We start from the raw sequence: 72,089 nt of genomic DNA on the forward strand, positions 1-72,089 counted from the left end.
GTTTTTAAAAATATGAGAAATGCGTGTTGTGATATTAAAAACACCAGGATGACCAAAAACACTTCGAATGTATGGAAATTGATAATCTAAACCATAAAATCTAAGTAAAGTATGATTTCATTTATCAAAAACGGCTCTAATAGTCAAAAATATGCCTTAGTGTTTAAAAACTAGGGTATGTCCCTTTAACACTACAATAAAGATGTACGTAACGGCATAATACTAATCACAAGCTGCTATCAAATACACCAAACTTGACTAAAACTGGTTACCATAAAATATGCAACACTTTGTCGATGGACGCAGATTGAAGCAGATCAAAGAAAACGTTTATCAGAACACAGTCAAATATCACGACGACTGGTTTATCAAAGGCCGTGGTATGTGCTATCCTGTCTGTGGGATGGTGCATATAAAAGATCCCTTGCTACTGATAGAAAAATGTAGCGGGTTTCCTTTCTAGGACTATATGTCAAAATTACCAAATATTTCACATCCAACTGTCGATGATTAATAAATCAATATGCTCTAGTGGTGTTGCCGCCACTTCATGGGCTACTCTTTTTAATTAGCAGCAAGGGATCTTTTATATGCACCATTCCACACAGACAGCGTAGTACATACCACGGCCTTTGATATACCAGTCGTGGTGCACTGGCAGGAACGAAAAATAGTCTAATAGGCCCACCGACGGGGATCGATCCCAGACCGGATATACAATAGCCGATGATTAATAAATCAATGTGCTCTAATGGTGTCGTTAAACAAAACATTTTTTTACTGAAGACTTCGTATCACAACGACCAAATGTTTGATATACAATAGCTGATGATTAATAAATCAATGTGCTCTAGTGGTGTCGTTACACAAAAACAAACTTTAACTCTTTTTTTCTACAGATTTTATGTAAACCAATTTTAAAATATACTCAAAACTGTAGACTATACACAGAGCTAATGCACTACTGACACTTTGTAAGACAATTGTCCATTGGTTGCATGATCACTCCTACTGGTTTCGATTGGACGGATACTACTTCCTGAGTCCACGACGATTGATGGCGCCAAGAAGCTCTTTCATCAGTTCTCGAGTTTGCATATTGAAACCTAACGAGAAAAAAAGAGAAAAACCCGTAAGTATATACATGCAGTTTTAAAATCGCAAACCCCAATTTGAACCCAGGGGCGGGACTACTCAGTGGTAAAGTGTTCGCTTGGTGCGCGGTCGGTCAAGGATCGATCCCCGTCGGTGGACCTATTAGGCTATTTCTCGTTCCAGCCAGTGCTCCACAACTGGTTTAAAAAAAGCCGTGGTATGTGCTATCCTGTCTGTGGGACGGTACATATAAAGGATCCCTTGCTGCTAATTGAAAAGAGTAGACCTTGAAGTGGTAACAGCGGGTTTCCTCTTTCAATATCTGTGTGGTCTCTAACCATATGTCTGACGCCATATAACCGTAAATAAAATATGTTGAGTGCGTCGTTAAATAAAATATTTCCGTCCTTCCTAATTTGAACCCGTGGAAATAAAAGTAAAGTTTGTTTTATTTAACGACGCCACTAGAGCACATTGATTTTTAATCTTATCATCGGCTATTGGACGTCAAACATATGGTCATTCTGACACTGTTTTTAGAGGAAACCCGCTGTCGCCACATAGGCTACTCTTCTTTACGACAGGCAGCAAGGGATCTTTTATTTGCGCTTCCCACAGGCAGGATAGCACAAACCATGGCCTTTGTTGAACCAGTTATGGATCACTGGTCGGTGCAAGTGGTTTTACACCTACCCATTGAGCCTTGCGGAGCACTCACTCAGGGTTTGGAGTCGGGTTTCTGGATTAAAAATCCCATGCCTCGACTGGGATCCGAACCCAGTACCTACCAGCCTGTAGACCGATGGCCTGCCACGACGCCACCGAGGCCGGTCCGTGGAAATAAAGACATTAACCACGCGGTACATAGCCAGTGAAATAGGGCCAAGCATCTTGCAAGAAAGAATACTGGGGTCGGGTTTTTTTTCTTTCTTTTAATTGTCTTGTTTAATGACACCACTAGAGCACACTGATTTAATCACCAGCTATTGGATGTCAAACATTTAGTAATTTTGACATAGCCTTAAAGAGCAAACCCGCTACATTTTTCCATTAGTAGCAAGGGATTTCCATAGATAGGATAGCACATATCACGGTATTTGATATACCAGTCGTGATGCGCTGACTGGAACGAGAAATAGCCCAATGGGCCCACCGACAGGGATTGATCCTAAACCGACCGTGATCAAGCGAATGCTTTACCACTGGGCTACGTCCCGTACCTCAGGGATCGGTTGTTCAAACGTTAGTTAGCTTAAGGTTGCACATCACCATTATGTCCTTCATGCATTTCAATGAAAATACTGTCACAGAGAATAAATAGTGTCAAAAATAGCATAATATCACAACGAATAAGTGACTATCACCTTTTCAAGCCGTAGTTACTTGTCTAGTGGCATGAACAAAATCGAAGCAGGTTGACCACAAATTTTGCACTGGCTGGAACGAGAAATAACTCAATGGGCCCAAACGATTAGAGGCAGGCGAGTGGTGACACACTTGCCGTACGGCCGGTAATTCGGGATATTATGCTGAAAATCGCTGCCTCTTATCGCCTAGTGTGAAGTGGCCATAAGACTGTGGTACTTAGTCTGTATCACCGGCCTCGGTGGCGTCGTGGCAGGCCATCGGTCTACAGGCTGGTAGGTACTGGGTTCGGATCCCAGTCGAGGCATGGGATTTTTAATCCAGATACCGACTCCAAACCCTGAGTGAGTGCTCCGCAAGGCTCAATGGGTAGGTGTAAACCACTTGCACCGACCAGTGATCCATAACTGGTTCAACAAAGGCCATGGTTTGTGCTATCCTGCCTGTGGGAAGCGCAAATAAAAGATCCCTTGCTGCCTGTCGTAAAAAGAGTAGCCTATGTGGAGACAGCGGGTTTCCTCTAAAAAAATCTGTGTGGTCCTTAACCATATGTCTGACGCCATATAACCGTAATTAAAATGTGTTGAGTGCGTCGTTAAATAAAACACTTAGTCTGTGTCAGTGCATGACATGGGGCCTACTTCACAAATGTCTCTTAGGCTCTGCTAGACACCAAAGCAGCATCCTCTTTGTAAGTCTTTTACTATTTGCACTGTAAGATCGCAAAGTTCGAGAGTTTAGTGAATTAGGCCCATGGCGAGTTGCCCCCACACCCCTCCTTGTTTCGTACGATTATGACTGTGCTGATATCCAATTAAGGTTCAAGCACGCTGTCCTGGGCACACACCTCAGCTATCTTGGCTGTCTGTCCAGGACAGTGGATCAGTTAGTGGTTAGTGAGAGAGAAGAGGGTGTAGTGGCCTTACACCTACCCAATGAGCTCTTAAAAACTCTCTCTGGGTTGGAGTCGGTACCGGGCTGCGAACCCTGTACCTATCAGCCTGTAGTCCGATGGCTTAACCACTGCGCCACCGAGGCCGGTGTAAAACGCCAAGTTTGTCGAGTTACATACCGCTTGTCGCGTCTTGCAGTGTCTGCTGACCTTGCGGCGGTGCTTGACCTTGACCTTGCGTTTGCTCTAACTTTCTGTGCAGCTTCATGGCGGATTCGATGAAGACTCGGAACTCCTCCGCAAACAGAATCATCTCCGTCAGTAGAAGAGACGTGTTGCGAATCACCTGTTTTTCTGACAGTTGTTCTGAAACCAAACAATTCAAGCTCAGCAAGGGCGGGGGGGGGGGGGGGGGGGGGGGGGGGGGGGGGGGGGGGGGGGGGGGGTGGGGGTGGGGGCGGACTCAAGGGGGAGGGGGACCTGGGGAAACCAGTTCCCCACCACCACAGAGGCGGATCTCCTAAATTTTGCAATTTTGTAGTTATAATTCTATTATATATTAATTTTCTCTTTTTTTACGATCCCCTCCAAACCTCCTCCAAAGTTCCATTGGCATTCATCCTCATGTCAATGCCCCCCCCCCCCAAATGGATTTTCTGGATCCGCCACTGCACCACAACCACTTATAAAACAAGCTTGTTTTTGTTTAACGACATAAAACATACTAAAAACGTCTTACTATCCAAGAGGGGACCTGAGGACCAGCCCCCCCCCCCCCCCCCCCCCGCATAAAACATACTAGTGCCACTTTTTTAATAGTTTATTTACTATTTTCCGTTCACGCAAGGGCGGATCCAAGAGGGGATCTGGGAGGACATCCCCCCCCCCCACTCCACACACACACACACACACCACTACCACCCCAAAAAACTAAAAATTCTAGTGCAATATTTTTAATAGTTTAAACTAAATACTATAAGTTTGTGTGGAAGTACGGGTAATGCAAAAATAAGTTGTTATATCGAAAATGACCTATGGAAGGTTCCACTTTAACACTTTAGCGGAAGTGTTGTAATATTCATACGTTTGGATCCAAGTTTGGTCGATATCTTGAATATAGATTTTAACATTGTCACCTCTGGGATCTTATTTGGTATGTAACAACCTCCAAGCGACGTGCCTACTGAGGGCCACGAACTCCCTTACCTCAGCTTTAGTAAATATACTGAGTGCAACTGTTCAAAACGTTTTTAACTCACACAAACCTTTAGGTATTTCAAACTCGAACATCGCCTTTATTTCGTTTTTGAAACATTTGATGTTGTCCAGTACGCTATTCCGCATGTCTGCGGGAATAATAGGTTCCCCTGGATTCTCCACGTCTGTTAAGAGAAGAAAACCTGTATTATAAGATTTGGAGTCTCTCCCTCTCTCTCTGTCTGTCTGTCTCTCTCTCTCTCTCTCTCTCTCTCTCTCTCTCTCTCTCTCTCTCTCTCTCTCTCTCTCTCTCTCTCTCTCTCTCTCTCTCTCTCTCTCTCTCTCTCTCTCTCTCTCTCTCTCTCTCACTCTCTCTCTCTGTATACATATGTCTGTCTCTGTCTGTCTGTCTGTCTGTCTGTTTGTCTCTCTCTCTCTCTCTCTCTCTCTCTCTCTCTCTCTCTCTCTCTCTCTCTCTGTATGTCTGTCTGTCTGTTTCTCTCTCTCTCTCTCTCTCTCTCTCTGTATCTCTCTCTCTCTCTCTGTATCTCTCTCTCTCTCTCTCTCTCTCTCTCTCTCTCTCTCTCTCTCTCTCTCTCTCTCTATGTATGTCTGTCTCTCTGTGTCTCTGTCTCTCTGTGTCTCTGTCTCTCTGCCTCTTGTCTCTGTATGTCTCTCTCTGTCTATCTCTGTCTGTTTGTCTGTCTGTCTGTCTGTCTGTCTGTCGGTCTCTCTCTCTCTCTCTCTCTCTCTCTCTCTCTCTCTCTCTCTCTCTCTCTCTCTCTCTCTCTCTCTCTCTCTCTCTCTCTCTCCAATCTTTTTCTCTTCTCTCACTTTCTTCTCTTCTCTCTCAATCAACTTTCAACAATCAAGTCCTGATAAAAAGTAAAGTTTGTTTTGTATAACGACACCACTAGAGCACATTGATGTATTAATCATCGGCAGCTGGATGCTAAACATTTGGTGCGTGATCGGTCCCTACCCCCATCCTGTACTCAGGGGTCGGGACGTAGCTCAGTGGTATAGCGCTCGCCCGATGCGTGATCGATCCCTACCCCCATCCTGTACTCAGGGGTCGGGACGTAGCTCAGTGGTACAGCGCTCGCCCGATGCGTGATCGATCCCTACCCCCATCCTGTACTCAGGGGTCGGGACGTAGCTCAGTTGTATAGCGCTCGCCCGATGCGTGATTGATCCCTACCCCCATCCTGTACTTACAATACTTCTTAAGATCTCGCAATTGGCGGCACGTGGCTTCATCCTTGAAAGAAGGGTGACCTGAAAGGAAGGAAATGTTTTATTTAACGACGCACTCAACACATTTTATTTACGGTTATATGGCGTTGGACATATGGATAAGGACAACACAGATAGAGAAAGAGAGAGAGAGAGAGAGAGAGAGAGAGAGAGAGAGAGAGAGAGAGAGAGAGAGAGAGAGGGGGGGGGGGGGGGTGTAATAGTCTTATACAGTCTTATAGTTTTGTGGGGGTTTTTCGGTGGGGGTGTTTAACGACACAACTAGAGCACATTGATTTATAAATCAGCGGCTACTGGATGTCAAACATTTGGCAGTTTTGACATAGTCTGAGAGGAGGAAACCCGCTACATTTTTTCATTAGTAGCAAGGGATCTTAAGTGGATAGGGGCACGTTAATAGAGTACCCGTACCCGTCATTGTGTCACTCTCCAATACAGATATTATATATATTGTAGAATTATCTCCCCTATAAATATTCTAAAATTACCTCTCAGACGAAAACGCCATTTCGTTTCATTGTGTCACTCTCCAATACAGATATTATATATATTGTAGAATTATCTCCCCTATAAATATTCTAAAATTACCTCTCAGACGAAAGACGCCATTTCGTTTCATTGTGTTACTCTCCAATACAGATATTATATATATTGTAGAATTATCTCCCCTATAAATATTCTAAAATTACCTCTCAGACGAAAGAAGACTCCGATTAACTGCATCATGTTGCGTTGGAAGGTTTCCATGGTTTCCTCAGAAGCTGCTCTGATATGACCAGCAACTTCCAACCAATGTTCACCTGAAACAAAATTCACACTATACAATGAAAAGTAAAGTTAAAGTTTATTTTGTTCAACGACACCAGTAGAGCACACTGATTTATTAATCACCGGCTATTGATGTTAAACATTTGGTAATTTTGATATATAGTCTTAAGATAGCAGTTAGTAGCAAGGGATCTTTTATATGCACCATCCCATAGACAGGATAGCACATGCCACGGCCTTTGTTGTGGTGCACTGGCTAGAACGTGAAATAGGGCCCACCGACAGGGATCAATCCCACACCGACCGTGCATCAGGAGACCACTTTACCACTGGACTACGTCCCGCGGACGAAAAGGGGGGGCAGGGAGAAGTAATATAAAAAAGAGTTTGTTTTGTTTAACGACACCACTGGAGCACATTGATTAATTAATCATCAGCTATTCGATGTCAAAATTTGGTAATTTTGACTCGTAGTCATCAGAGGAAACCCGCTAAATTTTTTCGAATGCAGCAAAGGATCTTTTATATGCACTTTCACACAGACAGGAAAACACATGCCACGGCCTTTGTCCAGTTGTGGTACACTGGTTGGAACGAGAAAAAAACAATCAGCTGAATGGATCTACCGAGGTGGTTCGATCCTGGGACGCAAAAACCTCAAGCGAGCACTCTACCGACTGAGCTAAATCCGGCCCCAAGTAATGTAGAGACAGAACCGTAATACGTGATCAGGGCCTTATCTCTGCACATTTGGCAAAATAGAATGAATCTCTATCTAGTGCCTTTGTCTATAGGACAGCCACTTCCGGTGAGATCCTAAATACTGGAGATTTCACCCGTCGTGCACCGCTACAAATAGGACTGCCACTCACAAACTACATATTAAAAAGAAATGTTTTATTTAACGACACACTAAACACATTTTATTTACGGTTATATGGCGTCAGACATATGGTTAAGGACCACACCGATTTTGAGAGGAAACCCGCTGTCGCCACTGCATGGGCTACTCTTTCCGATTAGCAGCAAGGGATCTTTTATTTGCTCTTCCCACAGGCAGGATAGCACAAACCATGGCCTTTGTTGAACCAGTTACGGATCACTGGTCGGTGCAAGTGGTTTACATCTACCCATTGAGCCTTGCGGAGCACTCACTCAGGGTTTGGAGTCGGTATCTGGATTAAAAATCCCATGCCTCGACTGGGATCCGAACCCAGTACCTACCAGCCTGTAGACCGATGGTCTAACCACGACGCCACCGAGGCCGGTCACAAACTACATATAGTTTACTAAATAAAAACTAGCACCGGCCACGGCGGACAGAGCTTATTAGAATAAGTTTAGTTGTAATTACCTGCACCCATGAACCACTGTCATAACAGTGCTGATATCAGGTCTGAGTTCACGCGAGAAAAAGCAGAAAAACGTCTGCTAGACTGGGGTGGGGGGTTTTAATTGGTTTGTTTAACGACACCACTAGAGCACATTGATTTATTAATCATCGGCTGTTGGATGTCAAATATATGGTCATTTTTGACACAGTCATAGAAAGGAAAACCTGCTACATTGTTTCCATTAGTAGCAAGGGATCCCACAGACAGATTTTTATGCTGCAACCACCGTTTCTATTGGCAGAATATGATGACGGATAAAGCAGTGGCATATCCTGCTATTAGCAGGATATGACTTAACGTTACTCGTGTGCATAGCTACATTACAAAATCGCTCTTTTGGCCTCTAGGTCACCGTACAATGTGGCTGAAATAACAGAAATAATAGCTTTTCCCCTTAATTTTTATGGTCTGCAGGATCAAGCTAATTTCCCATTCTTACCTTCACGGGATAAAGCAGATATCCGACGTCATTAACTAAAAAAAATTTGATATATATAAATCAGTTACATTTTTCCATTAGTAGCAAGGGATCTTTTATATGCACCATCCCATAGACAGAATAGCACATACCACGGCCTTTGGTATAGCAGTCGTGGCTGGAACGAGAAGTAGCCCAATGGGCCCGCCGATGGGGATCGATCCTAGACCGACCGCGCATCAGACCGGCGCTGTACCACTTGGCTACGTCCCTATAAATGTTCAAGAAACTCACTGCTGGATAGCGGTTGCGATTCTATCTTGTTTAAGTATTGTTCCATGTTCACTACCAGCTGTCCGAAGTCGTTCTTCATATCCTGCATTCCCCCTCTCACCTCTCCCTCCGTCAGGGTGCAAACTGAAACAGTTAAAGGCGCAGACCCTAGTTTTAAACCGTACAAAATGGACACTAAATCTAGTTCATTTACAAACCTGTAACTCATTTGGATAATGTTACAATAGAGTGAAAGAAGAGTCTGTGACGTTAAAACAGGAAATATCCTTTAAAACAGACTAGAACTCGAATCAATAATTTAAAATGTTTAAAAATATGAAAAATTAATTTTTGGGTATTAAAACACTAGGATGACCAAAAACACTTCTATTCTACGGAAATGGATCATCTAAAGAATAAAATACAAGTAATGTTTGATTTCAGTGATCATAAACGGCTCTAATAGTGAAATATATGCTGCAGTGTTTAAAAACTAGGGTCTGTCCCTTTAAAAAAAAAAAGTATGTTTTGTCAAAACGTCCCCTTAAAGGGACAGTCCTGAGTTTGCAGCCCTTGTAAGATGTTTGCGATAACAGAGCCTTGTTGGCGACTACTATTTCATACTAAATAATTTTACTTGTTTAGAATACCTTTGTCTGTATATCAAAATTATGTGTTTGCGGTCGTAGTTACTTTTGATAACACATGGTTGTTTACACATGTACGTGTGTTAACAATTTCAAGACATACGACTGGCTGCTCCTAGGTGATGACCAGTTCACCACTGCCATGCATCCAATGAAAAACTACACGATGGAAATCGATTACATTGTGACGTATAATCAACCTGACAATCATGGGTCTGTAACGCGTACGTTAGCTAGAAGTGTAACGGCTGTAAATACTTTTAGTCGAAAAAGATGTCCAAAATTTGCTTAAAACCTGGTTTTTGAGGATATGTAAGAAATAGAATAATACATAATTGTCCGAATGCTTTCGCTCGTTAGATACATTTTAAAACAACTCATTGTGAGATAAATGGTATCTAACGGCTACTCATGTATTATTTTCTATGTTACAGTTCAAATTAATGTTTATGTATGTTTTAGCTTCAAAATATGGCCGCACTACGATCTACGACCATTTATATACAGTATTTATTTTGATCACACATAACAGCTTCTTTTAGCACAATTCTGTTAGATGGATGTTTCATTTAACGACGCACTCAACACATTGTATTTACGGTTATATGGCGGCAAACATAAGGACCACACAGATATTGAGAGAGGAAACCCGCTGTCGCCACTTCATGGGCTACTCTTTTTTGATTAGCAGCAAGGGATCTTTTATATGCACCATCCCACAGACAGGGTAGTACATACCACGGCCTTCGATATACCAGTCGTGGTGCACCGGATGGAACGAGAAATAGCCCAATGTGTCCACTGACGGGGATCGATCCCACACCGACCGCGCATCGAGCGAGCGCTGTACCACTGGGCTACGTCTCGCCCGTTGTATAATACAATGCCAAGCCTTGTAAAGTTTCTTTTGGATGTCAGTATACATTGTGTATGTACTCCTAGTATGTATTTTATAATTTTTAGAGTGTTGTTATTATTATTTTTTAAATCTATATGTATGGGTATATGAATGGACAGGTGTGTATATGGATGGATTGCTGGGTGGTTGGATGAATGGATGGACTGATTATACGCACACGCACGCACACACACACACGCACAGACACAACACCACACATATACACAGAATATGTATACGATTTACACTCCTTATAACGTGTAAATCTGTATGACACGTGACGTATTATGATGGACATTATGATAAAGCGCTCATGAACCACTATAAAAGCAGTGGTGACACTAGCTGTTCACAAAACTTACATTGTTCCGGGCCGAGCATATCCACTTGGTCAAATAATCCGCCATCATCCGTCGACGGTCCCGGTCCTTGCATCCCCTGTCCCATTGGCCCTGAATTAGATTGAGCCCCATTACTCTGTCCCGTTGGCCCTGAATTAGATGACGATCCCATACTCGGTCCCATTGACCCTGAATTAGATGACGATCCCATACTCGGTCCCATTGACCCTGAATTAGATGACGATCCCATACTCGGTCCCATTGACCCTGAATTAGATGACGATCCCATACTCGGTCCCATTGACCCTGAAATAGATGACGTCCCCATTCCACCGTTCATCCCATCGTGCATACGACGCTGAAACAAAAACGTTACATACGAATGAATGAATGAAAGAATGAATGTTTAACGACACCCCGAACGAAAAATACATCGGCTATTGGGTGTCAAACTATGGTAATGCAAACAAATAAAGTGATGATCAACATCAATATAAAAATTCAAGATTTAAATAAAAACAGTGCAAAAAGAACTGTGCAAAAATACAAATATCACAGGTAGATACTGACTTTTACTCAAAATTTCAATTGTATCTCGAAGAAAACAAGGGGATTTGTGCCGTATTGGCCATTCTCGTTACATACTGTCAAATTACAACTATAGTCCTGTTCAATTGTTTAGACCCTAAATCTCTGTGTGTTTCGAATACAGGTCAGGTCAGTGTTTAACGTGCTCATTCAGAACAAGCTGTTGTAGCGCACGCCTGTCCTGTACACAGGTGCCGGCCTCGGTCAGCTTCCCCGGCCAGGGCAGGAAAGGGGTGGGGTGGGGTGGGTTGGAGGAGGACCGCCTACAAGGGATCACCAGCAGTCCGACCGGGGTCGGTAACAGGCGGAGGGCACGAATACAGGTTCGTTCTCCTATAAATAACAACGGCTGTTTGCATAACAAAAGATTAGAATACGAAGCTATGTGAAGGCCATTATAACTTGTTTCATTTAATCAATTAATGTCCAAAATACGATACCATTGTTTGTACATATCAAGTCGATGGCCAATAACATTATTTTCGAAATATAGTCTATGATTGCACGTGCTGTTGTAGAATTGTGTAAACCACATGAAATACAAGTATAGAAGGGTGTATAAGTTCACAGAAAATGTATTACTGGAAATTCCACACCTTATTGTTATTTGAGTAAAATATGGGTAAATCGAAAATTGCTTCTCCCTACCCATCAAGCATATAACATTCAATGTATTTATTAACTCTTTAACATTGAAAACAATTTATTCCCATGGCATTCATTATCAGCAGGGCCGTAGCTAGCAGGGGGGCAGTTGCACCCCCCCCCCCCCCGAAGAAATTCGGAAAGCATAGAAAGTTAAAGAAAAGGCGTTTTAGACTATTAACTACTCAGTTGCCCCCCTCCCCCCCCCCCCAAAAAAAAAAAATCTATCAATTGAACAAATATAAACGTGTATTACAAAACGCGGACAATCAATATAAAACCATATAAATATACCTACATACGAAGTCAGAGGTGGGTGTGGGGTTGGGCTGAGGGTCACGCCTCCACCAATCGCGGGTATACAATATTCTGGCCACGTGTGTGTTCATTATGTCACAATGAACATCACGAGATTAAGACTTCACCCCAACCCCCCTCACTAAAAGGTAACGTGGCCTTGCCCGTGCATTAGTAAATAATAAATATTATATATTATTCATGGACATACAACCTGACAGTCATAATGTATCAACCTATCTTATAATTAATTTACAGTGTTTTATCTCCAATAGCACCCAAACTTATTTATTCTTGTATCAGTACATTACATTAATGACATAGCAGGCACGGATCCAGAAGTTTTTTAATAGTGGGGACGCAAAACCCGTTGTTGCTTTTCAACGGGTGGATGGGATAAGTTTTAATTTTTTTGTCTATTCTGTAATATATATTGTTTGACAAAAATAGAGGGGTCGTGTCACCTGGACTCCCCGCCTGAATCCGCGCCTGAATTGTTTATTGACTTATGTTTCCAAATTGTTTCTTAAATATAGATCATACTACAATATATTCCGCTAAGAAGGTGGAAAAGAACATTGTTTGAAACACACTATAGAGTGATGATTTTATTATGCAAATAGCCGTAGTTATTTATAGGAAAACGAACCTGTATTCAAAACATACAGAGATTTTTGTAAAATGGAAATAAGTCAACTTCATGCATTTTAGATCATGAATTGTATATAAAACCTGTCGGGGTTTTGGTTTGTTTTCATGCAAATGTAAAGAAAAGGATTGAATAGGAATTAAACGTAACATTTGCAACAAAAAAACTTGGGGTCTAAACACTTGAACAGGGCTCCGTTCCACGAAGCGATCTTAGTACTAAGATCACCATGGTGCATAAGGTAGCTATACACTTAAGGTGATCTCAGGGCTAAGATCGCTTTGTGGAACGGAGCCCAGGACTATAGCTTTTGGGGTAAATATATAATTTTTACACTTTTAATGAATAAAAATTAAAACATAATTAAATTCGCTTCAATGCTTAACGAGCAAAGATATTTTAATTCATTTATTCATTTCAACTTATTTTCGTGCTTATATCCAATTAAGGTTCAAGCACGCTGTCATGGGCACACACCTCAGCTGTCTGGGCTGTCTGTCCAGGACAGTGGATTAATTGTTAGTTGGTTAGTGGTTAGTGAGAGAGAAAAGAATGTAGTGGTCTTACACCTACCCATTGAGCCCTCAAGTACTCGCTCTGGGTTGGAGCCGGTACCGAGCTGCGAACCCTGTATCTACCAGCGTGTAGTCCGATGGCTTAACCACTGCGCCACCGAGGCCGGTGATATTTTAACGCAGGTCGTCCCGTCAGACCGGCATGCAATTATTATACGTCAGTTTGAGACAATCGTGATTTGTCCAGGCAGATTTCCATGAATTTCAGCCAATTTCGATCCCTGCCGCGACCATTGTGTGCTCATGAAGTTTGTTTTGTTTATCAACACCACCAGAACACATTGATTTACTAATCATCGGCTGTTGGATGTCAAACATTTGGTAATTTTGACACAGAATCTTACAGAGGAAACCCGCTACATTTTTTTCCATTAGTAGCAAGGGATCTTTTACATGCACCATCCCGCAGACAGGATAGCACATACTACGGTCTCTGTTATACCAGTCGTGGTGCACTGGCTGGAGCGAGACAAAGCACAATGGGGCCCATCGACGGGGATCGATCTCAAACTGACCGCGCATCAAGCGAGTGCTTTACCACTGGGTTACGTCCCGCCCCATGTGTGCTCATGAATGCATAAAGTGACTGAGCACATTCCTCAACAACAGTAGCCAAGTGGTAAAGCGTTCGCCTGATGTGCGGTCGGTTTAGGATCGATCCCAGTCGGTGGCCTATTTGTGGCTATTTCTCGCTCCAGCCACGACTGGTATGTCAAAGGCCGTGGAATGTGTTATCATGTCTGTGGGAAGGAGCATATAAAAGATCCCTAATGGGACTATAAGTCTGAATTATTAAATGTGACATCCAATTGCCGATGAGTCCAATGATTCCAATGGGTAGTAATAAAATAAACTTTAAAGGGACAGACCCTAGTTTTTAAACACTAAGACATATTTTTCACTATTAGAGCCGTTTATGATCACTGAAATCATGCATTACTTATATTGTGTTGCTTACATTATCCATTTCCGTACAATCGAAGTGTTTCTGGTCATCCTGGTGTTTCTAACATCACAAAATGCATTTTTCATATTTTTAAAAACGCACGTGCGTCTGAGAAGTATCGGTTATGGAGTCGTGTTTTAGTCTATTTTTAAGGGTATTTCAACGTCACAGACTTTTGTTTCACTCTATTGTATCCAAATTTGTTACAGGTTTGTGAATTAACTTAGTGTCCATTTTTACGGGTTGAAACTAGGGTGTAGGTGAAATATATGCCTTAGTGTTTAAAAACAAGCGTATGTCCCTTTAATGAAATTAATGTTAATACACATGGTTTGTACTTCCAGCTACATACACTAAAAAATATTACACCTGTACAACTAGAGTACGTTGGTTGATTTATCAATGGGTACTGGATGACAATCATTTAATCATTATTACACATATTCTTCTGAGGAAGGACGCACTCAACACATTTTATTGACGGTTATATAGCGTCAGACATATGGTTAAGGACCACACAGATATTGAGGGAGGAAAGCCGCTGTCGCCGCTTCATGGGCTATTCTTTTCGATTAGCAGCAAGGGATCTTTTATATGCACCATCCCACAGACAGGATAGCACATACCACGACCGTTGATGTACCAGTCGTGGTGCACTGGCTAAAGCGAGAAATAGTTCAATGGGCACACCGACACCGTTTGATTGCAAACCGACCGTGCATCAAGCGAGCGCTTTACCACTGGGCTACGTATCGCCCCATTCTTCTAAGGATACCCCTTCTCGTTTAATTAAAAACAAGGGATCTTTTCTCCTTTTTTATGTATGCACTTTCCCACAGACAGGATAGCACATACCATAGTTGTTTTATATTACAACCAGGAGGCGTTGGTTTGGACGCGAAATCAATACATCTGAACTACAAAACCGTTATCCCTGATCTCTGTACAATACAGAGTTGAATGGGTGTTTAGCGAAATAGTTGTTGATTCCATGAATCTGTATCTAATGGGACGGGACGTAGCCCAGTGGTAAACCGCACGCCTAATGTACGGTCGGTCTAGGATCGATCCCCGTCGGTGGGCCCATTGGGCTATTTCTCGTTCCAACCAGTGCACTCCGACTGGTATATCAAAGGCCGTGGTATGTGCTTTCCTGTCTTTGGGATGGTGCATATAAAAGATCCCTTGCTACCGATGGGGAAAATGTAGCAGGTTTCTTCTCTGTGACTATATGTCAAAATTACCAAAATGTTGACATTCAATAGCCGATTATTAATAAATCAATGTGCTCTAGGGGTGTCGTTAAACAAAACAAACTTCTATAACTAGTGCCTCGTATATAGCAGGGCTTCTAGAATGTTTTTTTTTTAATCCACTAGCCTTGGGATCAGTGATTTTAAAAATGTACTAGCCACGATTAAAAATTCACTAGCCCTACTTTACGTTAATACAATTGTACTAGTAATAATCAAATATGTCACCTAAAGAGGGAGATAAGGCTTAAAAACACTAACATTGGGGGACGTGGGTGGGGTCAGGATATTCATATTTACAAAATAGACTTAACTGCAACGTTTGACAAAAATAATTTCACTAGCCGTCGGGCATGGCAATAGTAGTTATTTACTAGCCCAACATCGAATATTACTAGCCCTGTATATAGGAGGAGTCTCTTCCGAGGAGATCCTTTAACTGATAATACATCTTTCCTGCACTACTCATGGGTCCGTAGAAGTGATTCGACTCTATGACCCAAGCAGATTATACAGACTACAGGTATATAACAAGGCAGTACTTACATGGAATCTAAATTGATGACTGGAGGCAATGAAGCCCAGGAGAACCAGAAGACAGAAAATCTTCATCATGCTAAAGGACTAATCTTCAAACTTAGTTTCACGTCCGTTTAAAATGCTATGTGCTTTCTTTGCGAAGATTCTGTAGTCTCCAGAAAAACTACTCACACCTTCCGTTTATTATAGTGACCGAAACAAAGAACACAGAGGGATTAGGAATAAAAGACTTATTTCTTGTAGACCCTCTGGCTAGTTACCAAGATCAAGGTCGCGGTAGATGTACATAACAACGAGTATATATCAGTAAACTCCAGCTTGTTTTTCCATGCCATATTGTAAAGGAGGCGTCGTTTAGAAACACCAGGTTCGTCTGGGGGTCAGTTGACGATCACGTTCGAGTGTTCGCTGAATAGGGCTGTCCAAGTGTAGAAAATATGACAAAAGAAAGCGTATATATATATATATTTGAGCTTCGAAAACATTTCTAACTGTCGACATTTTAGTAGGGTTCTTTTAAAATCAAGATGCCAAATAAAGGAATTAATTCCTACAGAAGCGATTTTTTTGTGTATATAATGCAATGTATAGGGTGTTTTACCTAACATAGTAAAAGTCCACCATAGTCTTCCGATGCTAAATTCTTCATTTTTTTTGCTTTTTACTATTTTCTTCTTTATTTCTCTCTTCTTTTTTTTTTCTTCTTTTTTTTGGGGGGTGGGGGGGTGGGGTAAAATAATTAAACATTTATTTATTCCTCATTGAATTACATGAAGGCAAACTACGTGGTGGTATCTAAGCCGGTGTTCGAACCGCCTCGAAAGGACAAACAAGTGTCATTAATTTGTTTGATGTTTTGTTTAATACTCTGTTACATTAAACATATATTTGAGAGGTCTTCTTGAGTTTTGACTGTTAAAGCAGGCGCGTGTGCAGAGGGTGGGTTTTGGCGTTCGAGTCCCCTTTCCTGCTCAAGCAAAAAAAAAAATTCCCCAATACATTTCCCCGCCCATAAAATTCGCATCCAAAATCCAAAAGTCTAACAAACAACCACAAACGCACACGCACGCATACACACACACACACACACACACACACACACACATACACACACACACATACACACAAACACACACACATACACACACACACACACATACACCACACATACACACACACACACAGATACACACACACACACACATTAAAATTCATGCACACAGTCTGTAAAGGAACTGACCTGTGAGGGGTTTTGTTGTTGTTTTTTGTGGGGGTTTTCATTCAACATCCACAATAATATTACAACAATAAACTAAACTGCTCTGAAAACGTATTATATCTATAGTCCATCCCAATGAGAACGCCTACTGTTTTCATACTATGGAATTTACTACTGCAAGTTATTTATTTCTAAGCCGATTGTTTTCTAAATTGCACACATTAGTTGTTGGGGGGGGGGGGGGGGGGACCGGCCTCGGTGGCGTCGTGGCAGGCCATCGGTCTACAGGCTGGTAGGTACTGGGTTCGGATCCCAGTCGAGGCATGGGATTTTTAATCCAGATACCGACTCCAAACCCTGAGTGAGTGCTCCGCAAGGCTCAATGGGTAGGTGTAAACCACTCGCACCGACCAGTGATCCATAACTGGTTCAACAAAGGCCATGGTTTGTGCTATCCTGCCTGTGGGAAGCGCAAATAAAAGATCCCTTGCTGCCAATCGGAAGAGTAGCCCATGTAGTGGCGACAGCGGGTTTCCTCTCAAAATCTGTGTGGTCCTTAACCATATGTCTGACGCCATATAACCGTAAATAAAATGTGTTGAGTGCGTCGTTAAATAAAACACTTCTTTCTTTCTTTGTTGGGGGGGGGGGTGTTGGGTTGTGGTTTGTTTTGTTGTTGTTTTTTTTGTTGTTTTTTTGCTATTTCCTAACACTTTCACTTTTCTTCTTGCGTCAAACCAAACTGAAATGACTATAGCATACTTATTTCAACATTTTCTGGAGAGCATGCCATCGAGTCTCTGGGCGGGATTTATCTCAGTCGATTAAGTGCTCGCCTGAGGTGCTTGCGTCGCAGGATCGAACCACCTCAGTGGATCTATTCAACTGTTTGGGGTTTTTCTCGTTCCAACCAGCGAACCACAACTGGTCAAAGGCCGTGGTATGTGTTTTCCTGTCTGTGGGAAAGTGCATATAAAAGATTCCTTGCTGCACTAGGAAAAATGTAGCGGGTTTCCTCTGATGACTACGAGTCAGAATTATCAAATGTTTGACATCCAGTAGCCGATGATTAATTAAACAATGTACTATAGTGGTGTCGTTAAACAAAACAAACATTAACTTTCATACTGTGGGATTTACTACAAGTTATTATTTTATGCTTTTTTAATTTCCGAAACACTTTTACCTTTCTTTTTACGTCAAACCAAATTGAAATTATTTACAAATTATTTATAAAAAACCCCACAAAACCCCCAAATATGGCTGTTTTAGAATGGGACCGATTATAGCATGCTTATTTCAAAATTGTCTGGGGAGCATGCCACCGAGTCCCCTACAGACACCTCCTTTTGAGAGGAAACCCGCTGTCGCCATTACATGGGCTACTCTTCCGATTAGCAGCAAGGGATCTTTTATTTGCGCTTCCCACAGGCAGGATAACACAAACCATGGCCTTTGTTGAACCAGTTATGGATCACTGGTCGGTGCAAGTGGTTTACACCTACCCATTGAGCCTTGCGGAGCACTCACTCAGGGTTTGGAGTCGGTATCTGGATTAAAAATCCCATGCCTCGACTGGGATCCGAACCCAGTACCTACCAGCCTGTAGACCGATGGCCTGCCACGACGCCACCGAGGCCGGTCCGCGTGCAACTACGTACATTTACAATTCTTAAACACCTGCGTCTAAGAAAACACAGGCTTCGTAAATTCAGCCCATTATGTTCCTAAAAAATAGTCGGGTGGAAATAAATGTTTGCTTAACGACAGTGCTAGGGGGTGTCACGATACACCTACGTCACGATATGATACGTATTACGATACACCTACGTCACGATACGATACATATCACGATACACCTACGTCACGTTATGATACGTATTACGATGCTTAACCCACGATAAGATACGTATCACGATACCTAACCCACAATACGATACGTATCACGATACCTAACCCACGATACGATACATATCACGATACATAGCCCACGATACGATACGTATCACGATACATAGCCCACGATACGATACATATCACGATACATAGCCCACGATACGATACGTATCACGATACCTAACCCACGATACGATACGTATCACGATACCTAACCCACGATACGATACGTATCACGATACATAACCCACAATACGATACGTATATGGCGTGTTCAAGCACGCCTGTTGTGGACACATCTAACTTCGTAAGAGAGGTCTTCCTCGACAGGAAGTGAGGACTGCCAATAGGCCTACCGCGACCTATAGGCCTAAATCGTCTCGCCTAAAGCCCGTAGTAGGTGCTATTGTGTCTGTAGCTACATATAGCAAATAACATATCTTTTGCTGCTTACTGGTGTTAATATTAGCGAGGTATATGGCGGAAGTTGTTTTTCTCGATAGTTCAGTTGTGTACCAGGATAGCCAGCTTGGACATTAGCCGAACAAAAATAGACTTTGTTGTCCTCCTCATTATACTACTGCGGGTCTCAAAAGTTATAGAAGGAAACTACATGGAGCTAAAAGAAAATGGCTGCGCCCAGTGTTGCAGTGTGCTGAATATTTATGCATCTAATTTACTATCTAATTTTGTTGTGCACGTGAAGGGTATTTACTTTGAAAATGGCTGGGATCTGGAGCAGATACATGAGGATGTTAGAAAAATACCCATTGTTGACAACGGCTGGCACAACAGGTTCTCGTTTAATTAATTATTGTGCAGTGTTCTCCCTGCTATGGCCCGGGGGTGGAACTTATGCCAAAAGTTGAAATTGGCTCGCTTGATGCGCGGTCGGTTTAGGATCGATTCCCGTCCGTGGCCCCACTGGACTATTTCTCATTCCAGCCAGTGCTCCACAACTGGTGTAACAAAGGCCGTTGTGGCATGCATTATCCTAGTTCATAAAAATAAGTTCACCAAGATAAACTTCGCGTGCAAGCACAAACAGCTTTGCACGCGAGGTTTATTTTGGTGAACTAGCATTATCCTGTCTGTGGGATGATGCATATAAAAGATCTCTTGCTGCTAATCAAAAAGAATAGCCCATGAACTGGCGACAGCGGCAGGGTTTCTAGATTATGGTAGCCCCACTCCCATGGCTAGTGATATTCAATGTTGGGCTAGTAAAAAAAGTCAAATGTTAAGTCTATTTTGTAAATATGAATATTCTACCCCCACCCAACCCCCAATGTTATTATTTTGAAGCTCTTATCTCCCACTTTAGACGACATATCTGATTATTACTATTATTTAGTAAAATTATATTAGCTTGAAGTAAATTAGGGCTAGTGAATTTTTAATTGTGGCTAGTAAAAATAGCTTAATCACTGATCCCATTGCTGGTGGATTTTATAAAAATCCTAGAAGCCCTGCAGCGGGTTTCCTCTCTCTATATTTGTGTGGCCCTTAACCATATGTCTGATGCCATATAACCGTAAATAAAATGTGTTGAGTGCATCGTTAAATAAAAGTAAAACATTTCCTTGTTCTCCCTGCTATTGCATTTTCATGATTTTGCCGTCCTCCTTTATTTTTCCACGCCCTTCTTTATTTCCCCGCACTCTACTATATTTTATGACCAGCCTCGGTGGCGTCGTGGTTAGGCCATCGGTCTACAGGCTGGTAGGTACTGGGTTCGGATCCCAGTCGAGGCATTAGATTTTTAATCCAGATACCGACTTCAAACCCTGAGTGAGTGCTCCGCAAGGCTCAATGGGTAGGTGTAAACCACTTGCACCAACCAGTGATCCATAACTGGTTCAACAAAGGCCATGGTTTGTGCTATCCTGCCTGTGGGAAGCGCAAATAAAAGATCCCTTGCTGCTAATCGGAAAGAGTAGCCCATGTAGTGGCGACAGTGGGTTTCCTCGCAAAATCTGTGTGGTCCTGTGTCTGACACCATATAACCATAAATAAAATGTGTTGAGTGTGTCGTTAAATAAAACATTTCCTTCGTCCTTCTCTAATTCTGTGCCTGTTTATGGTAGGCAAATAATTTAAATCCAGGGCTCAAACTTAAGAATTTATCACCCACGGCAATTAAAAAATAAATTGCCGTTGGTGAAAGGGCCCACCGACGGCAATTTTGAGTATGCCGATGGCAATTTTTTTTTTTTGACTTTTGCAGCAAATAAACTTGACTGAAAGATTATTTTTCTGTATGTAAGGCTACATGTAGTAAAAGTTCTTGAATTTATGTCAATAAACTTCAATAAACAAGAATTTATTATAAATGGAATCATGCACAGGGTATGCGCATGACTAAATATAATTCTGTTGCGTGGTACAAACTAAACATCAATTAACTCCAACCAGGACCCAAACATCCGTGTTAAATACTGGCAGATAATGTGCATACACATTTATACATTTTGCCGTCGGTTAAGAGCTATACCGACGGCAGTAATTTTTATCCGGCGGCACAAAAGTACCATCAGTGACGCCCCCAACCGACTGCAGTTTATATGTCACCGACGGCAGTTGCCGCTGTTAAGTTCGAGCCCTGTATATCCATGTACTTGTTACTAGTTAACGTATGTATTTTGTGTTTTTCAGGTGTTTTGGCCTCTACAGGTGACGTTGCAAGTCAGATGATAATAGAAAAAAGAGGACGGAATTATGATCCTGTGCGAAGTGCCCGCTTTCTGGTATTTGGATGTGTGTGTCTGGTAAATACTATTTGTGTATAAAAATATAGGTCATTCATTATTGAATGTTAAACGTAAAGGCATATATGTCTACATAGGGGGCAGGACGTAGCCCAGTGGTAAAGTGCGCGGTCGGTCTGGGATCGATCCCCATAGGAGGGCCCATTGGGCTATTTCTCATTCCAGTCAGTACACCACGACTGGTATATTAAAGGCCATGGTATGTACTACCCTGTCTGTGGGATGGTGCATATAAAAGAACCCTTGCTGTTAGTCGAAAAGAGTAGCCCATGAAGTGGCGACAGTGGGTTTCTCTCTCAATATCTGTGTGGTCCTTAACCATATGTCTGATGCCATATAACCATAATTAAAATGTGTTGAGTGTGTCGTTAAATAAAACCTTTCTTTCTTTTCTTTTATATGTATACACAGGGCTAGCTCTGGCATGCACAAAGTTAAAAAATAATTGGCGAATTTTATTTTAATTTGGCAAAATATTTTCATGTAATAATTGATATTTTATGTTGTGGTACTTATTTAACTTTAAATTTGGAGAAATTGTCTGCTGAATTCAGAGCTAGCCATGCATATAATTTATGGGAAAATATCAAAATATAACTAATACGAGACCAGACCTGGTGCTTATAAAAGTTTTAGAAAGAAAGAAAAAAATGTTTTATTTAACGATGCACTCAACACATTTTATTTACAGTTATATGGCGTCAAACATATGGTTAAAGACCACACAGATTTTGAGAGGCAACCCGCTGTCGCCACTTCATGGGCTACTCTTTCCGATTAGTAGCAAGGGATGTTTTATTTGCACTTTCCACAGGCAGGATAGAACAAACCATGGCCTTTGTTGAACCAGTTATGGATCACTGGTCGGTGCAAGTGGTTTACACCTACCCATTGAGCCTTGCGGAGCACTCACTCAGGGTTTGGAGTCGGTAGCTGGATTAAAAACCCCATGCCTCGACTGGGATCCGAACCCAGTACCTACCAGCCTGTTATCCGATGGCCTAACCACAACTCCACTGAGGCCGGTCCATAAAACTTTTTAGTGACGAATATGTTTATAATATTGTTTGTGTAAACTTCATTGATAGATGTGTGACGTAGGAATGCAAAGTTTCATTGTTAAATAGCTAAATGAAGTGACCACAACATGACATCATTTTACTAAATGACATCATTTGGTAAGTGACGTCATTTTCCCGGTCTTTAATCTGTGCATTTCCATGTCTTGTTTAGTTATTTTGGAACTCATTCTGTGCAATCTTTTTTTTATGTATGTGCGGTGTAATAAATACAATACTATACTTGTTCCGGTGTGAGACCGTTTATATTACAACTCGTGTGCTTTCACTCGTGATCTACGATTGAGAATACACTTGTTGCAATATAAATGGTCTCACACCGGAACTCGTTTAGCAGTCTCTATTTATTACCCATATGGGTACAGATATCTTGGTACATATCAAAGTGATACGTCCCACTAGAATGCTAAGTGGGACGTAACACTTTTGACGTCACACGATGACGTCATAAACTGGCGCACTACAACCGTACAGGAATGTCAACAAAACGAGATGAGTGATATACCGGTAAATTAACATCGATTATGGGTAATAAATAGGATATTAAACTCGCTACCATTTCGTATCATGTTTATGTCACTCGTGAAATAATTTTCATTGTCACTCGCTGAAGCTTGTGACAATTAAAAATTATTTAACTCGGGACATAAACATGATACGAAATGGAAGCTTGTTTAATATCCGATATATATGATCTGTGTGTCACAGGCAGTTCATTTTGCACCAGTGTTCTTGTCATACATGGATACATTACTTTCAGTATCTTGTTTTTCAGGGTCCCATTTTGCGTGGCTGGTATTTTGTCTTAGACAAAGCCTTCAGAGGCAGTAGACTGGCTCCCATCAAGATGGTTTTGGCAGATCAGGTAACAGAATGGTGGGCAGATAGATTGGTGCTATCAGGACATTTCTTTTCTTCTTCTTTTTTTTTCTTTACCACTGTGCTACGTGCCGCTCCCGTGATCTGCTAAGTATCACATAACAAGCTCCTTAAAGGGACATTCCAGAGTTTGCTAAAAAAAATAAAGATGTTATTGACTAACAGAGACTTTTTGATGACTGTAATTACATATCAAATATATTTTTCTGCATAAAATATTAGTGCTGTATATTAAACGCATTTCTGATCATTCTAATATTTGTACAAGGTTAAATTTCATTTTATTTCCTTAAAAAAAAGGATTTTTTCGTATGTACGAAATTATTTGAAGACAAAATCCAGTTTGGGCTTCTTACAAATATTAAGATGACCAGAAACACATTGAATACACAGACACTGATATTCTAAACAAGAAAATAGATTTAATATGTAAGTTTAATCGTAGAAATATTTTATTAGTTGGAAACATCTTACAATGCAGCAAACTCGGGAATGTCCCTTTAATTGCTGAACTAAAATGGCTGTTGCATGTATATGTAGAGTCTACGGGAATAACCTGTGATATCACATTTTTAGTAAGGTGATATTTTAAAAATTTTAACGCTTAAAACTCTGCAATCATGGAACATTTATGCCTAAGAAAGCATAGTTTACCAACTACTTTTAATGGCCTACCATAATTATAGGTTTTTAAGTTAGTGTGTCATTGTGACTGTGACATACACAACCATTATAATACTATCTGTTTGGACATCATAGGTTATTCCCGTTGACCCTTCATATGTAATAGTTTTTTTTACCATTGTATTAAATAAATATTATGTTGTCCTAGTGCAGAGTTTAAGCTGCCCCCACCCTCCCAAAAAAAATATATGAAAATAGCAGTTTGGTGATTTTGGACAGAGAATCTTTTGCCAATCAAAAATTAAGGTTATGAGTTAGGGCATAATTCTAATTATTAGTCCCCTCCAGTTGGACTATAGGTTTAATCTCCGTCCTGTCTGTCCGTCTGTCTGTCCCACATATAGTTTTCCGGATGGTTTGTTTTAAGAATGCCTTGAGATATTGAGATGAAATTTTGTGTATAGCTTTATCATGTACTGTTACAGATCAAGTTTGACTTTCATGATGATTTACTCATTTTTGAGTTATGGCCCTTGAACTTAGGAGATGTGAAAATGTGGGGGGTTTTTACTTTTGTTTTTTTGCAATGCCTGAGGATAATGATATGAAATTTTGTATATACCTTTATCATGTACTGTTACTGATAACGTTTGAACTGTTATGCTTATTTACCCACTTTTCACAGAGTTATGGCCCTTGAATTTAGGAGATACGAAAATGTGTTGGGTTCGGTAAGGGACATGTATTGCTTAAGAGAGTCTTGAATTAGAGCATCGTTATTTGTGTACATCTCTTTGAGGGGTTGGGGTGGTGGGGGCTTTGTGTTAAGGTACCATAACATTTATTAGTCCCCAAAATTTGTTGGGCCTTGTACAAATGTAGGTGACTTGTATTAGCAGCACTCTAAGAATGCTTGGGGTGGGGGTAGCTCAGTGGTACAGCGCTCACCTGATGCGCGATCGATCTAGGATCGATCTCCATTGGTGGGCTCATTTGGCTATTTCTCGTTCCAGCCAGTGCTCCATAACTGGTTTTAACAAAGGCCGTGGTATGTACTATCCTGTTTGTGGGATGGTGCATATAAAAGATCCCTTGCTGCTAATCGAAAAGAGTGGCCCATGAAGTAGTGACAGCGTGTTTCCTCCCTCAATATCTGTGTTTTCCTAAATCATATGTCCAACGCCATATAACCCTAAATAAAATGTGTCGAGTGTCTCATTAAATAAACCATTTCCTTCCTTGGTAGGTGACTTGTATTGCTTTAGCAGTACTCTCTGAATGCTTGTTTTATTTGAAAGGGTTATGAGTATTACCGGTGTAATAGCCCTAAATATACCCCCGCCAAACTATACCCCGGGGTATAAAACAGACTAGCCCAGAATATACATCTCTAGTCTGTATTTTAATGTCAGAGGGTTTTTTCGATCATAATTTGTATATTATGGGTTAAAGAATATCGAAATATCTTCTAAAATGACTAATCTGTGATAGTTTTATTTTTATGAAAGCAATAATTGCTTTTCTTTTAAAGCGTTTATTATTATTGTTTATTTATTTATTTATTTTGTATACAGGTTAGTAATAAAAGTTAGGGTTAGGGGTATAAAACAGGCTAGCCCACTTTAACCCCGGGTATAGTTTGGCAGGGGGTATATTTTGGGTTGTTAAACTGGTAAATCATCCTACTTAACAAGATCTTGAGCTAATATTATAATTATTCTATTTGAGTAGGATTGAGTTTTGACACTATATAATTATTGTATTTGAGTAGGATTGAGTTTTGGCACTATATAATTATTCTATTTGAGAATGATTGAGTTAGAGTATTATAATTATTGTATTTGAAAGGGATCGAGCTATGGCCTATATAATTATTCTATTTTAGAGGGATTAAGTGATGGCATTATAACTATTTTATTTGAGAGACAGTGGGTTATGGCATTATCATTATTAAGGATTGAGTTATGGCATTATAATTATTATATTTGAAAAATGAAAGGGAGTTATGGCATTATAACTATTTTATTTGAGAGACAGTGGGTTATGGCATTATCATTATTAAGGATTGAGTTATGGCATTATAATTATTCTATTTGAGAGGTATTGAGTTATGGCAATATAATTATTATATTTGAGAGGTATTGAGTTATGGCATTATAATTATTCTATTTGAACAATGAAAGGGAGTTATGGCATTATAACTATTTTATTTGAGAGACAGTGGGTTATGGCATTATCATTATTAAGGATTGAGTTATGGAATTATAATTATTCTATTTGAGAGGTATTGAGTTATGGCAATATAATTATTATATTTGAGAGGTATTGAGTTATGGCATTATAATTATTCTATTTGAACAATGAAAGGGAGTTATGGCATTATAACTATTTTATTTGAGAGACAGTGGGTTATGGCATTATCATTATTAAGCATTGAGTTATGGAATTATAATTATTCTATTTGAGAGGTATTGAGTTATGGCAATATAATTATTATATTTGAGAGGTATTGAGTTATGGCATTATAATTATTATATTTGAACAATGAAAGGGAGTTATGGCATTATAACTATTTTATTTGAGAGACAGTGGGTTATGGCATTATCATTATTAAGGATTGAGTTATGGCAATATAATTATTCTATTTGAGAGGTATTGAGTTATGGCAATATAATTATTCTATTTGAGAGGTATTGAGTTATGGCATTATAATTATTCTATTTGAACAATGAAAGGGAGTTATGGCATTATAACTATTTTATTTGAGAGACAGTGGGTTATGGCATTATCATTATTAAGGATTGAGTTATGGCAATATAATTATTCTATTTGAGAGGTATTGAGTTATGGCAATATAATTATTCTATTTGAGAGGTATTGAGTTATGGCATTATAATTATTCTATTTGAACAATGAAAGGGAGTTATGGCATTATAAATATTTTATTCGAGAGGGACTGCGTTATGGTTTTATAATTATTCTATTTAAGAGGTATTGAGTAATTTGAGTTAGGGCAATATAATTATTCTATTTGAGATGGACTTCCATTAGGACATCATTACCTTTATTTTATTGTCAGAAGGTGAAATAAATTTGTTACTTTTCTTGGCAGTGACGTCATCAACTTTTGAGTTTGGCTCCAACATTAGGTTTATGTATTAAGATTCATTTCTCACAAACTGTAAGTCCCTCATCAATGAAACTTGGTTTATAGTTGGATCTGTGAATATTCATCTCAAAGCTTTTTTTGCTTTTTTTTTAAATTTCATTTTATAAATTTTAATTTTAATTATTATTTTTTTTTTTTTTTTTTAATGAACTAGATTAATCCTGAATGTTATATGACAAATTATATCTTTGTTCACTGAACCAGTTTATGGTAGGCGAGACATTTTAATTCTGGTGAATTATTGTTTGAGAAATATTTTTGTTTCATTTCAGCTGCTGTTTGCTCCAAATATTTTGTGGATCTTCCTGACGGGTATGGCTGCACTTCGTGGAGAGAGTGTTGAACAAATCAAAACAATGCTGAAGCGGGTAAGAACAATACTTAAAGTGACGGACCCCAGTTTTTAAACACTGTGGCATATTTTTCTCTAAGAGTTTGTTTCAATAACTGAAATTGGACATTACTTAAATATTATTGTTTAAAATGTCCATTTTCATACATCCAAAGTGTTGATGGTGTCATCCTGGTGGTTATAATACCACAAAATGCTTTTTTTCATGATTAAAAATGCACGTACGTGTACGTGTTAAGTAAAGATTATAGAGGTGATCTCTAGTCTCCATTTTAATATCACAGAATCTTGTTTTGTGCTGTTGTAACTTTATCCAAATGTGTTCAGGGCTTCTAGATTATGGTAGCTCCACTCCCATGGCTAGTGATATTCAATGTTGGGCTAGTAAATAACAACTATTGTCATGCCTGACAGCTAGTGAAATTTTGTTTGTCAAATGTTGTAGTTAGTCTATTTTGTAAATATGAATATCCTATCCCCACCCCACCCCCCAATGTTAGTGTTTTTAAGTTCTATTTCCCTCTTTAGGTGACATATTCAATTATTACTATTATTTAATATTGTTTGACATCCAATAGCCAATAATTAATTAATCGATGTGCTCTAGTGGTGTCATTAAACAAAACAAAAATTTATTTTAAGCATTGTAAATGCATGTAGTTACCCACTTGTAAGACTAAAACAGACGTTGTAAAATCAGCCATATATTTTTTTAACTTTTTACTGGTGGATTATATTACAAAACATATAAAAATTTATTTTACAGATTTGTATTTGATTTTATTACCTACGAGGTACAGCATAATGAGGGTCATATTTATCGTATGATTTCCCTCGTATGTCATAACTAAATCGTATGTCCTCCTGGCATTGTCGTTTAACGATTGGCTGTTGTAAGAGTACATTTCTTTCTGGTTGGCTAAAATGACATTCCAGCTAATTTTGAATTTGAATGATGTCAGCATTCCAATGACGTCACTTTACATCTCCTTACAGTAACACGAAACTGGGTACATGACGTTCCCATTTTCAGGGTGCTGGGAAAATGCCAATGCAAAATTGCTATTGAATTTTTGTTTGTTTGAACATTATTAATTATTTATACAAAAGTTAATCAGTACAAATGTGCCAACCACTGAAATTATACAGATATCAGGACACAAGAACATTAAAAAAATAAACAATTGCTCTCGGTCACAAAAGATAAACACGGGGTACTCAGTAACCTCATTTGCAACGAAAATTAAATCGTGTCGGTAATAAACAGAATATTACATTCGTGTCCATGACAGACAACGTTTACGACACTCGTGCCTAAATTATCATATTTCCCGAGTGAGAGCGATGGAAATGCGATAATTTAGGCACTCGTGTCGTAAACATCGTCTGTCATGGACACTCATATAATATCCTCTATTTACATGTTACACTGGAGACCCATATTATAAAGTATTAATATATTCCTAAATGTATCTTATATTAATAATATATGTATATTTATTACCCCAGCAGGCACTCATAATGGGGGAAAAAAGAAAGAAAAATTCTCACTGAGAAATGATCATGCATTGGTCGTAACGTACAATACTATTGGATGATTTGACAAACCAATGGCCTTGTCGGCACTAAATATGACGTCATCACGATTTGGCAAACACACACAATGACGTCATGTAGTTTAAAGAGTTTGCGTTTACGGCTGTCTGTTTTTTGTGTTAAATTTATAACAAAATGTCATTTTAATGCAATTCATTGTAGATTTTGTACCAGAATAAAGAGAACTTTTGTTTTTGAAAATTATCTATGAACGTGATTAAATTACAAAGTTATAGCAATACTCAGAACACTGCATAAAGTGGTTTATATCATTTCTATACAAGTATATGCATATGTGTGTCGAAAATAAAGGCTTTTACAGAAAAAATAGCTAACGTAATAAATAGAATAACAAACTCGGCACTAGTTATTATCAACTGAAAATTTCACTCGGGACATGAATTTAATAATAACTGGTAACTTATTGCACTTTATATGCTCTATATTCTGTGGCAAAATAATTTATTGTTGAAGACATGTAATTCTTTGTAAACATATTGATTTTTAGAACTGAGTGATATTGAAAATTCAGGATCGGTATCAGTATTTTGGGGGTGATTTACCTCGGTATCGGTACAGCATTCGGTACTGATATAATACCGATACCGATATCAAGCGGTATACTCGGCTTTAAATGCATGCCTGAGTTAAGGCTCACCCGCTAATTTCATCTCAATAAAATTAAATTCCATACACAAGACCCTCATCTATCTCTATTCTTTTCAGCTATTTTGCTTTCATCAGCTATATTTTATAGTGCTTTACTAAATGGCAGATACAAATTTTCAATATTAAAATTTCAGCATTTTGATATTTGCTCGGTAGAGGATATCATAATTTATTAGCACGAGTTGATAAAAGTATGAAATCCGAGGCTTGGCGAGGATTTGTATACTTTTTCAACAAATGCTGACATCACAAGACATGAGAGGGGTATTCTTTTTATCATCCATTATCATTCTTTTCATTTGAGACAGTTGTAAACAATGTCAGTAATGTGAGTTGAATGTCACTATATTTAGCATCGGTAGACTCGTTAACTAGCAGAATGACAGTGGCGTGACGTCACTAACGATAGATTTAACGCTGAAACATACACAGTGACGTTACAAAAGAAGTGATACCTCCTAGGAATCTGTCCCGGAGCAAGTCACTGGCTATCCAGAGACAGGCCCCGGGACGGACATGCTCGAAACTCTAGTGGTATATGAGCGTGTTAAAATTATTGGCACTTGCACCTCCTAGGAAATATCGCAGGAAATATCGCAAATTATAGTGCCAGCGATATCTCCCACAAAATCTTTTAATGGATAATAAAGGAACATTCCTTACTATTAAAGGGACAGACGAATGCTGATAAATATGGTATACCACCCAGTTGATAAATATGGTATACCACCCAGCTGATAAATATGGTATATACCACCCAGCTCTATTGATGTTTTCTCTTTGTTTGCAGGACTATAAATCCGTCCTTCTGAATAACTATAAGGTAGGAAGTTACATCTCATTAGACTGGTTTTAATTTTTTAGGCTTTCAGTGTTCAACATGGCCGACATTCAAACAGAGGAGGTGGGGAGGGGACCAGAATAAAATTCCCTTTCAAGCCCCGTGCTTATAAACCTTAGGTCAGGTCAGGTCAGGTCAGGCATTAGGGCTTTACGTGCACATTCAGAGCAAGCTGTTGTAGTGCACGCCTGTCCTGGGCAGGAAAGGTGGGGGTTGGGAGGATGAGGGACCGCCTGCACTGGCAGGTGCAAGAGAGCACCAGCAGCCCGACCGTGGTCAGTAACAGGTGGAGGGGGGATAATGGTGCTATGAAATTTTGATGGAGCAAGTATAATGCCAAAGAGAAAAAGGTGCGCAATTTTGATGGAGGAAATTGGGCGCCATTTTGAACGGTCGGTCGAAAAAGAAAGTTCCAGAGCTAACATTAGTGAGTCGAGAGTAGCTCATTAATTAGACCTCTTTGATGCTGGGGTGTCTCCCTAGGTTGACATCAGTGAGTCGAGAGTAGCTCATTAATTAGACCTCTACGATGCTGGGGTGTCTCCCTAGGTTGACATCAGTGAGTCGAGAGTAGCTCATTAATTAGACCTCTATGATGCTGGGGTGTCTCCCTAGGTTGACATCAGTGAGTCGAGAGTAGCTCATTAATTAGACCTCTATGATGCTGTGGTGTCTTCCTAGGTTGACATCAGTGAGTCGAGAGTAGCTCGTTAATTAGACCTCTATGATGCTGGGGTGTCTCCCTAGGTTGACATCAGTGAGTCGAGAGTAGCTCGTTAATTAGACCTCTACGATGCTGTGGTGTCTCCCTAGGTTGACATTAGTGAGTCGAGAGTAGCTCATTAATTAGACCTCTACGATGCTGTGGTGTCTCCCTAGGTTGACATTAGTGAGTCGAGAGTAGCTCGTTAATTAGACCTCTACGATGCTGGGATGTCTCCCTAGGTTGACATCAGTGAGTCGAGAGTAGCTCATTAATTAGACCTCTATGATGCTGTGGTGTCTTCCTAGGTTGACATTAGTGAGTCGAGAGTAGCTCATTAATTAGACCTCTATGATGCTGTGGTGTCTCCCTAGGTTGCCCATAGGGCCCTTAGAAAGGGCCTGACCGCTTCTGGTTAAGGTATGACAACCCATTATAAACCTCAACGTCTAGACGTTAATAAAGTCCAGACTTTTAACGTCATGGCAACGCCATTCAGATAGCATTACGTTAAAGTCTGGACTTTAAGTTTTATAAGCACGGGCCCTGTTTTAGAAATGCTTTGGAAACACCTTCATTAGTGACCAGAAAATACTAGTACATACTAAACTGCATTAAAAACATCCAGAATTAATTTTTAAATTTTTACGTGATGCGGACTTTTATTCTAAATTTTAATTTTATATATCTGTGATATTTGTGTTTGTGCACAGTTCTTTACACTGTGTTTTAATTGAACTGTTGAATTTTTATATTGATGTTGATCATCACATTTTTTTGTTGCATTTACCATAGTTTGACACCCAATAGCCGATGTATTTTTCGTGCTGGGGTGTCATTAAACATTCATTCATTGCATTAAAAAGGAATGCATTTTTCTCCCACTTTTATGGGGAGGGACCTCTGTATCACAAGCCTATGGTGCTGAACATGGTTGGTCTTTGATCAAAGCATGTTAGACTATGAAAATGAGAAATTATAAATGCCTTGAAACATGAATGGGGCTTGCTGTAAACTGTGAAGTGGTCTGCCTGTCTGTACCGGCCTCGGTGGTGTGGTGGTTAAGCCATCGGACATACGGCTGGTAGGTGCTGGGTTCGCAGCCCGGTACCGGCTCCTACCCAAAGCAAGTTTTAACGACTCAATGGGTAGGTGTAAGACCACTACACCTTCTTCTCTCTCACTAACAACTAACAACTAACGCACTGTCCTGGACAGACAGCTCAGATAGCTGAGGTGTGTGCTCAGGACAGCGTGCTTGAACGTTAATTTGATATAAGTACGAAAATAAGTTGAAATGAAAAATGAAATACCTGTCTGTTCACAATTAACATGGCATGTGTACATATAGGTCGAGCTCATTTGTTCATAAATATTCATTTGCTGTTAGTAAATTTTAATTTACTATTATTTATAAATGACCAATTAATTTGCTATCCATAACTTTTAATTTATTATTATTTATCATGATTTGCTGTTAATGTCAGTTTATTATTACTTGTATTTATAAATTATTTTCTATTAATTTATTGTTGTTTATAAATGGCAGAGTAATTTAAGTTCTGATTCAGGGAATGTCGACATGTTTAGCATGGTTCATCAGTTTATATTTGCAAGCAAACGTTTTGACAACTTTTGACAATCCTTTCTGTCTCTGTATCTACCTTTGAACCTTTTGTGGGGGTTGAATCATGATACTCTGAAAAATATACTGAAGAAAAATGTGTTACAATCAGAGGGAGGAGTCGACAGTTGAAACACATACACACACACTGCAAACGTGCTGGTAGCTGATGACTGATCGCTCGCCCTTCTGAACATACCACATCTCTCTCTCTCTCTCTCTCTCTCTCTCTCTCTCTCTCTCTCTCTCTCTCTCTCTCTCTGTGTGTGTGTCTCTGTCTGTCCGTCTCTCTCTCTCTCTCTCTCTCTCTCTCTCTCTCTGCGCGTGCGTGTGTTTGTGTTATTCTGTTTGCCATGTTCTGTAAAAAAAAACTTAATATAGGCATTGCCTGTTGGTCAATCACCAACATATAAATGTTTGGGTTTCTAATTTGCCAACACTGGCTTGCATTTTCAGTTTGTGTCCCCTTTTATTGGCATTCATAATGTCTAGCGTCACAGGATCGAACCACCTTGGTGGATCCATTCAATTGATTGGGGTTTTTTCCTCATTCCAACCAGTGCACCACAACTGGTCAAAGGTTGTGGTATGTGTTTTCCTGTCTGTGGGAAAGTGCATATAAAAGATCCCTTTCTGCATTAGGAAAAATGTAGCGGGTTTTCTCTGATGACTACCAATGATTAATTAATCAATGTGCTCTAGTGGTGTCGTTAAACAAAAAACACTTTCATAATTTCTACTACTAATAATCATTGTAATTTATCTTCCAGTTATGGCCAGCCGCTCAGATCATCAACTTTTACTTTATGCCTCTCCATCACAGGTGAGTAAACTTTATGCCTCTCCATCACAGGTGAGTAAACTTTATGCCTCTCCATCACAGGTGAGTAAACTTTATGCCTCTCCATCACAGGTGAGTAAACTTTATGCCTCTCCATCACAGGTGAGTAAACTTTATGCCTCTCCATCACAGGTGAGTAAACTCTATGCTTCTCCATCACAGGTGAGTAAACTTTATGCCTCTCCATCACAGGTGAGTAAACTATGCCTCTCCATCACAGGCGAGTTCACTTTATGCCTCTCCATCACAGGTGAGTTCTACTTCCTGTTCTTGTTGAAAACAAAATTAAGACAGCATCCTGTAGAATTGGGGGACAGGACGTAACCCAGTGGTAAAGTGTTTGCTTGATGCACGGTCGTTCTAAGATCGATCCCCATCAGTGGACCCATTGGGCTATTTCTTGTTCCAGCCAATGCACCAAGACTGGTATATCAAAGGCTGTGGTATGTGCTATCATGTCTGTGGAATGGTGCATATAAATGATCCCTTGCTGTTAATCGAAAAAGAGTAGCCCATGAAGTGGCGACAGCGGGTTTCCTTTCTCAATATCTGTGTGGTTCTTAACAATATGTCTGACGCCAGATAACCGTAAATAAAATGTGTTGAGTGCGTCGTTAAATAAAACATTTCCTTCCTTCCTGCCTGTAGAATTGTTATTTTCTGTAAAGTGTACAGTTATGTTTGAGTGAGAGTCGGTTCTGAATACATCGTGATTTCGTGTTTACAATTAAAGTCACAGACCCTCGTTTGAGCTCATGAAAATGAACACTAAGTTTATTAGTTAATCTACAAACATGGATAAGATTATAACATAGGGAAACTAGTCTGTGATGTTTAAATGGGGAAATACCGTCTAAAAATAACTAGAGCTTGTCTCAACAATTTACGTCTCAGACGAACGCTCATTTTTAAAATTATGGAAAATGCATTTTGGGATTTTACAAAAACCTGAATAACCAGAACCACTTCAGGTGTACGAAAATAAATATTCTAAATAATAAAATGTAAATACTTCTAATTTAAATTATCAAAAACAGCTTTATTAGTGAAAAATATGCTGTAGTGTTTAAAAACTAGGGTCTGTCTCTTTAACAGTTACAAATCTTACTGAAAAATCCAAATCATCACATGACATCGTAATGGGGTTTTTTAGTATCTCGATATCAATTTTTGTCTAAAATAATTTCGTACCTACGAATTTATTATTTCTTCCAACAGCCAAACAAAATTTTAAATAATTTGGACAAAGGTCATTCCAAATTTTTAAATATGTATAATCAATGTTCTCGTTGCACCATTTAAGCAGGACGGCCCACCCTGCTATTGCATTTTGTCACCCTCCATTCACATTCTGCCGCCCTCCTTTATTTTTCTGCACCCCTCTTTATTTTCCTGCATCATACTATATTTTACAGCACCCATCTCTGCTATTTCCAAATTCACACTTTCTCCCCTCCCCCACCCCCCCAAAAAACCCAGAACATCAAAGGAAACAAACTGCAGTATTTACAGAAAAGCAACTGATGAAAAACTTTAGAAGCTTACAACAGTTACCGTTTTTAACTAGTATTTTTAACAGCCTGTATTTTGTCCCATTTGTATGTTTGGTACACACAATAAAAGTTATATTTTATTTGAGCAATGAAAACGGATGGGGGTTTTTTCGATTTGGCAAACTCCAACCACTTATTTGGCACCTAATTTGTCACGTGATCAGAACAGTCATTCTGTTTTTTGTGTTCACCAACTATCGTCTGATATTTTGTCCTCAATTACAGATTTAATTGGTTGTAACTGATGCTTTTTACTTTCTGTCATTTTGTTTATTTAGCAATTCTTTAGAAAATATTAGAAACGTTTCATTTTTGGGGGATATCACCGCTTATAAAAACATTGGAAGTAGCAGTGTTAATCATTATTTTCATTTATCTTAAAATAATATATACACTGCCTTTACAAAAAAAGAAACTACTTTTTATCAGCTGGCGATATCAAAGCGATCAATTCATTCAATGCAGATGGAACTAAAATTAACATAATTTTTTTTATCCCACATTAGGGGATCCCTTTACAAAAATCTTATTTACATATATCTTGAAATCTTTATTAAAATAATATTAAAACTAAATTAAAATCGATTCAGCAAAACGAATGCCTGTGAATGTCAAATTGATAACATCTCTGGTTCAACTAACGGTACATAAAAGATGAGTTGGTTTGTATTTCAAACCAGTATTTTCATACCAAATACTGAGGGGCAAAATAAGTATGTCTTCCCACAAAGTTGACCAACACACAACGATATATGGTAACCAAGCTTCACTTCTTTTTGTTTGTTTTTTTGGGTACCAGGTAAACTTTTTGCTGAGCTCAATGTTAAAGTTTACTGTTTGGCTCCATTTGTAAGTCCCAAACCAATAACACTTGGTTTATAGTCCCTGTGCATGCTGTAACCTCACCGTGGTGCAGGGGTGTAACATTCTCTTTGAGAATGGCCAATACAACACAATTGAAATTTTGAGTAAAAGTCAGTATCTATCTGTTATATTTGTATTTTTGCACAGTTCTTTACACTGTTTTTATTTAAATCTTGAATTTTTATATTGATAATGATCATCACTTTATTTGTTTGCATTTACCATAGTTCGACACCCAATAGCCGATGTATTTTTCATGCTGGGGTGTCGTTAAACATTCATTCATTCATTCATTGGTTTATAGAGGCACCAATGCATCGTAATGCATTTGAAATTTTAGAATTATATTAATATTTTTTTTAATTTATAATTGTTTTTGTTTTTGTTTTTTAATATACAGTGAAACCTCTCAAGACCGGACCCTCTGTAAACTGGAATTCCCTCAAAATCAGACGTTTTACCGAGTCCCTATTTAAAAACCAGGACAGAACTTAACCTCTCTAAACTGGATCCCTCTATTACTGGACATTTGTCTTGGTACCGAGGGTGTCCGGTTTAGAGGGGTTTCACTGTATATATATATATATATATAATTTTTATTTATTTTTTTAAACATGCAATGAGATGAAAATCTATGGAAGCAGCTGTCGGTGACATCGAATACATTTATGATAGACAAGATATTTAATTTCTTTGAATTCTTGTTTTAAATGTTGAGTGCGTTTCTTTACAGGGTGCTGTTTGTGAACTTCGTGGCGCTGGGATGGAACACCTACCTGGCGTGGGTATCGGAGCGCCATCATCCCTAAATGTTCACAGCTGACCGGGACTGCAGGGTACACCCACATGTGTTCAGTTTAGTTTCTTTGCATTTTGAAAAAAAATTGTTTTAACTGAGTGAAGTTAGTTGAATATAGTTTTGTATCACTTTAGAATAGGTTGTTATATTTGCATAATATGTCATAATAAAATAAATCCTACATTTTCACCAATCCCGTCCCCCCTCCCTTTTTTTTAATTGGTAAAACAAATTTAAATTCTCTATACTATTTGCAATGTCCTGAAAATTTAAAATTAAAATTTCACCCCTGTCCCAATTCAAAAAGAAATTGTTGGATTAAAATCGAGCATTTATTTGCTTTTAATTTTCATACATAATTTGCATTTTTATAGTATTATAATCATGTTCTAAGGTCACCATATTTAATATGTTCTTATAATTTATTACCCCATTGGGCACTCGTAACCGGGAAAATAAAAATCGTAATTTCTGGTGTAATGTACAAGTATAGGTTACAAGGTATTAAGATGTTTCTTCAGAAATAAGAAGGGGCGGAGTGAAGCGGAGCCTGTTCTTATTTCTGAATAAATGTCTTAAGCGTTCTAACCGATTTAGATGGCATTCTATAGGTTCATTACTTGATATGGGCAGGGCAAGTGTCATTGCATGTTCGTGCCAGTTGTTTTGACGTCATTTGTACAGCTCTTGGCGATGATGTCTGGCCAATTGTGTCCAAGTAATTTTGGTCACGTGACTTGTTATTAAGACGGCTTTTTGGAGTGTCTTCGTGATTAAGATGATCGAAATGCTGATATCCCATTGGTTGAATTGGAGAGAAACTGAGGAAATGTCATCTAATATCATTCGACAATTTATAGTACTTATAAACCAATGACTTTGTCGGTACTAAATATGAAGACCTTACGATTTGGCAAACGTCTGTCAGTTTTTATTGTTAAATTTGTAATAAAACATTATTTTAATACAATTCATTGCAGATTTTTTTTGACAAAATGAATTTTTTGAAAATGATCTGTGTTTATGAATAAAATCAGGGGTCACCATTCCCATTGCCAAATTAGCCAATTGTTAATTTTAATACAAAGTGGCTACAACATTTAGTCTTTGGCTCAAAAAATATTCATTAAATTAACCATATTTTAATAATTTTTTAGGAAATACATAATATATTCTTTTTATTCCTAATATATGGTATTGATGATACTGAAACACACGAGGGTAATAATGTCTTTATCATGTAATCACAAGCTTAATACAACATGTTTTTGTAAACTGCACACACAGCTTTAATTCCAGTTCAGCATTATTAGATATTCAAATGACGTAAGAATGTGACGCAGTGTCTTTTTGAATGGAAATGGTATCAAACTTCAATGATGTCATGTTGGATGTCCTTACATATAAATAAACTAGTGCTTAACGGTTTTTGTTTTTTGAACGCTGAACAGCCATCAGTGTAAAATTGCTTTTGAAATGTTTTTGTTTGATGACTGAATGCACACGTTAATTATTGAGGGTCACCGTAGAACGTTTGCTTAAATGTCTATAAACGTAGTGCCATGACCTCAATTAATTTACATCTCATTTGCAAACTTAAAGTATGTAATATGAAAAATATCAAATACTTTGTACTGAAAATGTAAGATATTATATGATAAATACATGTTTGAAAAATGGCTAAACCAATACGAAGTTAATGCAATACAGAATTGTGTATATAGTTGTTTCCATCATTTCTATATAGGCCTACATGTACAAGTGTGGATATCGGAAATAAAAGGTTGTTAGACAGAAAAATAGCTCAAGTAATTAATAGAATAACAACCTCAATCCCAGTTATTAACAAATTTATGTCCCTCATGAATGAAGGAAATGTTTTATTTAATGATGCACTCAACACATGTTATTCACAGTTATATGGTTAAAGACCACACAGATATTGAGAGAGACAAACCTGCTGTTGCCACTTCATGGGCTACTCTTTTCGATTAGCAGCAAAGGATCTTTTATATGCACCATCCCACAGACAGGATAGCACATACCACGGCCCTGATATACCACTGGGCTACGTCCAACCTGTCTTTCGCGAAATCATTTTTATTTGTCTGTCCCTAAGGCTTGTGACAAGTCAAAATTATTTCACTCGGGACATAAATTTGGTTATAGCTGGTTATTATTTTGTTAAGTAGTAACATCATTATAATAATGCAAAAAACTAATAAGTAATCCAAAATTAGATAGTAGAAGCGTGACAGTGCGTGTGTCTTTGTTGTTGTTTTGTTTATTGTTTTTTTTAAATAAGTTATATATGTTATATTTCATTATACATGTATAACTATAGTATTTCTACTTTAAAATGACATTATTTATATTTATACCTTTTAATAGTGAAAAATAATGATTGTATTTTTTATATTGTTTTGTGTTGATAGACAACTGTATGCATTTCCCATTGTGATATTCAGTATTAGTCTGTTTGTTTTATTCCTAACATTAACATTTTAAAGGCATATTGTCACAGACCACTGACCTATTTAAAGGCATATTGTCACAGACCACTGACCTATTTAAAGGCATATTGGCACAGACCACTGACCTATTTAATGGTCTAACAAAGTATTACCTGAACAAAAACAATTTGATTTGTCCCTAAATGTACTTTATTCAACCATCTTCATAACCACCATACTCCATTTATTAATGACATTTTGTAAAAATAACTGAATTATGGCAATGGTCCATAATTCAAAAACTAAAATTGCCAAGAGGGTTGACATGGATTTCACTCCATCATGGTTCAGTTAATGTGATGCGATAGCTAGATTTGGTTTCCAACAATTAATGTAATTTTTATGTATTATCCATTTTTAGAGAAATAAGGTCCTTAAATCTGTGACAGTATGCCTTTAAGGAAATTTGTGATTATTTGTATAGTTGTTGAACATGTGATAAGATATGAGATGAGAATGTGATTAGACAATAAAAGATGTTGGTTAGAGCATATTTTAAAAATGTTATGCAATTAAAAAAAATAATAATAATAAAAATAGTGGAAAATTATACAAAGGATGTCAGAAAAGTCAATCAGGTTTTAGTAATACATTTTTTCAAAGAATATTAGATTTGTTTTCAGTTGTTAGAAGTTATTTCCTCTTATGGTGTTTTATGTGACTGTATTATGAAACGGATAGCACTGTTTCACTTCTTTGCTAACAAATAATATTTATATATTGTTTTGTTTTTTTCACTAAAAGTCTAAAATTAAAACTGTAGGCTATAACAAATTACATTGTGATATTGTGATGTAAATGGGTTTTTCACTGCCACAACCAAAAACCACATTCATGATATAAGGTTTGTTGTTCTTTTGTCCGAATTAAGTACAAATAGATTTAGATTTAATAAATTCACATACATAAGAAGTGTCCACAGGAATAACCAGTGATGTCCAAACAGATACACTAAGTTAGAAACCTATAATTAATGGTAGGCCATTAATAGTTGGTAAATGTTAATATTTCACGATTGCAGAGTTGTTAAATGTTAAAAATTAAAAATATCACCTTACTAAAACTGTGACATCACACCGGGCCTAGTTCCCATACCTAGCCTCACAAACTTTTATAAATCTAGTTCAAGGGCCACAACTCTGTCAAAAATGAAATAATACCTATTTTGACAAAGTTATGGCCCTTGGATAAATTATCACAAATGTCACACTTTATCTGGCTAAACCTCGATAAAAAATTTGGTAAAACGCCATGAAAGTCAAAGTTAATATGTAACTGTACAGATTAAAGTTATACACAAAACGTCTACTCCCCATCTTGAGGTATTATTAAAAAAAAAAAAAAAAAAACTGACAAAAGGAATGAAATGTTTTATGTAACGACGCACTCAGCACATTTTATTTACGGTTAGACATATGGTCAAGGACCACATAGATACTGGGAAAGGAAGCCCGCTGTCGCCACTTCATGGACTACTTTTACTTAGCAGCAAGGGATCTTTTATATGCACCATCCCATAGACAGGATAGCACATACCATGGCCTTTGATGTACCAGTCGTGGTGCACTGGCTGGAGTGAGAAATAGCCCACCGACGGGGATCGATCCCAAACCAACCGCGCATCAAGTAAGTGCTTTACCACTGGGCTACCGTGACGGAGACGATACCTATTGTAGCCTCCATTGGGACCAATAGGGGACTAAAAAATTATAATACTCACAAGTATGGAATATAAAAAATATCACATTTACTTATGTGCAATAATAAAATCCATTGAGCTCCACAAATTTTATTGCATCAATGAAATTTTAATCAATATGTATGTAAAAATATACATACAAGACAGAGTACTCTGATGGTAAGAGAGCTAGATGGACAGTTGTCAACACCGAGTAAGAGTGTAGGTAGTACTAAACCAAATAACTTCCGGCTGGGTGAAAGTTTGAGGTGCACCCAACTTTTGATAGAGAAGTGAACACCACAAGTCCTGTGATTGGTGATAAATGTGAGTGTGTTTACTGTGTTGGTTGTAAAAAAAACAATTGTTTCATTTGGGCAAAAAAATTATGCAATTTTATTTCATCTAGTACCACTGTGTCAAATAGCCTTGTGCTTGAAACATGTATGGGGTACCTGTAAAAAAAAACATACTCAAATTTTGTGCAACTCTAGGTTAGTCATAGATGCTACTCGTTATCTCAGACAAGAGCAGCTTGACCCCCATTTTTTTCTGATTCAGTTTAAGGTGATAGGTGGTAGTATTTATATCTGTGGCATTTATGTTGATTGATATGCTGCAGGTAGGCGTTTTAGTCATATATGTTACTATTGTTGTCTATGGGATTTTATTTGGTAGAGCTCTCTTACCTTCAAGAATAGTCGGGCTACATATGTACGTCTGTAATTATTAACATACAGCTTTTCTTGACACCATATCTTAATAGATAAATAGACATAGCAAGAAAAAGATACAAATTGTAATATTTTTAATTTTAATTCCATGCATCAAATAAGATAGATACAATGTGTGTACATGTATTTAGTTACAATTGTAGGTTGCTTCTGCTAAGATTTATCTGTTGTGCTTTTATGGCATAAACCTTGAATTTCATGCATAATTGGTACCTGAAGTTAGTGCTAGAGTAATAAACAAACCTTATTGAATTTAGAAAAAAAAAAATATGAATCACATATGATACATTGTTATGCAAATAATATTTGAGGGGATTTTTCAGCAATGAAAAAAAAAATGTCAGGTTTTTGGGGAGGTGGGGTACATATCTCAGTGTTCCTTATAATTGAGACTACAATACATAAATGTAAGATTATTTTACATTACACTATACCATTTTTTTTTTAGATCATGCATAATTAGGTTGTACGTGTATTTACGAGTACCTACTGTCCGAAGTGATGAGAAATCGGCCCTATTATTTCATAACAGGAACGTGCCCCAAAATATTTTCTTTGCATTTAACAATGTTATGGATGATTAGATTACCAACGGTGCACAAGGTAGCTCCACAGTTTGACCAGACACTCTTCCTTCATTTTCTGTACCGTATTAGACATGCATGACCTTTTTAAAAGTCTCAGACCATAGTTTTTTCATGGAACACTTCAATTCATTTCAACTTATTTCTGTGCTTATATCCAATTAAGGTTCAATCACGCTGTCCTGGACACGCACCTCAGCTATCTGGGCTGACTGCCCAGGACAGTGCGTTAGTGAGAGAGAAGAGGGTGTAGTGATCTTACATCTACCCACTGAGTCGTTAAAACTTGCTCTGGGTGGGAGCTGGTACCAGGCTACGAACCCAGTACCTACCAGCTGGTACCAGGCTACAAACACAAAGTTTGGTTAATCTACAAAGCTGTAACACATTTGGATCAAGTTACAATGGACTGAAATAAGTGACCTTGAAACACCAAAAACACCACAAATAGACTAAGTGCTTGCATCCATATGAAAAATGGAGACGACATTTCGCAGTAGTACGAATAACAAGATGACCATTTCAGTTATAAAAGAACGGCTAGAATAGTGAAACATATACCGTACTATTTAAAAACTAGAAGGGTCTGTCACTATAAGGGTTTCACTGGCCTCGGTGGCATCATGGTAGGACATCGGTCCACAGGCTGGTAGGTACTGGGTTCGGATCCCAGTCCAGGCATGGGATTTTTAATCTAGATACCGACTCCAAACCCCGAGTGAGTGCTCCACAAGGCTCAATGGGTAGGTGTAAACCACTTGCACCGACCAGTGATCCATAACTGGTTCAACAAAGGCCATGGTTTGTGCTATCCTGCCTGTGGGAAGCGCAAATAAAAGATCCCTTGCTGCTAATCGGAAAGAGTAGCCCATGTAGTGGCGACAGCGGGTTTCCTCTCAAAATTGGTGTGGTCCTTAACCATATGTCTGACGCCATATAACCGTAAAAATAAAATGTCTTGAGTGTGTCGTTAAATAAAACATTTCTTTCTACAAGGGTTTCAATAGTTTTTGCAATTTTTAAATATACTGTTACATGTACATTTTTTTGACATGAATTGCTGATCTCTTACATTGTGTTGGGGGGGGGGGGGAGGAGAAGAGTTGTTAACCCATTTTCGTTTTCCATGACCACTTCAAAATGCCCTGACATCGCAAGTTTGTAAAATGACATTTACAGATAGCATGACTTTGGCAACCTGAGTTTATAGTGGGGTAGAGTTATGCTTCCTCAGAAAATATATTAGAAAAGAAAAAATGTGCTTGACCAGAAAGTTTTTATACCCCGAAACTCTCTCCCCCCCCCCCCCCACACACACACGCTGGCCTTCATTGAGCCTGGTAGGTAGGTGTGTGTGGGGGGGGGGGGGGGGGATTAATCCATTTTCAGTTTCTATAACTTTTCCAGAGTTAACTCAAAATTCCATGATCTTCAAGGTCTGGAAAATAGAAAATGACACATGATTTTCTATGATATTCTCGACTTTTAGCACTTACATAGTACTGGTCAGTATTCATATAAGTTACTAGCAAATTGTGATAATTGAAACGTTGTTACTGCTGCCATGATGTACATGGTATTTTCAAAGACGACTATTTTTGTATATATTGTATTTTTTTTACATCTGTATTCAGTGTCTGGGTGTGTTTACGCCAAAGTTCTTGTTAACAGAACTGTTTTTCACTCTTTATGTTTTGAAGAATAGTTACTTTTTGCATTTGTTTTGAAGAATAGTTGCTTCACACTTGTTACGTTATGTTTCTAGGCCACACTGTCGTGCTATATAGCAACAGGCAAATATAAACGGTTGTTCTGGGGGGGAGGGGGGGGGGGGATGAGCCTGGAGCAGGGTGTAGGCAGTAATCATTTTGATCATCTTCACAGTCCAAAGAATAATTCTGTATAGTATGCAATACAGAATGGTACCTTGGCTTGAGAAGACATCATTTTGTTTGGTTTTGCTTTAGCTTTTAATAAAAAGTAAGTTTGTTTTGTTTAATGATACCACTAGAGAACTGATTGAATAATCATCAGCTATTGGATGTTAAACATGGTAATTTTCATATATATTAGTCTTAGAAAGGAAACCCTCTACATTGTTCTATTAGTAGCACGGCATCTTTTATATGCACCATTCCAGGCAGGACAACACATACCACAGCATTTAATATACCAACCGTGGTGTACAGGCTGCATTGAGAAATAGCACAATGATGCCACCATTTTGATTCAGCATTTCTTTCTTTTTTTTCTGTTTTTTTAACAGGTGTTTGTGAAATGCAAGGTCTAAATAGCACATCAATTTAGCAACCTATAGCAAGCATTTTTGGCCTGACCTGAACATGCCACAGATGTAAAAAACAAAATTAAAAATTGGCCAAACTGATTAAACAAAATTTCATCTCATCGCAAAATAAGTTACACCTCCCCTGGATTTGAAGGGGGTGGTGGCAACCCATATTTTATTTTAATTTTTTTTTTTTCTTCTTTGATTGGGAAGGGGCCCCCTCCCTGGCTGTGCCACCCTTCCCACATACATTATATGAACACAAAAATTTATCAAATCCTTCAACAAACGTTTCGAAAACTATTTTATTGGTACCAAACATCGCCATTTGGTTTATCACGAAGCGCATAAACCAGTCTAGCGGTCGTTTTTCTGTTCGGTCTGGCTGAACACAGGAAATGCATTTTTGCTTTCAAAAGCCTTGTTCAGTTAACAAATTATATTATGTGGGATGCATAATTTGTAAACGATTTATTACCATATATAGTATTATGCACATTTTTAATAAATATGTTTAATATATAAATGTGTGTTTGTTTTAGTTGTAGGCATCTTCCACGGTGGGGGTCGCTAAAGCGATATTCATCACACTTTGTAAAACACTCACTTTGGTATAAAGATCGAATCACCACGATGGACATTTAGACTATCCAAACCCGAATCGATTGATCAATTAGTAGTAGGCGATCTTTCATATCTAATTTTTAACAAAGGGTAACCAATGAATTGGCATAGAATTCTATAATTAATAAATTATTCATTATATAGGTTTATGCAAATTCATCGGTTCAATTTTCACATACACTATAGCAGCAATATTTATACGTCGTTCCAGATAGGACAGTACATACAGTGGTTTTTGATTTGATGTGCTGTTGAAATAGAATAGGTCCGTCACGGTTCGATCCAAACATCAAAGTATTTGCAGAGCTAGAATTTTTTTTTATTCACTAGCCATGGGAATGTACTAGCTCAACTTGGGTAGGTCACTTCATGGGCTCCTCTTATCGATTAGCAGCAAGGGATCTTTTATATGCACCATCCCACAGCCTGTTACCAGGGGCGTAGGTTGGGGGGGTCCGCTTTCAGAACTAAAATACAGGTTTCTGGAGGTGCAAAAACAAAATGGAAAAGGTCCAATTTGTTACATTCATTACAACGCAACGTCATCCGATTGGTCCAGACGTAGCAACGGAATTTGTTCATTTTTCGATGAACGTAAAAATTACGTAGTCAGGTAACGTCATATGTGATGACGTCATTTTATACAGGCAAGTTGTTTTAATGGAAGTTATTGTTTATGGATAAAAAATAAAGTATGACGTTTTATTGTTATTATTAGCCTGTACGATTCAAATTTAATTATACGTATTGTCTGATTTCTTTTACGTTCATCTGGGTATGAAAAAAAAAAAAATCCCCAAACTTATGTGAGAACGGCTTCGCAGATTCAGTTTGCAGAATTAGTTTTTTTCATACCCCTATGAACATAAAAGAAACCGACAATCCTTAATTGAAAAATATATACTTATTGCTGGCTTACTGGGATATTACAGAACAATGCAAAAATCAGGTATGTTGTTGGTGTAGTTCCAAGACCATTCCTGACGAGACACCAAGTATTACGTAACAGGTTCCCCAGATATAGTGCAGCGGACTGGTGAAAATTATAGAAGAATTGTGCCTTTTATGATAAAAGCACGACACTTGGCATGAAGTAAGAACATACCAAAACAGTTATTTTTAGATATAGGGACATTGCAGATTTGTTCTGTGGTTGCCATGGTAGCCATGTTGAAAAATGGCCACCATGGTCACAACATAACCTAAAGCAGGGGTTTGAATTTTGCTTATTTTTTGTTCTTTACACAATTAATTACAATGATTTATAGATGTGCCTTTACACATCATGTAGGTGTGCTGGTACGGGAAAATTCCAGGGATAAATCCAGAATATGGTCCAAACGGAATTATATTTATTAAGAAACTATGGTGTCTATATGCTCTTTTCCGATAAATAGCTTATATAATTATAATGCAAATATTTACATGGTTCAGATTAAATTAATTTATAGGTATGTCCATTCCACATATAGGGGTGCAGTTTGTTAAACATCTCAGGGCATATCCTGAATGAGAGAGGGTTGTCTATCGGAAAGGGTGGCATTTCTCACCATTTATTATATGCTTTGTTGTTCAACAAATCATTTCTGATTTTTAACTATGAATTTCTAGTATCACTAAACTCAAATAGAGAACACAAAATTATGTTTCAATTGCTTTCATTCACAATAAATATTTGTTGTTTTATAAACAGTACAGGAAGTACAGCACCAAACAAAAAGAAAGTCATGACAATGTCATAATTTTGCACCCTCTTACAATGTTTCTTGTCGGTGGGCCCATTGGGCTATTTCTCGTTCTAGCCAGTGCATCACGACTGGTATATTAAAGGTCGTGGTATGTACTATCCCTTCTGTGGGAATGCGCATATAAAAGATCTCTTGCTACTAATAGAAAAATATAGCAGGTTTCCTCTCTAAGACTATTTGTCAGAATTGCCAAATGTTTAACAAATAAATCAATGTGCTCTAGTGGTGTCGTGAAACAAGAAACCTAACTTTTCTTACAGTTTTTCCATGCATACATCTTAAAAAATGATCAGATGTCAATAATTATGCTGAATCAACCTCTGGATGCCATTGTTAAATTAATTCATGGGACATGGCCAGCAAGTCACGGTAAAGACATATTGATATGACAGCCCTTAAGGTGGTAGGAGATCTATTTGATGACAGTGGTTGGACAGATGCCCTTGTACAGACTGAGAGCTGCCTCCGCAGTTACAACACATTCTTTCTTAAAAGTCACCCATGTAACACACTCGTAACACACACACGCATGTAAAACACTCGTGAAGCTCATTAAGCCACAGCTTGTAGCCTACACATACTCATGCAAAAGGCATATACATGGTGCAGCAGCAGACTTGTAGAAGACGAGCATCTCGTATCAATCAAAGAGTGGTGCAGTATCAGAGCTGAACTAAGTCCCCAGTTTCAGTTTTGGTTCATCGTTCTTCAACTGGAAGTCAAAGTGTTGATATTTATCCAGGCAATTCAGGAGACAAAATTCCTTTTGTACATTGATGCCCTGACCAAGATTGTTCGATTCGTCTTTGCCTTAAATCACACAAATTATGCCAGATGGATTTCAGTCCATTTGAGAATATATATTCCTTTCCATTTGAGAGATTTGGTTACACTCAAAGAACACCATCTTGTATATGCCGAATTTCAAGCAGGAAGATTCACAATCAAGTAGACAGCATGCATTTTCCCTGACTAGGCCCAAAATAACGCTGCTGAAAAAGGTGATGGTGGAGCTATAAGCCTAACAGAGAATCTGACAGCTCTTAGGCGTTGGATGGTATGTGAGCTAGAGATGGCTCGACCAAACGTTCGAGTCATCCATTGAGATGACCCAGAAGGAGCAAATTCAGTACACCATGAACAGACCAAACAAACACAGAAACAATTTCTCCGAGATGTCAAGTCGCTGACAAATATAATAGAAGGGATCAATTTTATAAAAACAGTGATGATCTACTCAAACACTGCAGACCATGCAGTTGTTTATGCTATGCGCAATCTTGAGACGTTGGGATAGGATCAGTATGGAATATTTGTGAAAACCCCCAGCTTATTTATTAGACAAAGTCCATCCAAGAACCAATCAAGAATTTCTACTGCTCTTCAAGCATCCTCCAGTTCGAAATAAATGCAAATGTCTTCCCTAAAAATGACTGCTCTGTGTTCCAGATTTTACGTTGCTTGTCAGGTACTGGTTGGCAACCTGAATGAGTTGTTTTAGCATGCGAATCAAGCCTGGCCACCATCACCGATACATATGGGAAAACTAAGACTTGGCACAGTCTGACCTTGTGGACTGCCTAGAGGATCTTGTAACATCCGATTGCAAATTTAACAGACCTTCTGTTGAGGGAAGCATCTTTGATGGTGAAGCTGTAAATAACATGTTGAAACCCGAGGTCTTCGTCTGATATCTTGCATCACAACTACAACAGGCTACGAGGAACGATGTCATCTGGGATGTTTACAACCTAACCAGTATGAAGTCAAGCACTTGAAGAATGCGAGGGAAAGGAGTCCACGGAGTCCTGGAGTTTGGCATGGATTCCTATAGCTCGACGAAAACAAGACTAACTGTTTTCCTTCCTTGCTAACAAATCAGTTATGTTGGAAACAGTGTCATGGATATCTGCACAAAGGGCTAGGTCTGGCACTCGCCAAATTTACAAATTTTGGGAATTTTAAAAACGATTGGCAAATTTTATTTTAATATTGCGAACTTATTCTTATGTAATAATTGATATTATTTTGGAAAATATAATAGTTTCTATTTTGGAAGTTTGATAGATAATTTGGTGAAACATCCTGCACACCCAGAGCTAGTCCTGGCACACATCTTCAAAATATCCTATACAAACAGCCAAGATATGTCACCAGTATAGCCCCATGCACCCATGAGGAAGCAGACACATGAATATTGCTTCGTGTAGCTGATGCTGTTAATGAAGAAAACACTGTCGTCTTAGTTCTAGCCATAGCAACTGTTCAAAAGTTCAATATCCCCAACTCTGGGTGGCTTCTGGTACTGGAAAGAAGTTTCGACACCTGGCTGCCCATGAGATATATCATGTTTGGGTCCAGACAGATGTCTTTCATTGTCCAAGTTCTACACGGGGTCTTCGTTCGGTGGTAGGGACAAGAAAATAAGTTGGGTCGTCTGGAAAGTAGCAAATGAAGACGTGTGTTTTGTTTAACGACACCACTGGAGCACATTGATTAATTAATCATCAGCTATTGGATGACAAACATTTGGTAACTACGACTCGTAGTCATCAGAGGAAACCTGCTACATTTTTCCTAATACAGCAAGGGATCTTTTATATACATTTTTCCCCACAGACAGGAAAGCACATACCACGGCTTTTGTCCAGTTGCATCGGTTGGAACGAGAATAGCAAATGAAGTCACACCAGTGTTCTGTACCACACCAGTGTTCTGTACCGTACCAACAACATCAAGCACCACAGAGGACTGGTTTGAAACGATAGAATGCCGTTTTATTGTTGAACGACCACACCAGCAACCTACACCTCGTTAAGAGTACTGGGTCAAATACCTCCTAAAAAGGCAGCACTTCTACAGCATGTGAAAAGGACAATATACCAGACATCACACTGTCGGGGTCAGATGCTAGTTTCTGCACTAGAACTCCCACTACCAAATGAATATGGATGGTATCAAGGTAACACAGGCAGCTGGGAACCAATTTGGACAACCATGCCTAGGGCTTCTAGTGCATGCAGAGAACTCCGATGCGGTTGTAGAAAAGGCAGTAGAGTGCACTGTAAATGTTTTCAAGTACACTACTCTTCCAGTTTTGTGGACACACGAGTGACAATACTGTACATGTACTAGAACAAAAATAATGTTTAGCTTATTTCTGGAACGGTCCTTGAAATTTGTATAAAACATCACCTCTACATAATGTACAATGGGCATAGCTATAAATTATGGTAAAATATGGTAAATTCCAACAAGCGCATTGGATCACGTGGTAGCCATTTTGAAAAATGTCCACAGCAGCTCCCAAAGGACAAATTTAAAAAAATGTCCGTATATCTAATTTTTGTCTAATGTATGTCCTAGCAACATGCAAAGTTGCATGCTTTTATCATCAAAGGCACAATTTTATCACATATCCGCTGGATCAATAGTACAAAATGGCAGCAATGTGCAAATAAAAATCGTTGAATTATGCATACCAGCCCAAATGCCTTGCTAAAGCATCCCTTTAATGCACAAAGGTATCTTATATGCACCTTCTCAGCCTTGGACCAGGTGTGGTACACTGGTTGGATCCAGTGGTGGTTCGATCCTACGATGTAAGCACCTCAAGCAATCACTGAACCAATCCCCATCCCATCACAAATAAAGTGGAGGTTCTTTTTATTAATGGAAACCGTCCTAAGAAAATATTCAACAACAAGAGACTTAATAAATACACATAGCATTTTATTAGGATTTTTTTCTTTTTTTCTGTTGAAATAAAATACACACAGCATTTTATTAGGATTTTTTTCCTTTTTTCTTTGTTGAAATAAAATAATCATATACCATCCGCTACCTGCCGGATGTGTACCTTGCTTTCCTTCGGAATTCTTTACGATGAAGTTTTGAGTGAAGCAACCAAAAAGTCCACGAAAATGTAACAAGCAGAGCGAGCTTTTTAAAAAGACAGTTCTTGTATTTTTTCTTTTCCCTTGTTTCGAAGTATCGATCCCTCGGACGAAAGATCGATGGGACCACCAATCACTTCTTAGTGGCCTTCTGTGCGGCCTTGGTGACCTTGCCTTCCTTCTCCATCTTGATCACAGACTTGATGACGCCCACGGCAACGGTCTGCTTCATGTCACGGACAGCGAATCTTCCCAGGGGTGGGTAGTCGGCAAAGCTCTCCACACACATCGGCTTCGATGGCTTGCAGACCACCATGGCAGCATCACCAGATTTCACAAACTTTGGCATATCTTCCAGTTTCTTGCCCGATCGGCGATCCACCTTCTCAATGATCTCCTCAAACTTGCAGGCGATGTGAGCAGTGTGGCAATCCAGCACTGGCGCGTACCCATTCTTAATCTCGCCTGGGTGGTTCAGAATGATGACCTGTAATGTAAATTAAATAGTTTTTAAGTGTTTTTGAACACATTTTAATCATTGGCTTTATCACTGGATCTCAAACATTTGGCAGTTCTAATCTTGGAAGAAAAACCCTGCTAATTTTTCCATTAGTAGCAAAGTAGTCCAGACAGGAAAGCACAAACCAGTGCCTTTGATACCCCTAGTTGTAGTGCACTACCTGGAACAAGAAATAGCCCAATGGGCGTTACGGGAATTGGTCCTAGACAGACCACAGGCTTTACCACTGCACTACACGATGTCCCACCAAACAATGATCAATAACACATTACAAGACTAGGCCGATTGGATGGATAAACAGTTACAAGACTTATTTAAAAGTAGACCAAGTTATGCTTAAATTTCCCCCTTTTCAGGAAGAGCGATGTGGGTCAGAATGAACAATTACATAGTTTAACAAAGGCTGGACACTTACAGAAGATTAAAAAAACTGGCTTAGTTTTCTTCCCTCCTTAGAATACATTAAAATGGTTTGGTAAATTAAGTTTTGAGCCACACCCCTCGGGGTTCACAGACTAAACTCACAATGTGTTTACCCCACTATTGCAATTGATCAAGTAGTTTTGAAGTATAAACCAGTCAAAACCAACATTAACAAATTAGATGCATCTACTATTGACCTTTAAATATTCACTTTTAAAGTAGAGATGAATGGGGTTTAAAAAAAAAAAATTGTGCTATTCTTAAAAAACATGTTACCTGGGCAGTGAAATTCTTCACTTCCTTTGGTGGATCATTCTTGCTGTCACCAGCCACGTATCCTCTGCGCAGCTCCTTGACAGAGACGTTCTTTACGTTGAATCCAACGTTATCTCCTGGTCCGGCTTCAGTCAGGGCTTCATGATGCATCTCGACGGACTTTACCTGAAAATATAACATTTTACTAAAAGTTAAGTTTGTTTCGATTAACGACACCACTAGATGTCAAACGGTCGGTAATCATTACAATCCCAGGAGAAATCCACTATTCTGCTATTAGTATCAAGGGATCTTTTATATGCACCTTCGCAGACAGGATAGTACACAACACAGCCATTTATAAACCATTGTAAACTGACTAGGGTGTGTTCTGTATTTTGATTGGTTACCGTATTTGACCGGAAACAAGCCCAGGGGGCCAAGACAACTCATTGTGAGCTTGGCATGGGGTGGGCTTATTCCCAGACAAGGGGCCAGTTTTGTTGAAACATTTTTTAATAATAATTAAAATAAATAATACTTAAATGAACTAGGAAGAAGAAAAAAAACGTTCAGTAGCACATCTATTAATTAGTGTTCCATTTGTTATTAATAAATAATAATTGTTTATTAATTAAATTGTGGGTTTTTTTACTAGTATCTAATTATCAGAAACACACCTTCTATGTTACAATTACTTACCAGTGCTGTTTATTTACATCCAAAATTTAATGCTGAGAAGACTTAAAACAGCAATTAACAACAAACTCAATAGAGTATACACACGTTTCTGACACAGGCAGCCAGCTTACACTACAAAGAATTGTCAATCTAAGGTCATTGTTCTTAGCCAATCAGAATAAGGTATTTGCTTAATTAGCATTAACTGCGGACCCAGTGTGGTGGTAAAAATAGACATTGGTTTTTAGTTCATATTTGAGCTTGGATACTTCAGAGAAATACTGCAGGCATGAAATTGAAAACAATGTTACACACTGTTATTGTTAAACTGCTAAATCTCACTGGTGGTAAAATATTGTGTTACATTTGTGTTTAATTATCTGCAGGAGGTATGACCTTTCAAATGAACTTTGAGCAAACTTGCAATTTCATGTTATTTATAAGGTGACGAAGTTGGGGGTGGGCTTATTTACGAATGAGGGCCTAATTTACGAATGAGGGCCTAATTTCTTAAATGCTATCAAAACGGAGGTGGGCTTATTCAAAGACATGGGCTTATTTCCGGTGAAATACGGTAATTACATTTTTTTTTCGGGATCAAATAGACAATAACACCCGGAAAGCTAATGACGTCATTAGAAAGTGACGTCATTAGCAATTGGAACAGGCGATGTTGATGATTCAAGGGTCTACAGTTAAATTGTAGCCAGGTATTTTTTTCAAGAACCGCCAAATATACAGTTAGTTCTGTAGAAAAACGATTCAGTTTACAATGGACATAACCATATGGAGTTTTTAGATTTGCGGGTATTACTGTCTATTTGATGCCCGCAAATGTTTCATTTTTGACCTCAGGCTATCGCCTTCGGTCAAAAATGACATTTGCAGGATCAAATAGACAATAACACCCACAAATCTAAAAACTCCATATGGTTATCTCCTAAGTCGTGATGCACTGGCTTGAACGAGAAATAGCTCAATGTGCCCACTGACTGGGATCGGTCTAGACTGACCAATCAAGTGAGCTGTTTACCACTACGCTATGATAAAGTAGTAATATATGATAAAGTTTAGTCATGTACAGTTGGCAATGGACATTAACAATGTAATTAGTTTTTAAAAAGACCATTTTGAAAGGGTGTACAACACGAAATATTAATTTTTGAAGACTATTTGGGTAAGAGAAAAAAAAAATCATTGACATTTGTATTACTCTATACAGCAAAACAACCTTTCAGCTTATTTGCTGCAAGGTAATTTATAACAAAAATTGTTATATGCAGGGTCAAGATCAAAATTGTTGTCAGTCATTTTACTTAATGACAAATGTATTAAGAGCTATGAGAATGATATGCAGTATTTAAATTACTGATATCGGGAGGGGGGGGGAGAGAGAGAGAGACTGCAAGAGTTCTTTGGTAAATATTTCAAAATAGCGGGAAATATGAATTGGGGAATGCCCTGTATAGTGTACAGTATGTCGACCGACGTGACGTCAGGCGAGATATCTCGCCTGCAGTACTCAGGTTAAATGAACATGTTCAATATTGGCAGATAATGTACAACAGGTGTATATATTTCGCCATTGTCGAGAAGCTTTACAGATGGCACAACAAGTCCCATTGGTGGTACTCTACCTACGGCAATTGCCATCGGTGCTGCCGTTAAGCTGGGTTCAAATCTGACTACGGTGACCAATAATGCACTGGGACATTGTTTTGGTCGAGCAAGTTACGAAACCCTTTCTACGTGCAGCCTCACATAATCCTGCGGCAATGCAAAGTTGCAGATAACTGTACTACAATTAATATACGGATAAAAAGTTATAAATACGAAAACTTGCATTTGCATTTTTTAGTCAGTATATATTGGGGTACTGTAAAGATTACAATTTGTAATTACCTCAGTGGTTATAGCGCAAGGGGCAAATGTCACCAATACTCCTGGTTTGATAATTCCAGTCTCGACACGACCAACTGGCACAGTTCCAATACCTAAAGAAAATAGATTTAAAAATGTTTTAATTCATTTAATTAAAAAAAATTCTAATTGAAAACCTCATTGTATGGGAATGACATGTGGCCTGGATTTAGCAACATGTAAATAAAAAATTGAAAGCAAATAACCTAAAAAATAAAAATGACAAATTTGATACATGAAAAAAAAACAATTCCACCAAAATTCACATTTTATGTAACAAAAACTACTCTGCATTGAACATATAATGGCTGAATATTAAAAAATGACATGGTTTTATTTTTACACTATTTAATACATTGTAAATAAAAATTGGATTTTTTTTGGCTTAATTGATATCACTGGTAAAGTAATCGTTTTCATCCAATTTTCCTTTTAGTCATATTTTTTTTTCTTTTACATCTGGTCGACAGAACTTGCTGGCAGCAGCCTTGCAGGCCGAGTGGGCCACCATCCCCCGGGGACGTCATCCGTACTCTGGTTGCTTCAATGGGCAGGCGGTGCCAGGCAGTTGTCAACACACGCGGAGGCCACACCCGGTATTGACTCCAGATGACCTTGACCTTGGTGGTGTGTCCTATCACTTACTCACAATGGACTAGAGTGAATTGTGAACAATCCTGCAACATTTGGTAATTATCGGACTCGCCATTCAATAATTAAATCAATTCTCCAAATGTTACGACAATGTGGTTTTGCGTTTCTTCTTTTGAAGAGTATATATATGTATATATATATATATATATATATATATATATATATAAAGCTCTCAAATTTTTATTTGGGAAAAAAGGAAGAAATAAAAAACAACAACCTCCATAAACATCCACCGACCCCCATATTTCTGTTTGTTAATTTAATGTCATAGGCCTTAAGTGGGTGTGGGTGTATGGGTACTGGCTTGAAACTGAGGATATTGCATAACCCCATTCCAACCCCACCCCCGCTGAAAAATCGAAGTAATGTATTAACTGCCCCTACCCCCATTGAGATTGTTATTCCAATTTATTCCAGTTTGTACACAATTAGCTGAAAAAGATACATTTTCATATATAAATACTCTATACAGTACTGCGTAAAACAAATTTGGCTAAAGCATTTTCAATATGGCTAATAAAATTCCATTTGGCTAATATTTTGGCTACAGGTATTTTTGATCCAGGGTGAACCCTGTATTGTTCTCGCAATTTTTTTATCATAGGCCTAAAACATGGCAAAACAAGTTGAACAAATCTGCTATACACTTACCGCCAATTTTGTAAACATCCTGAAGTGGAAGTCTCAAAGGTTTATCTGTTGGACGCGAGGGTGCCAAGATGGAATCCAGGGCCTGGTGAAGGGTAAATCCAGTGGCATTGCCTTCCTTGCGCTCAACAGCCCATCCCTTAAACCACTTCATGTTGTCAGATCTTTCAATCATGTTGTCGCCTAGAAACAGACCAATTCCACCGTTAAAACAAGTACTAAAACCAGCAACTAAAAGTAGTTTACAGTAAGTTTTGGTACACCAACGAACAACCTATGTTCAATAATAAACAAGTTTCACAGACTTGCAGCTTGTGAGAAACTGATCTAAACGCAAAACAAATGTGCAATACAAGTTATTTAAAGGCAAAACCTGTATCTAGACAAAAAAAACCCAATACTGTCACATTTTAAATGTATTTTTACCCCACACGTGAAAAACACTAGCAATTGCCCTTTGTTTTTGAAAGGAACTACCTACACTTCAATTTGACAACAGCAAAAACAAATATATTAAAAAAACCCATCTAACTAATCAAAATGATCAACAGACAATCTAAAATATTTTGTGCCATACCATGCCATCCAGAGATGGGGACGAAGGCAACAGCCTTGGGGTTGTAACCGATCTTCTTGATGTAAGCAGACACTTCCTTGGTGATTTCATCGAACCTCTCCCCATTGTATGGAGGCTCAGTGTTATCCATCTTGTTCACTCCAATGATCAACTGCTTCACTCCCAGCGTGTAGGCAAGGAGAGCGTGCTCTCGGGTCTGACCTTCCTTGGAGATTCCAGCTTCGAATTCTCCTTTACCGGCAGCCACGATCAGCACAGCACAATCGGCCTGCAAACAAAAATCATGGTAGAATTAAATTATTTGCCTACTCTCTCCCCCCACAAAATAAAATTGTGAAAAACATCTGAATGTATGGCTGAATTTACAAAAGCTTGATTACTTGCATGTGTGCAACTACATGCATTTACAATGCTTGAACACTCGCATTTATGAAAAACGGGCTTAATAAATATGGCACTTTTGAATATTGACAAGACTGAACGAACAAAGGACTTTGGTAGAGATAAATTGGGCTTTAGGACTCCAGTGATGGGCAACGCAATGATCATTTGAACTCGTTGAAAAGCTTTTTGTTAATCATAATAACCGTGGATTGTGGTATGTTACATAACCATACTCTGTATGTGATACCAAAATGTGTTCATAGTAAAAGCTACTCTACAAGACATGGGTCCAAGAATTTTAGTAGACATAAAAATTGCCAATTAATTTACAAGTATACCTGGGATGTTCCAGTAATCATGTTCTTGATGAAATCTCTGTGCCCGGGGGCATCAATGATGGTAATGTAGTATTTGGTGGTCTCAAACTTCCACAGAGCAATGTCAATGGTGATACCACGTTCACGCTCGGCCTTCAGTTTGTCCAATACCCAAGCATACTTGAACGACCCTTTTCCCATCTGAAAAGTAAAATGTTTAAGGGTTAAATTGATGTTGGCAACATGAGAAATTCTTAATCTGCCATACTCTTCAAGTTTAAAAAGATTCATTGCATGCTGATTGAAATACATTCGACTGATGAACCGATTTTGTCAAATCTGTAATAATGGAAGAGGGGGGGTAATTAATAAGATTGGTCATGCATTTGCCATGTCAAGTAGCAAGTTGTCATGGTAAATAGTTTTAACAGCACATTGATGAATCATCTGCTTCTGGATGTCAAAACATTTGGAAATTCTATTAGTCTTAGACACCACTAGAGAACGATTTATTAATCAGCTATTGGATGTCAAACATTTAGTCATATAGCCTTTGAAGAAACCCACTACAAAGGAACGTATATGTACCACCCCATGGATGGGACAACATACCATGGCCTTTGTTATAATATCAGTCGTGCACTGGCTGGAACCAGAATATAGCACAATGGTACCCACCGATAGGAATCTGTTGTTCCTAGAGAGCACATCAGGTGAGTGCTTTGTTATGGTATACTGTAATGACACCAACATCGAAACGCTTTTCATTAAAAACTGTAGACCATGAACTGTTCTATCAACCACCTAGAAATGAACTTACCAGAGCAGTCATTAATAATTAGCTTACCTGAGCCGCCTCTTTCTCGAACTTCTCTATCGTTCTTTGATCAATTCCTCCACATTGGTAGATTAAATGACCAGTAGTTGTGGACTTGCCAGAGTCGACATGACCAATCACAACAATGTTCACGTGAACTCTTTCCTTTCCCATGGTTGCTAGTTAAGATTTCGTTCCAAGCTGCAATTAGAGAATATACCAATCAGAAACAATTTATGCTGGTAGCACACTTAACAGTTATTACAATTTTACTAAATACTAGCAATACTCAGACATGTCACTTAACCTTTAGACTACTGGATTAATTTTTAACAAAAACCATGTTGTGTGGGTACAAGTTTGTAATTTTTACTCACATATTCACTTAAATGTTTTAAGTATTAATTTCCTGGGTTTTTTGTAATTTTTATTATTTTTAGATCAGCCAACTGATTAAAATTAGGCAAAAAATCTAAAAAGTTGTTTACTTATGGGCATTTGTGGCCAGCTGTCCAGTATTTATGTCCATTATTCCTGACAAGTGGTTTTCTGACTTCTGATTTTTTTTTTAAACCCGAACTACGATTCATATTGCAATATTTGGTAATTTTCGTTGTTGGTAAAACGATCAAATTTATTATCAAATTAGCTGTCACAATCAGCTATCGATCCCTGAAAATGACCGCGACATGCCACCATTGTTGTCAAGCGAAAATACTGGCCAAAAACCACTTTTTGAACTCAAAATTTCAAGGTATTTTCAATTGAAAAAATCAAAACAAAAGACCATTTTGAAAAAAAAATAAAAAATTATTTTATTTCCGTTTTCGGCGAGTGTCGTGTGCAAAACGGCGGGAAATATGAATTGGGGAATGCACTGTATACAGTGTACAGCATGTCGACGGACGTGATATTGCAGTACTCAGGTTAACGAGGGAGATAGAGCTTAAAAACATTAACATTGGGTGGTTGGGGTGGAGGCAGGATATTCATATTTACAAAATGGGCTTAACTGCAACATGACAATATTTTTCACTAGCCGTCTGGCATGGCAATAGTAGTTATTGACTAGCCCAACATTGAGTATCACTAACCATGGTGTGTGGCTACCATAATCTATAAGCCCTGAACTAGTCTGAACAGACGTAGAAACAAATTTGTCTTTATGTCCGAAAATTGTTACATTACCCTATATACAGCTGGTATTTAAAACTTGCGGCGGAAAGAGTTGACCCATACCCTCTGTATCAAAGACACTAAAGAGTAACCGTAACCATTGAAAGGGGGTACAGGTCGATCTCGTAATGTAAACATACCATACTTTTTATCAAGATAACTTGAAATTATTTGTGAATATGTACCAGCCATAAACATGATTACTGCACTAAAGACATCAGTGAGCTCATGATAGACAAAAAGCCCCATAACAGGGAATATATACGTTTAAATCATTAAACAGTAGTTTCCAATCGACTAGAAACATTTAGTTCATCAGTAATGCACAGGGCACATTAAGTAAACAATTCACGGAAAGAAGGAAATGTATTTATTTACACTCAACATTTTATTTATGGTTATATGGTGTCAAGACACATGGTTAAGGTACACAGAGAGAGATATATATATACTCTTCAAAAAAAGAAACGCAAAAGGGTACAAACGGGTTATAACTCCGATTTTATGTTTCCTACCGGTTCATGCTTTGTGAATAAGGTCATTGCATGTCCCAAACACATTCCCACGGTTACATTCGATAAAACGCAGCTACTGTACAATAAAGTTCCAAAATGTGAATATTCGCAAAAACGCAGCCACGTGCAACTTTGGGAATTTTTATTGGGAAACTGTTGGGTCGTAATTGGGAAAAGGTTTGATATTGGATTGGGAATTTACGTTAGGGGAATGGGGCCGTTCATCAGCCCCAAAATGTATGGTAGATTATACCCATCCGATAGGTACCTAAGGGGGGGTCAATGGGGCAAAGAAAACGGCCAAGTGATCGGGTTGACATTACGGCCGAAGTGATTGAAAAAATAATTTCCAAAATTTCTCTGACGACGGAAATCCGTCTCACGACGGACAGTTAACAGCCATATATATATATATATATATATATATATATATATATATATATATATATATATATATATATATATATATATATATATATACACACACATATATATATATATATATACATACATATACACACACACACAGGAAACCTACTCTTTTCAATTAGCAGTAAGGGATCTTTTATATGCACCATCCAACAGACAGGATAGCACATACCACAGCCTTTGTTACACCAGTTGTGGTATACTGGCTGGACGAGAAATAGTCCAATGGGACCAACTGGGATCGATCCTAAACAGACCACATCAAGCGAGCACTTTACAACCAGGCTATGTCCTGCCCCTAACTAGCCCGAGTACTCTGACTGTAAGAGAGCTAGACGGTCATTTGGACCCTAAACACGCTCTCATTACAGTCGGAGACCAACCTATGTCTTTTTTTGGCAATTCCTGACTACCAAACGGTAGGCAACGAGTCCCGCTCTAATACCACAACAATCCTATGTTTGACGTCAAATACCTTTACATTAATCATTTTCGAGTTAAGTGATACCAAAAATCCACATATTAATCACTAATACACTTACTACAGAAAGAAACCCGACAGCACCCACATTCAGCTACGCTTCGTGACACTCCGTCGCAACAATTGCAAAGCTCGGCGATCTATTTCGAGACGTAGACCACGTGATCGCGCACTGGGCGATTCCGCCTTGTACAGCAGTTACAGGGGCCGTCTCATATCAAGCGAAGTTACAACATGGAAGAGTTGGCTAATGCCGTTTTGGATGAATTTGGATTTCATTACGTCATTAAACCAAAACAATTACACATTATTGATTCCATTTTGAATTTGAAGGATACATTTGGGTGTTATCGACAGGATACGGCAAAAGTATGTGCTACGTACTGCCTCTTATGAAAGATAAAGTAAGTAGTAATTTAATTTGATTATTTTATGTTTTATGAATTAGTCATTAGTACAGTAGTAGAGTGTGTGTGTGGGGTTTTTTTTTTCAACAATTACGTAACGCTCTGAGGGGATGGGGTATCATAAGATGTATTCCGAGGCGTTAAGGGGAAGGATGGCAATGCTTGTTACTGCAAAATCAAAATTGAATCGGTGCATAGCTCATTCGATCTTTAAAACTTATCTTCTAGTTGTTTTGCTATTCAGATCAAACTAAAAAATATTGAAATTTGTTTTGTTCAACGACACCACTAGAGCACATTGATTAATTAATCACTAGCTATTGGATGTCAAACATTTGGTAACTCTAATATGAGTATTGGAGAAGAAACCCGCTACATTAGCAATGGATCTTTTATATGTACTTTCCCACAGGCCACTGACCAGTTCTGGTGCATTAGTTGGAACGACAAAGAAATCAATTGGTTGAATGGATCCATCGAGGTTGTTCGATCCTGCGACGCGAACACTCAAACGACTGAGCTGAAACCCACTCCCTAAGAAATATGCGGAAATGACTCAAATGTGAAACTGTGGTGTAATATCTCATTAAAAAGCAAAAAGAAAAATAAAGAAGAAAAAGGCGGTAGGATACTAGTAAATTAAGTTCAATAAAAATAGTTCAAATTTTGTTTTGGGTTGGTTTAAGTATTCTGTTTGCTTAATAACTAATTTCATATGAACGATCGTTTTATCCAAGCAAATGTAAATCACATATATGTATGGTAGTTAATAATTATTGACAATGAATTAACCTACGTAGAACACAGACCAATTGTTTTCAACAACTGAACAAAGACCGATTCTGTAACACGATACTCCATGATCAGTTGTAGACGAGAGTTCCGTCATAGTAGACAAGCTGACGCCTAGGGACCGATGGCGATGAGTTTCGCCGTATGCATGTATGGCCACAAATGACTGCCAGGTCCGATGTCGGGAATTAACCTGCTTATATCAGTTTGATGTTCAAGTACGCTACCACGATTTCTGATCAGGGCCACAAACTGTACTCAGAACGAGAGGGTGTGTGGGAGTTTTAAAAAAAGGTTTAGAACTTTTTTCAGCGTAGAATGTAGCCACAATTAATGAGATTACCCATCGATACGCATTGGCAGTTAACAGTACGACAATGATATTTGTCGCTGATTTACAAGTTCTTTTTTGACTGACGATTTGTTTATGAAAATAATAACCGCTTGATATGAGACGGCCCCTGTAACTGCTGCACAAGGCGGAATCGCCCACTGCGCGATCACGTGGTCTACGTCTCGAAATAGATCGCCGAGCTTTGCAATTGTTGCGACGGAGTGTCACGAAGCGTAGCTGAATGTGGGTGCTGTCGGGTTTCTTTCTGTAGTAAGTGTATTAGTGATTAATATGTGGATTTTTTTGTATCACTTAACTCGAAAATGATTGATGTAAAGGTATTTGACGTCAAACATAGGATTGTTGTGGTATTAGAGCGGGACTCGTTGCCTACCGTTTGGTAGTCAGGAATTGCCAAAAAAAGACATAGGTTGGTCTCTGACTGTAATGAGAGCGTGTTTATGTCCAAATGTCCGTCTAGCTCTCTTACAGTCAGAGTACTCGGGTTAGCCCCCAACATGCACGAGGTTTTTTTTACGGTTTTGTTAATAGAGCGCGCATTTGTCAATACTGTGCAGGGAGTTGCTTCTCTTCATTTAGCAAATATAAAATGGCCAGGTAAGTTTTTATGGCGTTAGATTTACGCTAATGATTGAAGTATTTCAAATCGAGATATAGAGAGTACGGTAGGGTATACATAGTCCTGGTTGGCGTGTCCACCTGTAGCACTATTTCGGTTGAGAAACGGTTGAAACATGGTGCCACAAGTTTTGAATAACAGCTATACATAGGTATGTTTATATTAAAAAAATAATAATAATAAAAAATTCCAGCGTAAAAAGAACCATACTTTCTACATCCCTTCTGACTAGGTTTGCTTGTTCGTTAGTTGCATGATTTCGATTAAGAAACAACTGAAACCTGGTGGCAGTTTTTAATATAGGGCATACAACATGATGCGGACAAGACAAGATACACTTTCTACATCCCTCCAAACTAGTTTATCAGGTAATTTACAAAACAAAAATCTGGTAATGTGAATACCGCTATGCCTACTTGTTTGTGTAAGATTCTTCTTGTCTTTGATTACAAAAATAAGTAAATACCCCACCTTTCCTAAAAAAAAATCTTGCCAAAAAAAAGCAATTTCGATTAAAAAAAACTAATGAAATCCATAAATCACTCAAGACGTACTAGTATTCAGTAACACTACTATTGCGTCTAATATACTGGCGTCTACGTGTACGGTAGAGTTGTAAATTAAAAATGGCAGACGATACCCAGACGTCTGAATCATGTAACAAGTTAAAAAAATCTAATTTCCAATCGGCTGTAAACCAATTCAGATGAGAAAATCTTACTGTAACAGTATCTAAAGAAAGTGGTTATTAAAGAAAATGTTAGATATTACAATGTGAGGCAATAGTAAAACCGTAATTGAAAAAATATGCCGACATGGCAACGTGGAAGATGTCACAAGATTGTGCAATTTTAACTAATAAAACAAGACGAAATAACGTGTAACCACGAAAAATAGTGTCACACATATTGATTATTAAACATTGTTTGTTGTTTTGAACAAAGAATATTAAAAATATGTTTTTAGATTTTAAAGATTATTAACAGATTGAAATTTTTTAATACCATACCTCGCTCGCTACGGATACACGCAAGTAAAAAGGACAGGCAGGGCGAGGTCACGTGATATATATACCTTTCCTAGAGGGATATTACGAATTGTCCATTTATACCAGACAATTGCTTTTGCCGGTGTAACTTCCGACATGGCTTACTACTATATTCTGCAAGACGAACACAAATTAAAATAATAATAATAATATTACTTTTTGTTTGAACTGTGAACTTTTCGATTTTAAAATTTTTTAGTAGATTTTTTTACTGCTAAAATGTTGTAACGTAAAGAACTAAGAGAAATACAATAATCACTACACAACGTAGTAAAATAATTCCAAAAGGCTTATATACTTTTCGTAACTTTTTTCTGTCACTTTTTTTCTTGTGATTTTTTTTTTTTTTTTTTTTTTTTTTTTAAAGATATGCAATGTATCTAAAATATTGAGTTAAAGTTTGTTTGACGACACTACTAGAGCACATTGATGTATTAACCATTGGGTGTCAACCATTTGGTAATTCTGACACGTAGTCATGTTTGTGCATTTTTGGCGTGGCGCTGGCGAGACCGTGCATCTCATATTATGGAAACACTGTTTTGAATAACCATCGAATTTTTAAATTATTAAACATCTTTCTCTCCCTCCCCCACCCCCTCTCCCACACCTGTGACGCGTTAAAAAAAACGTGTTCGTGAAAAATGGTCCTAAAAGTTTTAAAGTCAGTTAATCTCATTTCAGCTAATAGCCAGTTCGATTAATTAGCGCCACAAATCTTACAATAGACACTAATCTTACAATAGACAAATTACGGCATTAGATATATTGTCGACGAAGCTAAGACTAATTTTATTAAAACACTTGTTTGTACTTTATCCCCCATAGCTACGGTGGGCCCATTGGGCTATTTCTCGTTCCAGCCAGTGCACCACGACTGGTATATCAAAGGCCGTGGTATGTACTACCCTGTCTGTGGGATGGTGCTTATAAAAGATCCCTTGTTGCTAATCGAAAAAGAGTAACCCATGAAGTGGCGACAGCCGGTTTCCTCTCTTAATATCTGTGTGGTCCTTCACCATATGTCCTACGCCATATAATCGTAAATAAAATGTGTTGAGTGCGTCGTTAAATAAAACATTTCCTTCCTTCTAGTTTAGGCACGAAGCCACATTCATTCATTTGAACTTATTTCCTTCTCGTTCCAACCACTGCACCACAACTGGCCAAAGGCCGTGGTGTTTGCTTTTCTGTCTGTTGGAAAATGCATATAAAAGATCCCTCTCTGTTAATTGAAACATGTAGCGGGTTTCCTCTCTAAGACTATCTGTCAAAATTACGAAATCTAATAGCCAATTATTAATAAATCAATGTACTCTGGCGGTGTCGTTAAACAAAACAAGCTTCATGAACTTATTTTCGTTCTTATATCCTACGACCGACCCTCACCACATACACCGTGACTACCTACCAAATAAACAAATAAACAAACTTCCTTGTTTCGCGCCTGCTTTTTTTTTTTTTTTTTTTTAGCATCGGGAGTGGGGGGGGGGGGGGGGATAAGGGGACAGCTGTTATTGGATTCACAAATCTATGTACCGCGCCTTGTCGGCGCTATTTCTGTTCGAAGTTGATGTTTTGAATTTATAAGCGGTATTATAGAAAGTAGTACAATATGGATCCTTCCCACACAAGGAAAATAAGTTCCAACATTTAAAGGGACAATCTTTCAGACGTGTATCGGCCTTGATATTAAATTAACCTACACATATATAATACATTTGTGTAATAAATGTCAATAAATAAGACCGTTTTTCACCTAAAATACCTCGATGCAATTATATTTTGGCCTATAATAAAATATATAGGCTAACAACAGAAACAAAACAAAAAACAGCCCAAGTGCTTTCAATTATTCGTAATATCTTCAGGGGCAATACAATATGGTTAGAAAACGTTTCATATGTACAAGCAATATAATGTAAACGGTGATGTCACTAGAATAAAATGTACCTTGATGACACTCATTATTTTTCACTAGAGGAGGATTAGTAAATTAATTAAACAGTTATTTTTCTCCTCTACTATATTATTTTCAGAAAATATTTTGTACAGAGGAAACACTAAAAGTTAGTTTTTGGAACAATAATGAAAATGTTAAATAATAAAATAATATAGAATATATACACATATATACATATTATAGCATGTACATACACATACACTTGTTTTTGTATGTTTTTTTTTTTGGGGGGGGGGATTGTTTATTTTTGGGGTGGGGTTTTTTTTTGGGGGGGGGGGTTGGGGGGTATCATATCACAGTATGCGTAGCATGGGGTTTTCTCTAACTTAAACAGAGGCTGAGCCTGGGGTGATCGTACTTGAATTTGTTTTGGATATAGGCACGTAACTGCCCCCCCCCCCCCCCCGACAAACATGTACGATGTTCTGTGTGTTGTTGTTGTTGTTGTTGTTGTGTTGTTGTTGTTGTTGTTTTTTGTCTTACTCTATATAAATAAAGATAAAAATGTAACTTTGCCTCTCCCCCAACACAGGATACTATAGCTCACTCACTAAAATTGTGCCCACCACCACTCCAGATATCGTTCCTACGTATGGGTCTGCGGAAACGTTAACAGTGTTTGGTATTTTATTGGTATTCTAACTTAAACTGACCTTAGTGGTGTTGTGTTTAAGCCGTCGGTCTTAAGGCTGGAAGGTACTGGGTTCACAACCCGGTTGTGTGGGTACCGGCTCCCGCCATGTGCGAGTTTAACGACTAGGTGTGGACATAAGCGTACGAGACAGGGGCAGGGTGCGCGGGGGGGGGGGGGGGGGGGCTGAGGTGTGTGTGCCCAGGATAGCGTGTTTGAACTTTAATTGGCTATAATACCAAAATGAGAGCAAAGGAAATTTAACTTGAGACTTCTTTTGTACAGGTCGTACTTAGCAGGGGTGACTTTGAATTGGTTTAACGTGCTCTTATATCCATTAAGGTTTCGAGCATGTTTCTCCCGGGTTCCCGTCCCTGGATAGCCAGGGGCCTGATCCGGGACAGAAAGCAGGGGTGAGGGCACCGGCGTATACAGGATTTTAGATGGGGGGGGGGGGGGTGGCGGAGGGCAACCCACACTATGTATGTATGATTTTTATAAAATTTAATACAGTAAAACCAAAACATATGTATGGTGGGAGCATGGCCCACGTCTCCCCCCCCCCCACCCCCACCCCCTCTCTACGCCACTGAGTGTGTGCGTGTGCAATTATTGCCCCTCTACGGTAAGTTGAACCATGTTAATAAGTTTATCAATATTAAAATAAATACAGGTATTGGAATTCCCTCTGACCCATTTTTTGTATTTATCTTTTTTATTTTTATTTTTATTAATTAATTAATTAATTAATTAATGTCTCTTTACTTGGATATTTATGTGTGTCCTGTGTTTAAAGTCTAAAAGTACGGCAATTCTTTAAAATAATATTTCTCTTAACGTGACACGTCTGATTTCAAGTTATATAACACACGACCACATATGTTGACATGTTTCTTCTTCTAATTGCCTGCGACACTTTCAACTTCAAGCAATATGAGCGAACCCTTAGGCTAAGTAAAACGCTATTTGGTGGATCCGTTTGATATGTTTTCTATTGGTGTATTGTTTTCTGCATTCTATTGAATGACGCCCGCCCGAAAGCATATGCCTAGGGCGCATAACACATCTGTGTCGACCGTGCATTGTATTCATAGATATATAATTCCTGAGCACTAAATTAATTGTAGCAATTTATCTGGATTACAGTGTCTAAGGATGTCCTAAAGACTGATAATTCCCTATGCGAAATAATGACACCGCCTTGGTTTTATAGACGAGCGGTCACTTTAAAGGGACACTCCTGAGTTTGCTGCATTGTAAAATGTTTCCGACTAATAAAATATTTCTACGATTAAACTTACATATTAAATATATTTTATGGTTTAGAATATCAGTGTCTGTATACTCAATGTGTTTCTGGTCGTCTTAATATTTATAAGAAGCCCAAACTGGATTTTGTCTTCAAAAAAATTCGTACGTACGAAAAAATTATATTTTTGGAAATAAAATGAAATTTAATCTAGTCAAAATATTAGATCGATCAGAAACACATTTAATATACAGCCACTAATATTTTATGCAGAAAAATATATTTTATATGTAATTACAATCGTTAAAAAGTCTTTGTTAGTCGATAACATCTTAAAAAGTGCAGCAAACTCAGGAATGTCCCTTTAAAAGATGTGCCACTAATAGCGGTCTACTATAGTTAACTATTAATTAGGTTCGTATACTTGGTCTGAACATCGTACGTACGTGCTTATATGCAACAGATTGCAAATGTTTTTAACCTTCTTTAGGCTGTACATTTACATCCCGGTCTCATGTCTTGGACAAAACTATCTGGTGAAGGCGTCGGTTGTGCCCACGACAGGCGTGCTTGAACCCTCCCCCTTCCCCAATATAAAATCCTGCCTACACCAGTGCATTATATATATATATATATACTACTCAAAAGAATTTAAGGGTCAGACGATATTTTCGACATTATTTTCTGAATGTCAATTATATTAGCTAGACCATAATGTCACGCATGGTATTGTTCCATTTTGACGAAAGTGGGTCTAAGCAACCCATAAATGAATTAAAATCCACTGTCATCGACACTGTCGACTAGTTCTAATGGCGAAAACATGCTTACATTTGCACGTAAATTAGGGCGTAAGCGAAAGGTCTGCTAAGTGCCCATAACTTGCTTTTTCACAAAGCGCTTGATTTGTACGCTTTGCACGTGTATTCCATGTTCCCAATGCCGAATTTCCGTATAATTGGAGCTTGCGTTCGTGTACGGTGCACACTCCCAATTCGACAATGGTACGACTTAAACTGACTATCGAAGATCGAGGAAGGGCTATTGCTTGGCTTCAGGATGGCAATACGCAAAGAAATGTTGCTCTGAGACTTGGTGTCAGTCAGTGTCGTTGGCCGACTGTGGCAACGGTACCAAGCAACGAATTCTGTTCGAAATCGTCCACGTTGGGGAAGACCCCGAAGCACTACAAATAGAGAGGACCGCTACATCACCAATATGGCTCTACGTCAACGCACAACCACTGCACGCCGATTACGTGACAATCTGCGGACTGCGACTGGAACTCGAGTGTCTGATCAAACCATACGCAATCGTCTGAGAGCCAATAATCTACGCTGCCGTCGCCAGGCTGTTCGACCACCACTCCTACCACGTCACAGAACGGCCAGACGTCACTGGTGCACGCTTCATCTGCGGTGGCAACGTGTTCAGTGGGGTCGAGTGATGTTCACTGATGAGTCCAGGTTTAGTCTCCAGTTCAACGACGGTCGGGTTCGTGTCTACAGACGTCCTGGGGAGCGCTTCGCTGACGTTAACTTTAGACAACGTCACCGGTTCGGTGGTGGCAGCGTCGTGGTGTGGGGCGGCATCTCTATCCACCACAGGACCCCCGTCTGTGGTGGATGGCAATCTGAATGGAATCCGCTATCTGAATGAGATTATCCGGCCGTTGGTTCTCCCAGGCCTTCAGCAGATTGGCGGTGGGGCAGTTCTGCAGGATGACAATGCCAGACCCACCGCGCCAGGGTGGTAACGGACTTTCTCAGACAACAAGGTATCGCCAGGATGGATTGGCCAGCATATTCGCCTGACTTGGCCCCAATAGAGAACGCCTGGGACGAATTAGGCAGGAGAGTTCGGGATAACCATGCCCCTCCGGCCAACCTTCATGATCTGGGTCAACTTCTTATGGCAGAGTGGCAGGCCATTCCCCAAGAGTTCTTCAGACGTCTGATCAACAGCATGAGGCAACGAAGTGTCGAGTGTATTCGCGCCAGGGGTGGATTCACACACTATTAAACGAATGTTCTAATGTGTAAAATCCATGTTTGACAACCTTCAACTTTGACAGCATGTCATGTGACTTTCTTGTATACAGTGACGTTTATTTGTATTTTTTTGTAAATATGGAACAATAAATAAAAAATTTGGTGTAGTTTACATCATCAATCTAATACACTCTGAAACTTATTTGGTAATAAATTTTTGACCCTTAAATTGTTTTGAGTAGTATATATATATATAATCTTTGAAATATTTGTATTGTTAGGACTATGCACTTTTTGCAATGTTCACTGAGAACCCAACAAATTTGGTTAATTTTACCTTTATAAACCGTTCACAATTAGTGCGTGCGTTACATTGCTAAACATCCTCAACTCACCAAAATGTCAATACTTTTGAACAGCCACTTAGTACGTCTTCAATATCTGTTTTCTTTATGTAGGTTACGCATGAAAATATTTAATTTAGGACAATGGCGGTTCATATTATCCATTATATATATATATATATATATATATATATATATATATATATATATATATATATATATATATATATATATATATATATCTGTCGTTAATATATATTTTTTAATAAGTCGACATACGAAACATGATTTATGAGAAAAAAACACGAAAAAACAACAAAAAAACGCCACTTTATTGTTTATTTTTTGTGGGTACCACAAAGAAACTAATTACTGGTATATTTCGCTCTTTCGTGCCTTCAAATTGATGTCAGTTTTCAGCACTCTTGGTTTCGCTTTATCAGAATATGTGTGTGTGTGTGTGTGTGTGTGTGTGTGTGTGTGTGTGTGTGTGTGTGAAAAAAACCCAGAACATCCAATAAACGATGATTAATTCATCATGTGCTCTGGTGGTATCGTTAAAGTTAAACAAACATTTTGTTTTTGTTTTTGTTTTTTGGCTATAAGACTGATAGGAAAAAGTGTCATACCCCCACCCACCACAAATGTATGTTGTCCATGCATACGTGTGTGAAGCCTCACCCTACTCCGCCATGAAAAAAACCCCTGTCTATCCCAGTGATAGACAGTTTTTTTCAATTTGATTCAGATTAATCTCGCAAATATCGTCATGTGCTAAACGTCATCAAAATGGGTATCAGGTCGTTTCGCCCTTATTCCCGATCGCCCCATGTCGTTTCGCCCCGTGTCGTTTCGCCCCCATACCGGGTCGTTTCGCCCTCTATACAGGGTCGTTTCGCCCTCATGTTTATTTTTGTGAATGATGAATAAATTTGTTTACGTGACTCTAGTTGCAAATCAGATATAGATTATCAATTTGTAACCCTTTATCAACATAAACACCATTTATATGTATATGTTATTATGTGCAATAGTTTAAGGAACCCCTCCCCTCACACCATCTCAGTTCCTACGGGCCTGATGTATTTTATATTAATAAGTACAAAGACTAGCCTACACAATGATATTGTCGATAGAACATATTAGTTATAAAGTGCTTTGGTGTGTGTGTGGAGGGGGGGGGGGGGAGACCGCTTTTTTGCAAATTTGCGAAATTGGCCTCTGTAATATCCATTGACGTGTCATGTTTACATCTGTGCTGAGGAAATATTAAAAGGTCCATTTGCTTCAGTTTACATTTAAAAAATGCTTGTTG

The 72,089-nt window shown here is 38.4% G+C and overlaps 3 protein-coding genes across 4 annotated transcripts; 1 reads left to right on the forward strand and 2 right to left on the reverse strand.

Moving 5' to 3' along the window:
* Positions 1 to 871: 871 nt before the first annotated feature.
* On the reverse strand, positions 872 to 16,131 carry LOC121376879. 2 transcript variants are annotated; one of them, XM_041504663.1, is made up of 8 exons: positions 16,045 to 16,131; positions 10,567 to 10,903; positions 8,681 to 8,803; positions 6,496 to 6,606; positions 5,768 to 5,827; positions 4,618 to 4,734; positions 3,533 to 3,718; positions 872 to 1,106 (listed from the first exon to the last, which is right to left on the reverse strand). In XM_041504663.1, the coding sequence occupies exons 1-8, from the start codon at positions 16,111 to 16,113 to the stop codon at positions 1,033 to 1,035; spliced, it is 1,077 nt and encodes a 358-aa protein (XP_041360597.1). In that variant the 5' UTR covers positions 16,114 to 16,131; the 3' UTR covers positions 872 to 1,032. The 2 variants fall into 2 exon arrangements, with proteins under 2 accessions (XP_041360597.1, XP_041360598.1); XM_041504664.1 differs by lacking the exon at positions 16,045 to 16,131 and adding an exon at positions 12,073 to 12,119.
* Positions 16,132 to 19,796: 3,665 nt separating this feature from the next.
* Positions 19,797 to 39,316, forward strand: LOC121377235 (protein Mpv17-like). Its single transcript, XM_041505143.1, has 7 exons — positions 19,797 to 19,948; positions 21,809 to 21,921; positions 23,776 to 23,865; positions 27,945 to 28,040; positions 31,080 to 31,112; positions 34,228 to 34,280; positions 37,449 to 39,316. The coding sequence occupies exons 1-7, from the start codon at positions 19,876 to 19,878 to the stop codon at positions 37,522 to 37,524; spliced, it is 534 nt and encodes a 177-aa protein (XP_041361077.1). The 5' UTR covers positions 19,797 to 19,875; the 3' UTR covers positions 37,525 to 39,316.
* A 12,077-nt stretch (positions 39,317 to 51,393) lies between these two features.
* Positions 51,394 to 64,582, reverse strand: LOC121377364 (elongation factor 1-alpha-like). Its single transcript, XM_041505341.1, has 8 exons — positions 64,558 to 64,582; positions 58,805 to 58,975; positions 57,979 to 58,158; positions 57,257 to 57,524; positions 56,683 to 56,862; positions 55,360 to 55,451; positions 52,798 to 52,962; positions 51,394 to 52,065 (listed from the first exon to the last, which is right to left on the reverse strand). Exons 2-8 carry the CDS (start codon positions 58,946 to 58,948, stop codon positions 51,712 to 51,714), a joined length of 1,383 nt encoding a protein of 460 aa, XP_041361275.1. The 5' UTR covers positions 58,949 to 58,975; positions 64,558 to 64,582; the 3' UTR covers positions 51,394 to 51,711.
* Positions 64,583 to 72,089: the final 7,507 nt, after the last annotated feature.

This window comes from Gigantopelta aegis, chromosome 7 (assembly GCF_016097555.1).
Source record: "Gigantopelta aegis isolate Gae_Host chromosome 7, Gae_host_genome, whole genome shotgun sequence".
In the NCBI taxonomy this organism is placed as follows: domain Eukaryota; kingdom Metazoa; phylum Mollusca; class Gastropoda; order Neomphalida; family Peltospiridae; genus Gigantopelta; species Gigantopelta aegis.

Excerpts from the sequence above, each read along its gene's own strand:
- LOC121377235 (XM_041505143.1), top strand. The coding sequence starts at position 19,876 with ATGGCTGGGATCTGGAGCAGATACATGAGGATGTTAGAAAAATACCCA. Across the intron at positions 19,949-21,808 it reads GACAACGGCTGGCACAACAG|GTGTTTTGGCCTCTACAGGT; the intron begins GTTCTCGTTTAA and ends TGTGTTTTTCAG. Across the intron at positions 21,922-23,775 it reads TATTTGGATGTGTGTGTCTG|GGTCCCATTTTGCGTGGCTG; the intron begins GTAAATACTATT and ends CTTGTTTTTCAG.
- LOC121377364 (XM_041505341.1), bottom strand. The coding sequence starts at position 58,948 with ATGGGAAAGGAAAGAGTTCACGTGAACATTGTTGTGATTGGTCATGTC. Across the intron at positions 52,963-55,359 it reads CTTGCGCTATAACCACTGAG|GTAAAGTCCGTCGAGATGCA; the intron begins GTAATTACAAAT and ends TTATATTTTCAG. Across the intron at positions 52,066-52,797 it reads TGAAGAATTTCACTGCCCAG|GTCATCATTCTGAACCACCC; the intron begins GTAACATGTTTT and ends TTTACATTACAG.
- LOC121376879 (XM_041504663.1), bottom strand. The coding sequence starts at position 16,113 with ATGATGAAGATTTTCTGTCTTCTGGTTCTCCTGGGCTTCATTGCCTCC. Across the intron at positions 8,804-10,566 it reads TATGCTCGGCCCGGAACAAT|TTTGCACCCTGACGGAGGGA; the intron begins GTAAGTTTTGTG and ends TAACTGTTTCAG. Across the intron at positions 6,607-8,680 it reads ATCGCAACCGCTATCCAGCA|GTGAACATTGGTTGGAAGTT; the intron begins GTGAGTTTCTTG and ends ATTTTGTTTCAG.